Raw genomic sequence first — 71,289 nt, 5'->3', positions numbered from 1 at the left:
TGGTGAGTATGGACCGTTTACCTTGGCGGGTTTGTGGAAGTGGTGCGATGTAGTCAATCTGCCAGGCCTCACCATACCGAAATCCAAGCCATCTCCCCCTATTCCAGGGAGACTTTACCCTCATGGCTCGTTTGATTGCAGCACAGGTCTCACACTCATGGGTAACCTGTGTGATGGCCTCAATGGTCAGGTCCACCCCTCGATCACGAGCCCATCTGTAAGTGGCATCCCTCCCCAGATGTCCTGATGTTTCACGGGCCCATCGAGCTACAAACAGCTCACCCTTACGTCCCCAGTCCAGGTCCACCTGAGCTATTTTAATTTTTGAAGCTCTGTCTACTTCTTCATTGTTCTGATGTTCTTCGGTAGCACGATTCTTAGGCATGTGGGCATCTACATGACGTACCTTTACAGCCAGGTTTTCTACCCGGGCAGCAATATCTTGCCACAGGGTAGCAGCCCAGATAGCTTTACCTCTGCGCTGCCAGTTGTTCTGTTTCCATTGTTGCAGCCACCCCCACAGCGCATTTGCCACCATCCATGAGTCAGTGTAGAGATACAGTACCGGCCACTTTTCTCTTTCAGCAATTTCTAGGGCCAGTTGTATAGCTTTCACTTCTGCATACTGACTCGACCCACCTTCCCCTTCCATGGCCTCCACAACTCGTCGTGTGGGACTCCACACAGCAGCTTTCCACTTCCGATGGCTCCCTACCACACGGCAGGATCCGTCAGTAAACAACACACACTGCTTTCTGTCTTCTGGCAACTCATTGTATGGTGGTGCCTCTTCAGCACGAGTTACTTCTTCTGTTGGTGCTCCGAAATCCCTGCCCTCTGGCCAGTCCATGATCTCTTCCAGGATTCCCGGGCGGTTGGGTTTTCCCATTCGAGCCCGCTGTGTAATTAACGCTACCCATTTACTCCACGCAGCATCAGTTGCATGATGTGTAGTGGGAATTTTCTCTTTGAACATCCAATGTAACACAGGTAGCCGTGGGGCCAAGAGGAGTCGTGCTTCTGTACCAACAACTTCTGAAGCGGCTCGAATCCCCTCATATGCTGTTAATATTTCCTTTTCAGTTGGGGTGTAATTGGCTTCTGATCCTCGATAGCCCCGGCTCCAGAACCCCCAAGGTCGGCCTCGAGTTTCTCCTGGGGTCTTCTGCCAGAGGCTCCAGGTGAGCCCATGCTCCCCAGCTGCAGTGTACAGTATGTTTTGCACAGCTGGTCCAGTACGGACAGGCCCAAGGGCTACTGCACGAGCTATTTCTTGTTTGAGTTGTTCAAAGGCCTCTTGTTGCTCAGGGCCCCACTCGAACGAGTTCCTCTTCCGAGTCACTCGATATAGAGGACTCACAAGCTGACTATAGCCGGGCGCATGCATTCTCCAAAATCCCACAAGACCTAGGAAAGCTTGTGTTTCTTTTTTGCTACTTGGCGGAGACATAACTGTTATTTTGTTGATCACATCCGTCGGAATGTGGCGACGTCCATCCTGCCATTTTACCCCCAAGAACTGGATTTCCTGTGCAGGTCCTTTGACCTTATTCTGTTTAATGGCAAAGCCAGCTTTCAAGAGAATTGGAATTATTTTCTTCCCTTTCTCAAAAACTTCTTCTGCTGTATTACCCCACCCAATGATATCATGGATGTACTGCAGGTGTTCAGGAGCGTTCCCCTGTTCCAGTGTCGTCTGGATCAGCCCATGGCAAATGGTAGGGCTGTGTTTCCACCCCTGGGGCAGTCGATTCCAAGTATACTGAATGCCCCTCCAAGTGAAAGCAAATTGTGGCCTGCATGCTGCTGCTAGAGGGACAGAGAAAAATGCATTAGCAATATCGATTGTAGCATACCACTTGGCTGCCTTTGACTCTAGTTCGTACTGGAGTTCCAGCATGTCTGGCACTGCTGCACTTAGTGGTGGTGTGACTTCATTCAGGCCTCGATAGTACACTGTTAGCCTCCAGTCGCCATTGGACTTTCGCACTGGCCATATGGGACTGTTAAAAGGTGAATGAGTCTTGCTGATGACTCCTTGGCTCTCCAGATGGTGAACTAACTCATGGATAGGAATCAGGGAGTCTCGGTTGGTGCGATATTGCCGCCGGTGCACAGTTGTAGTCGCAATTGGCACTTGCTGTTCTTCAATCCTCAGCAGTCCTACAGCAGAAGGGTCTTGTGAGAGACCAGGCAGGGTAGACAGCTGCTTAATCTTCTCTGTGCTCAAGGCAGCTATGCCAAAAGCCCACCGGTACCCTTTTGGATCCTTGAAGGACCCTTTCCTGAGGTAGTCTATGCCGAGGATGCACGGAGCCTCTGGGCCAGTCACGATGGGGTGCTTTTGCCACTCCTTCCCAGTTAGACTCACTTCAGCTTCCAATATGGTTAGCTCTTGGGATCCCCCCGTCACTCCAGAGATAGAGATGGCTTCTGCCCCTTGGTGGCCTGACGGCATTAGGGTACACTGTGCGCCTGTGTCCACTAAAGCTTTCTATTTTTGCGGTTCCGGTGTGCCAGGCCATCGAATCCACACAGTCCAGGAAATCCGGTTGTCCCTCTCCTCTACCTGGCCAGAGGCAGGAACCCACTAGTCTTGGTCGAAGTATCTATCAATTAATTCTTCCAAATGTGAAGCAGAAGTCTCTTCGTCAGGGTCAGGAGTAATACTATTCCTTCTACTGCCTCTGGGGGACTGCCCAACAGAAACTGGAGCAGCAATCCTCTTAGGGGCCCTCTTTGTTGCTGCTGTATCTTTCCGTAGCTCACGTACCCGAGCAGCTAGGGCCGAGGTCGCTTCACCATCCCACTTCCTCATATCTTCCCCATGGTCACGTAAATAAAACCACAAGGTGCCTCGCGGTGTGCGTCCCGGATTCTCCCTTGTTTGAGCCGGGGACTGCTGGCGCTTGATGGCCGAAAGATTTTTTCGTTTAGGTGAGGACGAAGCTATGTGTTCATCTAGCCGTTGGGACAGTCTCTCCACAGCTGAAATGCAGCCCCGTACTGGGGCACAGAGATTTTCTTCCTATTTATGAAGTTGATTGGACACGGTGTCCACAGTTGGCCCCATCCCCTCCTCCCAACCCATTACTGCCAGTGTGCTGGCATGTGTTAGGGGTGCCGCCCGTACAAACTTCCGCCACATGGATGTTGTGCATTGAACTTCATCGGGGTCTTTAGGTACCTGGGCGTTGTTTAAATCACCATAAAGCATCTCCAGCACAGCTAATTCCCGCAGCTGCGGGAGGCCCTGATCCATAGTGGTCCATTTGTTTACTTGGTAGACAATAGCCTCTTGATGGGGATACCTTTCTTTCACAGCTGTTAGGATTCGCCTCCAGAGGCTGATAACTTGTGCCTCTCTTCCAATTACTCTATCAATGAGCCGTTCTCTGGAAAGGGATCCCAGCTGCTTGGCTTCATTGCCTTCTAGCTGTTGGGTATTGGCCCCACTATCCCAGTATCGAAGCAGCCAGGTGAGGATGTGCTCACCTGGATGGCGACTGAAGTCTTTTCGTAGTTCTCGCAGCTCACTCAAGGACAGAGACCGAGTAGTTTCTGATTCATCTGTGATTGCAGTCTCTTTGTGATGTTGCCGTGATAACGCTGCTTTAGAGCTGCTTGCCTTTTCTTCTTCTCCCTCATCTGTAGGAGGAGCTTCTTCCCATACTAAACGACCTGATCTCCGTTGCCATTCTTTCGTCTTTACTACAGGGGCGACTGATCCCATAGATGGTCGGTCCTCTGGGGTGGTCACAGTGTGTGCTGTCTCATCATCAAATTCAAGAACCTCCCTATCCCCTTGAGGGTGCTGGGCAATGTTAATTGACATCTGATAGGCGTAAGCCAGACCCCAGCAGAGTGCAGCAAGCTGGTGGAGTTCTCTAGTATTGCCAGGGTCAGGGCATACGTCTTTCAAACATTGTAGCAGCTTTCTTGGATTTTGTACTTGTTCAGGGGTGAAATTTAGAACCATTGGAGGAGAAAACCGTGATAGGTACCTGCCCAAATCCCCCCACACACCTTGCCACCCACAACTTTGTCTGGAGACAGGTCCTTGGATAATATTATATAATATAATAATATTATATAATAATATTATAACATATAATATATTAGTTATATTGTAATATAATATAATATAATATTACCACTATTATTAGTAGTAATAATAGTAATATAAATAATAAAAATATTATATAGTATATAATTATATTTGTATAATATATAGTATATTAGTATATATATATATAAACTATATATATATATAGTATATATAGTATTATACTTATATATGTATATATATGTATTAGTATAATATACTAATAATTATATTATTATAGGTATAATAGTAATATATATAATATTGCTAATAATTATTATAATATAATATAATAATATTATAATATATAATATTATTACATATTAATATAATAATAAATTGCTTTACCTTGGGGAAGAAGACAAACACAAGACCTAGTAATAGGAGGATAATATCTGACCAAGGGTATCCAAGATACTGAAAGGCTGCTGGAATTAGCCCACAGGGAGAAAAGTAGAAGGCACCACACCCGATATTATTCCCTGATTGACTGCTAGGGGCAAAAACGAAGGCGCTGTAATTCTTAATAATTTCAATAAGATAATCTCCAGGAGACCAGGAGGATAACCATGCCGGGCCTGAATACCAAACAAAACTGAAGGCCAGTATGTTACAGCACGACACGATAAAAAAAAAAACAAGCACAGACTTCAACACTTTCTCCGATCGGATGTAAAGGAAAAAAGAAAACAGAGAGTAGGCTACATACAACATATCCACACAGAAAAGTATTGCCAGAAAACCGAGCATTATGACTATCAAGATGTTAGTTGTAAATACTTCAATCAATGCTATTGTTATCTCAACCCTCGAGCCCCACGTTGGGCGCCAAAAAGGACTGTGGCCAGTTACAAATATTAAGGACATGGTGGCTTACAGTAGACTACAGAAAGTTGAATGCAGCTACTAAACCATTGACTGCCACAGCACCCAGTCTGTCTGACATACCTAATCTGCTTAATACAGCAGGATTTAAATGATGGCTGTCGGTGGTGTTAGAGACATCTTTTGGTCACATTACCACGGCAGGAACAAGACAAATTTGCTTTTACTTTGGAAGTAATACAGCCTTTTTTGCTCATTTACCCCAGAGGGTTAAGCACAGACTTGCACCAACACATGCTGAATTGGCTAAGACATTAGAAGAAGTAAGGCTACCTGCTGGAATCACATTAATTCAGTATGTAGATATTGAGTGGGGACAGTGATGAGCAGCAAGTACAAGAAGGAATGGGCTTCCTCATAGACAGACATATGCCAGCAGTGCTCATATCTGTTAGCCACTCTCACAACTGTTTGCAATTGCTGGCAGTTGTACTGATTATTGTGCTAAGAAGCTACCCATGAATGGCCAGGGGTATATTCTGAACATAGAGTCCCTACTAGTATCAAGAAAATTCTCAATTTCACCTTTCCAACCAAATGGCACAAGCATAACACTAGTACTACAGAAAGTACAAATGAGAATTTTGAGTACAATGAGACCTGGACAGGCTGGAGAGCTGGGCAGGAAGAAACCAAATGAGGTTGTTAGAAATGGCTCAGTCTTCAAAATAGGATTAAATAAAAAAATAGGATTTATTAAAAGAATAGAGGTAAGCAAACAGCGCTGGGTGCACCGGGAGTCTCCGCTCCACCAGGACGCACACCAGTTACATCAAGTAGCTGATTTTTATGCTCCAAGACTAATACATATTCATTACTACTTCTAAAAAATAGATTATTATAATTAGTATTAATTAATTAATTAATTAATTACCTTATTAATTATAATAACCTATTAAAATAGGTTATTAATAATTATAATTGGGTCCTGTGGGTCCTGAGCGAGTGGGCAGACATTGCCCATCACCAGGCTGGGTGAGGCCAGTGAGTTGCATCCCTGGCCATGGCAGGGGGAGTGGAACTAGGTGGTCTTTAAGGCCCCTTCCAACCTGAGCCACTCGACATTTCTATGACTGTAGGATTCTGGGATTCGACGAAGAAGACCAAGACACTGTCTGTGGCAGGGTCACAACTCTTTATTTTGATGACAACCAGATGTGCCCTGCTAAAGGCGCCGGGGCCTCTTGCAGGGCTGGGGAGAGTCCGGGTTGCTGTCGGCCCTCCTCTTCGGGGGGCGCCGGGGCCCCCCCGGTGAGCTGTCCCTGCCCTGGCCAGGAGAAGAGGCCCCGTGGCTGCAGCCCGGCACTGCAGCGTGTTCTGCTTCCTCCTCTTCAGGCTCTGAGAAGAGCTCCTCCTGCTCCTCAGGGATGGGTGCTGGACCCGCAGGCAGGGTGGCACTGGAGGTGCTGGGAAGCTCCTCAATGTCTGAACCCTCCGCGCTGCTGTAGGAGAGCAGGCTGGTGACAGGAGTGTCCCGGGGGGAGGCAGCAGGGCTGGGGGTGGCCTCCAGGCTGTCTTCTGGCTCCCAGGTGTCTTGGGAGCCCTCGAGCTCTGGCTCCCAGGTGTCTTGGGAGTCTTCGAGCTCTGGCTCCCAGGTGTCTTCGGAGCCCTCGAGCTCTGGCTCCCCGGTGTCTTCGGAGCCCTCGAGGTCCACCTCAGGGCCGTTGTCCATGGAGAGCTGGCTGGCAGGACGCGGTTCCAGGAAGCCCAGCTCCTCGAGGTACTCCTCGCTGCAGATCTCCCCCATGATGGAGATGAGCCGCTGCACAATGCTCACCGTGTGGCCCTGCAGCAAGGGCCGCAGCTCCCGCACCAAGGCGTGCTCATCCAGCCCACAGCGGCACAGCCAAGCGACGACGGTGGCCTCCAGCATGTCCTGGTCCCACCAGGCAGCATCGAAGAGCTCCCTGGCTTGCTGGCGCACCCAGGAGCGCAGCGGACCCAGGACTTCGAGGTGTTCCCTGAAGAGGGCTGCCCATTCCTCGGGCGGGAGGCCTCTCACGGCAGGCTGGGGCATGGGCTCTGCAGCCCCCTGCTCGTCCTGGGGGCTGTCGTCTTGCGCCTCTGCATCGGGGGCCACCTGCACCTCCAGGAAGTCGTCTTCCGCCCAGATGGAGTAGCGGATGGAGGTGATGCGCTGCCTGCAGAGGGGGCAGGTGCTGCTTCTCTGGACCCAGCGCATGACGCACCCGAAGCAGAACTGGTGCAGGCAGGGGAGGATGTAGCTGGGCTCCTTGCACACCCCCTGGCACACAGGGCAGGTGATGTCCTGGGCCTCACCGCCCATGGTGTCGGCTCGCTGCAGCGGGCTGGGGAGAGCTGCAGATGGGGAGCTGCTTCCCCTGGCTGGCACCGCTGCCACAGCTGCTGTGCGCTGCAAGAAGGAGAGAGGCCAGGGTCAGTGGCTGAGCCAGGGCAGGCAGCGGCAGTGCCCCGGCCCCTCAGCAGGACAAAACCCCAAGCCCAGCCCCGGGGCACGTGTCGCCTCACAGCTCACCTGCACTGCTGCGAGCACTCCTTCCACAGCCCCGGCTGCCTGAGCCAGGCAGGGCCGGGGAAACGCAGGCACTGGCTGCGGGGACGGGCACCGAGAGCAGCTGCCAACGGCCCCACAGCACAGCTCCAACAAATCTCCCAAGAGATCCTTGCTCGGCACTCCAAGCCTCGCACAAACGCTCAGCCAGAGTCCAGGCACGAGCCAGGCTGGGCCAGGCTCTGACGGCGCCCCAAGATAAGCAGCGAGGGCCGTGAGGTCACAGCCCATTGCTGGGTGACCTCACAGCCCAGCGCTGGGTGACCTCAGAGCCCAGCGCTCTGGGTGACCCCCAAAAACCAAAGCATGTGTCTGAAAGCACTTGCCAGACATTTGGTGAAGCCCAGCAGCTTGGCTGCCATGACCACTTCCCTGGGAGGCCTGTTTCAGTGGCCAAGCCCCGTGGTGGTGTACAATCTTTTCCTCACCTGCAGCCAGAGCCTCCAGTGGCCCATCTCCTTGCCATTCCCTCGAGTTTTGGCAGTGGCCCCAGAGAGCAGAGCTCAGCGCCGGCCCCTCTGCTGCCCTCGTGAGGAAGCTGCCGGCCGCCATGAGGCCTCCCCTCAGTCTCATGCAGGCTGAACAAACACGCGCACCTCATGTGCTCCTCATCCGTCTTACTCTCCACATCCTCCACCACTTCCAAGCCCTCCTTTGGACACTCTCCCATAACCTGATGTCCTTCTGTTAGTGTGCTGCCCAAAAGTGCACCCAGGACTTGAGGTGATGCTGCAAGAGCGCAGAGCAGAGCACAGCAATCCCTGCCCCTGAGCGGCTGGCGATGCCGTGCTGGAGGCACCCCAGGATGCTGTTGCCCCTCCTGGCTGCCAGGGCCCGTGCTTGAATCACATTCAACTTGCCATCGACCAAAACCCCCAGATCCCTCTCTGCAGGGCTGTGCTGTCCATACAGCCAGGGTTGCCCCTTGCCAGGCGTGGAATCCCTCACTGGCTCTTGCTAAACCTCATATTGCTGGGGATTGCCCAGCTCTCTGCTTTGTCAAGATCTCTCTGCAAAGCCTTCCTCCCCTCGATGGAGTCAGCCACTCCTTCCTGTTTAGCATCATGCATAAATGGACTCCATATGCCCTCAAGTCCTACATGCGAGTCAGTCGGGACAACACTGAAGAGAACAGGCCCTAAAATGGAGGCCTGCGGAAGCCCCTATGACTGGCCGCCACCCTGATGCGACCCCATTTACAATAACCCTTGGAGCGCGACCCGTCAGCCCCTTGTTCACCCATCGCATTATGCATTGCTCTAGCTGTGTGCTGCCCAATTTGTCCAGAAGGAGACAGTGAGAAGCTGTCTTGAAGCTGTGCTGAAATCCAAACAGGTGCCATCAGCTGGCTTCCCCTGGGCAACCAGATGGTTGGCCACTTCATCAAAGGAAATCAATGGGGGTGGGCGGTGATGGGGAGGGGACATCGATAGGGCAGCTGACCTAAACCAACCAAAGGGACATTCCATAGCACCTGATGCCACACTCAGCAATAAACAGGGGGTTGCCGTGGGGAAGGGGGCTGTTCCTCGTGAACAACCACTGCATGTTCTGATGCCCTGCTTCCCAGGACATGGCTGAACATTGCTCGTTGATGGGAAGTAGAGAATATTTCTTTTTCCTTCTCTCTGCGCTTCCCCGCGGCTTTATTGTTTCTTTTGTTTCTTTTTCTCCCCATTCCCCTGCCCTTTCATTAAACCATTCTTATCTCCAGCCTCTTTGTGCTGTATTTTCTCCCCCAATTTAATAGCCACTCTTCTGTGTTCGCAATAAGTGAAATAATTTTAATTCCTACCTCGCTTTTTTAATTCTTTTAAAACAGCATCAGCAAGGTCTATGGGACACCAGAACACCCTTATATAACACCCAAATAATTGCCATCTCCCTTTGGTGATTTGTACCCCCATGCCTGCTGTTTGTCGTCATCGCACCATGCCCTGCTGAGATAGCTTGGCTTTGTCTTGCTGCCCGCCTTGTAGTTATGAGAAGGCTGCCCTGAGGTTCCTCTGCAGTCTGACCAAACATCTTTGCCTCAGCCCCTCCTCACTGAGCAAGGGCCCCAACCCCTAAGCATTGTGAAATTGCCTACAATCCATTTCTAAAGATCTCACTAATGGGTTTTTGAAGACGTGGTGGTTTTACTGAGGTGGGCAGCCAAGCTCCACCACAACCGCTCTCTCCCTCCCCCTCTCCTCAGAAGGAAGGGGGAGAAAATACAACACAGAGAACTCGAGGTTTGAGATGAGAAAGGTTTAATTAAAGGGAAAGGGAATGGGAAGGAAAAACAGATACAAAAGAAACAATCAGTAAGCGCGGAAGCACAGAGAGAGAGAAAAATTATTCTCTACTTCCCATCGGCGAGCGGTGTTCGGCCACGTCCTGGGAAGCAGGGCCTCAAACGCATAGTGGTTGTTCAGGAGGAACAGCCCCCTCCCCCACGAGAGCCCCCCCTTTTATTGCTGAGTGTGACATCAGGTGTTATGGAATATCCCTTTGGTTGGTTTAGGTCAGCTGCCCCGGCAATGTCCCCTCCCCATCACTTGCCCACCCCCAGCTCTTGCTGCTGGCTCTTGGGGGCTTAGGAGTCCTGATGCTGTGCCAGCACTACGCAGCAATAGACACAACACTGGAGTGCTATCAGTGCTGTTCCAGCTACGAGTGCCGAGCACAGCACTGTGCGGGCTGCTGCAGGGAAAAGGTGACTCCAGCTCAGACAGACCCAAGACAACTTCCACCCCTTATTCCATAACATTTGTGTCACAATCAGGTACAGTTTAGTATATAGATGTTCTCATCACCATTGTTTTCTGTCCATTGAAGCATTTTTGTGTCTGTACTTCTCTTTATTCTATAGGTCTTTTCCCAAAATGCTCATAAAAACTGTTGATGGTTTCAGCTTCATCTGTCAAAGTGGTCACTCGGGGCAGGCGAAGTTGGTTTTCTTGACACCAGCACCAGCTTAGCTCACATCACTGTTGCACTTGCCCGGTTCCTTGCCAAGTTGACCTGTCCTTGGTTCTGCAGTGTCCTCCTACAACACATAACTTGGATAACAGATTAATTTTCTCCCAGTGTTAAATCTCCTTGTGGCACACACTTGATATCCCCATCTTTCTGCATTACCCACCAGGTATACCCTGGTCCTTGGGCAAAGACAATCCCACGAGTGGGTTTGCCTTTTCCCATGGCAGGGGCAACCCACACTGCCTTCCCCATCCACTTCCCCACATGCACTCCAGGGACTTTAGCTTCTCCCACAGTGTGTAGGGGTTTTGTTTTAGCAGGACCAGGACGGCTTTCAGACCCCCTGTTGTTAACTAGCCAAGTGGCCTCTGGTAGATTTATAGCCCAATGTTTCCATGTCCCAGCACCCAATGCTCGCAGCATAGTTTTTAACAGTCCATTGTACCTCTCAACCTTCCCAGAGGCTTGTGGGTGATAAGGGATGTGGTACACCCATTCAATGCCATGTCTCTTGGCCCAGAAAGTGATCAAATTATTTCGGAAGTGACTCCCATTGTCGGACTCAATTCTTTCTGGTGTACCATGTCGCCTCAGCACTTGTCTTTCCAGGCCCAAGATAGTGTTTCGGGCCGTGGCATGCTTTACTGGATATGTTTCCAGCCACCCAGTAGTTGCTTCTACCATGGTGAGTATGTAACGTTTGCCTTGGCGGGTTTGTGGAAGTGGTGCGATGTAGTCAATCTGCCAGGCCTCACCATACCGAAATCCAAGCCATCTCCCCCTATTCCAGGGAGACTTTACCCTCATGGCTCGTTTGATTGCAGCACAGGTCTCACACTCATGGGTAACCTGTGTGATGGCCTCAATGGTCAGGTCCACCCCTCGATCACGAGCCCATCTGTAAGTGGCATCCCTCCCCAGATGTCCTGATGTTTCACAGGCCCATCGAGCTACAAACAGCTCACCCTTACGTCCCCAGTCCAGGTCCACCTGAGCTATTTCAATTTTCGAAGCTCAAGCCACTTCTTCCTTCTTCTGATGTTCTTCAGTGGCACTATTCTTAGGCATGTGGGCATCTACATGACGTACCTTTACAGCCAGGTTTTCTACCCGGGCAGCAATATCTTGCCACAGGGTAGCAGCCCAGATAGCTTTACCTCTGCGCTGCCAGTTGTTCTGTTTCCATTGTTGCAGCCACCCCCACAGCGCATTTGCCACCATCCATGAGTCAGTGTAGAGATACAGTACCGGCCACTTTTCTCTTTCAGCAATTTCTAGGGACAGTTGTATAGCTTCCACTTCTGCATACTGACTCGACCCACCTTCCCCTTCCATGGCCTCCACAACTTGTCGTGTGGGACTCCACACAGCAGCTTTCCACTTCCGATGGCTCCCTACCACACGGCAGGATCCGTCAGTAAACAACACACACTGCTTTCTGTCTTCTGGCAACTCATTGTATGGTGGTGCCTCTTCAGCACGAGTTACTTCTTCTGTTGGTGCTCCGAAATCCCTGCCCTCTGGCCAGTCCATGATCTCTTCCAGGATTCCCGGGCGGTTGGGTTTTCCCATTCGAGCCCGCTGTGTAATTAACGCTACCCATTTACTCCACGCAGCATCAGTTGCATGATGTGTAGTGGGGATTTTCTCTTTGAACATCCAATGTAACACAGGTAGCCGTGGGGCCAAGAGAAGTTGTGCTTCTGTACCAACAACTTCTGAAGCGGCTCGAATCCCCTCATATGCTGTTAATATTTCCTTTTCAGTTGGGGTGTAATTGGCTTCTGATCCTCGATAGCCCCGGCTCCAGAAGCCCAGAGGTCGGCCTCGAGTTTCTCCTGGGGTCTTCTGCCAGAGGCTCCAGGTGAGCCCATGCTCCCCAGCTGCAGTGTACAGTATGTTTTGCACAGCTGGTCCAGTACGGACAGGCCCAAGGGCTACTGCACGAGCTATTTCTTGTTTGAGTTGTTCAAAGGCCTCTTGTTGCTCAGGGCCCCACTCGAACGAGTTCCTCTTCCGAGTCACTCGATATAGAGGACTCACAAGCTGACTATAGCCGGGCACATGCATTCTCCAAAATCCCACAAGACCTAGGAAAGCTTGTGTTTCTTTTTTGCTACTTGGCGGAGACATAACTGTTATTTTGTTGATCACATCCGTCGGAATGTGGCGACGTCCATCCTGCCATTTTACCCCCAAGAACTGGATTTCCTGTGCAGGTCCTTTGACCTTATTCTGTTTAATGGCAAAGCCAGCTTTCAAGAGAATTGGAATTATTTTCTTCCCTTTCTCAAAAACTTCTTCTGCTGTGTTACCCCATCCAATGATATCATCGATGTACTGCAGGTGTTCAGGAGCGTTCCCCTGTTCCAGTGTCGTCTGGATCAGCCCATGGCAAATGGTAGGGCTGTGTTTCCACCCCTGGGGCAGTCGATTCCAAGTATACTGAATGCCCCTCCAAGTGAAAGCAAATTGTGGCCTGCATGCTGCTGCTAGAGGGATAGAGAAAAATGCATTAGCAATATCGATTGTAGCATACCACTTGGCTGCCTTTGACTCTAGTTCGTCCTGGAGTTCCAGCATGTCTGGCACTGCTGCACTTAGTGGTGGTGTGACTTCATTCAGGCCCCGATAGTCCACTGTTAGCCTCCACTCGCCATTGGACTTTCGCACTGGCCATATAGGACTGTTAAAAGGTGAATGAGTCTTGCTGATCACTCCTTGGCTCTCCAGATGGTGAACTAACTCATGGATAGGAATCAGGGAGTCTCGGTTGGTGCAATATTGCCGCCGGTGCACAGTTGTAGTCGCAATTGGCACTTGCTGTTCTTCAATCCTCAGCAGTCCTACAGCAGAAGGGTCTTGTGAGAGACCAGGCAGGGTAGACAGCTGCTTAATCTTCTCTGTGCTCAAGGCAGCTATGCCAAAAGCCCACCGGTACCCTTTTGGATCCTTGAAGTACCCTTTCCTGAGGTAGTCTATGCCGAGGATGCATGGAGCCTCTGGGCCAGTCACGATGGGGTGCTTTTGCCACTCCTTCCCAGTTAGACTCACTTCAGCTTCCAATATGGTTAGCTCTTGGGATCCCCCCGTCACTCCAGAGATAGAGATGGCTTCTGCCCCTTGGTGGCCTGATGGCATTAGGGTACACTGTGCGCCTGTGTCCACTAAAGCTTTCTATTTTTGCGGTTCCGGTGTGCCAGGCCATCGAATCCACACAGTCCAGTAAATCCGGTTGTCCCTCTCCTCTACCTGGCCAGAGGCAGGAACCCACTAGTCTTGGTCGGAGTATCTATCAATTACTTCTTCCAAATGTGAAGCAGAAGTCTCTTCGTCAGGGTCAGGAGTAATACTATTCCTTCTACTGCCTCTGGGGGACTGTTCAACAGAAACTGGAGCAGCAATCCTCTTAGGGGCCCTCTTTGTTGCTGCTGTATCTTTCCATAGCTCACGTACCCGAGCAGCTAGGGCCGAGGTCACTTCACCATCCCACTTCCTCATATCTTCCCCATGGTCACGTAAATAAAACCACAAGGTGCCTCGCGGTGTGCGTCCCGGATTCTCCCTTGTTTGAGCCGGGGACTGCTGGCGCTTGATGGCCGAAAGATTTTTTCGTTTAGGTGAGGACGAAGCTATGTGTTCATCTAGCCGTTGGGACAGTCTCTCCACAGCTGAAATGCAGCCCCGTACTGGGGCACAGAGATTTTCTTCCTATTTATGAAGTTGATTGGACACGGTGTCCACAGTTGGCCCCATCCCCTCCTCCCAACCCATTACTGCCAGTGTGCTGGCATGTGTTAGGGGTGCCGCCCGTACAAACTTCCGCCACATGGATGTTGTGCATTGAACTTCATCGGGGTCTTTAGGTACCTGGGCGTTGTTTAAATCACCATAAAGCATCTCCAGCACAGCTAATTCCCGCAGCTGCGGGAGGCCCTGATCCATTTGTTTACTTGGTAGACAATAGCCTCTTGATGGGGATACCTTTCTTTCACAGCTGTTAGGATTCGCCTCCAGAGGCTGATAACTTGTGCCTCTCTTCCAATTACTCTATCAATGAGCCGTTCTCTGGAAAGGGATCCCAGCTGCTTGGCTTCATTGCCTTCTAGCTGTTGGGTATTGGCCCCACTATCCCAGTACCGAAGCAGCCAGGTGAGGATGTGCTCACCTGGATGGCGACTGAAGTCTTTTCGTAGTTCTCGCAGCTCACTCAAGGACAGAGACCGAGTAGTTTCTGATTCATCTGTGATTTCAGTCTCTTTGTGATGTTGCCGTGATAACGCTGCTTTAGACACATGTTCAGCCATGTCCTGGGAAGCAGGGCATCAAAACATGCAGTGGTTGTTCAGGAGGAACAGCCCCCTTCCCCACGGCAACCCCCCGTTTATTGCTGAGTGTGGCATCAGGTGCTATGGAATGTCCCTTTGGTTGGTTTAGGTCAGCTGCCCTATCGATGTCCCCTACCCATCACCGCCCACCCCCATTGATTTCCTTTGATGAAGTGGCCAACCATCTGGTTGCCCAGGGGAAGCCAGCTGATGGCACCTGTTTGGATTTCAGCACAGCTTCAAGACAGCTTCTCACTGTCTCCTTCTGGACAAATTGGGCAGCACACAGCTAGAGCAATGCATAATGCGATGGGTGAACAAGGGGCTGACGGGTCGCGCTCTAAGGGTTATTGTAAATGGGGTCGCATCAGGGTGGCGGCCAGTCCTAGGGGCTTCCGCAGGCCTCCATTTCAGGGCCTGTTCTCTTCAGTGTTGTCCCGACTGACTCGCATGTAGGACTTGAGGGCATCTGGAGTCCATTTATGCATGATGCTAAACAGGAAGGAGTGGCTGACTCCATCGAGGGGAGGAAGGCTTTGCAGAGAGATCTTGACAAAGCAGAGAGCTGGGCAATCCCCAGCAATATGAGGTTTAGCAAGAGCGAGTGAGGGATTCCACGCCTGGCAAGGGGCAACCCTGGCTGTATGGACAGCACAGCCCTGCAGAGAGGGATCTGGGGGTTTTGGTCGATGGCAAGTTGAATGTGATTCAAGCACGGGCCCTGGCAGCCAGGAGGGGCAACAGCATCCTGGGGTGCCTCCAGCACGGCATCGCCAGCCGCTCAGGGGCAGGGATTGCTGTGCTCTGCTCTGCGCTCTTGCAGCATCACCTCAAGTCCTGGGTGCACTTTTGGGCAGCACACTAACAGAAGGACATCAGGTTATGGGAGAGTGTCCAAAGGAGGGCTTGGAAGTGGTGGAGGATGTGGAGAGTAAGACGGATGAGGAGCACATGAGGTGCGCGTGTTTGTTCAGCCTGCATGAGACTGAGGGGAGGCCTCCTGGCGGCCGGCAGCTTCCTCACGAGGGCAGCAGAGGGGCCGGCGCTGAGCTCTGCTCTCTGGGGCCACTGCCAAAACTCGAGGGAATGGCAAGGAGATGGGCCACTGGAGGCTCTGGCTGCAGGTGAGGAAAAGATTGTACACCACCACGGGGCTTGGCCACTGAAACAGGCCTCCCAGGGAAGTGGTCATGACAGCCAAGCTGCTGGGCTTCACCAAATGTCTGGCAAGTGCTTTCAGACACATGCTTTGGTTTTTGGGGGTCACCCAGAGCGCTGGGCTCTGAGGTCAGCCAGCGGTGGGCTGTGAGGTCACCCAGCAATGGGCTGTGACCTCACGGCCCTCGCTGCTTATCTTGGGGCGCCGTCAGAGCCTGGCCCAGCCTGGCTCGTGCCTGGACTCTGGCTGAGCGTTTGTGCGAGGCTTGGAGTGCCGAGCAAGGATCTCTTGGGAGATTTGTTGGAGCTGTGCTGTGGGGCCGTTGGCAGCTGCTCTCGGTGCCCGTCCCCGCAGCCAGTGCCTGCGTTTCCCCGGCCCTGCCTGGCTCAGGCAGCCGGGGCTGTGGAAGGAGTGCTCGCAGCAGTGCAGGTGAGCTGTGAGGCGACACGTGCCCCGGGGCTGGGCTTGGGGTTTTGTCCTGCTGAGGGGCCGGGGCACTGCCGCTGCCTGCCCTGGCTCAGCCACTGACCCTGGCCTCTCTCCTTCTTGCAGCGCACAGCAGCTGTGGCAGCGGTGCCAGCCAGGGGAAGCAGCTCCCCATCTGCAGCTCTCCCCAGCCCGCTGCAGCGAGCCGACACCATGGGCGCTGAGGCCCAGGACATCACCTGCCCTGTGTGCCAGGGGGTGTGCAAGGAGCCCAGCTACATCCTCCCCTGCCTGCACCAGTTCTGCTTCGGGTGCGTCATGCGCTGGGTCCAGAGAAGCAGCACCTGCCCCCTCTGCAGGCAGCGCATCACCTCCATCCGCTACTCCATCTGGGCGGAAGACGACTTCCTGGAGGTGCAGGTGGCCCCCGATGCAGAGGCGCAAGACGACAGCCCCCAGGACGAGCAGGGGGCTGCAGAGCCCATGCCCCAGCCTGCCGTGAGAGGCCTCCCGCCCGAGGAATGGGCAGCCCTCTTCAGGGAACACCTCGAAGTCCTGGGTCCGCTGCGCTCCTGGGTGCGCCAGCAAGCCAGGGAGCTCTTCGATGCTGCCTGGTGGGACCAGGACATGCTGGAGGCCACCGTCGTCGCTTGGCTGTGCCGCTGTGGGCTGGATGAGCACGCCTTGGTGCGGGAGCTGCGGCCCTTGCTGCAGGGCCACACGGTGAGCATTGTGCAGCGGCTCATCTCCATCATGGGGGAGATCTGCAGCGAGGAGTACCTCGAGGAGCTGGGCTTCCTGGAACCGCGTCCTGCCAGCCAGCTCTCCATGGACAACGGCCCTGAGGTGGACCTCGAGGGCTCCCAAGACACCTGGGAGCCAGAGCTCGAGGGCTCCGAAGACACCTGGGAGCCAGAGCTCGAGGGCTCCCAAGACACCTGGGAGCCAGAAGACAGCCTGGAGGCCACCCCCAGCCCTGCTGCCTCCCCCCGGGACACTCCTGTCACCAGCCTGCTCTCCTCCAGCAGCGCGGAGGATTCTGACATCGAGGAGCTGCCCAGCACCTCCAGTGCCACCCTGCCTGCGGGTCCAGCACCCATCCCTGAGGAGCAGGAGGAGCTCTTCTCAGAGCCTGAAGAGGAGGAAGCAGAACACGCTGCAGTGCCGGGCTGCAGCCACGGGGCCTCTCCTCCTGGCCAGGGCAGGGACAGCTCACCGGGGGGGCCCCGGCGCCCCCCGAAGAGGAGGGCCGACAGCAACCCGGACTCTCCCCAGCCCTGCAAGAGGCCCCGGCGCCTTTAGCAGGGCACATCTGGTTGTCATCAAAATAAAGAGTTGTGACCCTGCCACAGACAGTGTCTTGGTCTTCTTCGTCGAATCCCAGAATCCTACAGTCATAGAAATGTCGAGTGGCTCAGGTTGGAAGGGGCCTTAAAGACCACCTAGTTCCACTCCCCCTGCCATGGCCAGGGATGCAACTCACTGGCCTCACCCAACCTGGTGATGGGCAATGTCTGCCCACTCGCTCAGGACCCACAGGACCCAATTATAATTATTAATAACCTATTTTTAATACATTGTTATAATTATTAATTAATTAATTAATAATTAATACTAATTATAATAATCTATTTTTTAGAAGTAGTAATGAATATGGATTAGTCTAGGAGCATAAAAATCAGCTACTTGATGTAACTGGTGTGCGTCCTGGTGGAGCGGAGACTCCCGGTGCACCCAGCGCTGTTTGCTTACCTCTATTCTTTTAATAAATCCTATTTTTTTATTTAATCCTATTTTGAAGACTGAGCCATTTCTAACAACCTCATTTGGTTTCTTCCTGCCCAGCTCTCCAGCCTGTCCAGGTCTCATTGTACTCAAAATTCTCATTTGTACTTTCTGTAGTACTAGTGTTATGCTTGTGCCATTTGGTTGGAAAGGTGAAATTGAGAATTTTCTTGATATTAGTAGGGACTCTATGTTCAGAATATACCCCTGGCCATTCATGGGTAGCTTCTTAGCACAATAATCAGTACAACTGCCAGCAATTGCAAACAGTTGTCAGAGTGGCTAACAGATATGAGCACTGCTAGCATATGTCTGTCTATGAGGAAGCCCATTCCTTCTTGTACTTGCTGCTCATCACTGTCCCCACTCGATATCTACATACTGAATTAATGTGATTCCAGCAGGTAGCCTTACTTCTTCTAATGTCTTAGCCAATTCAGCATGTGTTGGTGCAAGTCTGTGCTTAACCCCCTGGGGTAAATGAGCAAAAAAGGCTGTATTCCTTCCAAAGTAAAAGCAAATTTGTCTTGTTCCTGCCGTGGTAATGTGACCAAAAGATATCTCTAACACCACCGACAGCCATCATTTAAATCCTGCTGTATTAAGCAGATTAGGTATGTCAGACAGACTGGGTGCTGTGGCAGTCAATGGTTTAGTAGCTGCATTCAACTTTCTGTAGTCTACTGTAAGCCACCATGTCCTTAATATTTGTAACTGGCCATACTGGAGAAGTTCTTTCCTCTTCCTAGGCTGCCTGCTAGCAAGTTGATTGGGAGTACAACAAGAAAATTTTTTTTAATCAACATTTGGTGTGATTTTCAGCAACACAACTGCTATGAGGACTGCAAGAAAAATGCTTGCCAGGTTTGCAGCATAATACCAGTAGCCTGAATAAGTTATAAGGCAATAGAAGTCCCCTAGTAAAGGACGGTGTAAATGCCAAAACTTAATTGGACAAGCTGTTTCCTCCTGTAAGTAGATTATTCAGGTTATTTCCTGTATTTCTTGTAACTGAAAAAACAAACAAACAAACAAACACAAAACAAAAAAACAACCAACAATATTTACTCCAAAATTTATCCATTTTAAATAGAACACATATTTTAAAAGTCTGTTTCTGCTACAGTTATGTGAAAGATTTTATCCCAAGTCTTCATTCTATACAGTAGAATAAAAAAAAATAAATTTCAAAGGACAATTTTCAGATTCACATTAAGGCCGGAGTCCACCTCATGTTGTAAGTCTCTTCTACCAGGTTAGAATATCACCACTAACACCTTGGTACAATTCCTCTACAGGTAGTCAGCTCAGCTTTTGTCATTTATATTCCAATGGGACAGGAACTGATTCACTTCTTCCAGAGTTTGTGAAAAGCAATTCCCCCACGCTTATTTTATAGCCTGGCTGAGCGATGCACTGGAAGTTTTCTCTCCGGTATCAGAACATTTCAAAGCACGGAGTTCAGCCAGTGCAAGAAATCGGTTGTTCATCCAGACATCTTTAGGTTGAGTCTATTTGGCCTTTCAGAAATTCATAAGGATATGAGCATGGTAGAAAATATCAATAAAGGTTAGGAAACACAATGACAAGAGGAAAAAGAAAAGGCAAAATTGAGCTTCAGAGCTGTACTGACAGATCTGAAATTCTGTGGGGATTCCGTAGGTTGGAAAAGCACAGCAAAACTCACGCCTGAGAATAAGGCACCATGAGGCTGCCAATACGCTCAGGTTACTTACTGTATTAGCATGCTTAATTACAACAAATTAACAACATGTAGTTCTTACCTCTGATATTAATTCCAATATTCTCTCCCTGCTCTGGTTGTGAAACACGGAAAGCTCTGTCACGCAGTCCTCGTCAAGGTGTCCCTGCTGCAAGAACATGGACTACATTCAAGCATGAAGCTTTCAGGTTGTCTCATCGAGACACATCTGACCATGACACTGCTGTGCTATGCAGCAGGCGGAGTCCCTCATTATCCAACATTTCAGATTTTGTATTTTAGTTAGCATCATGGCTAGATGTTGCCGTGAGTAAACGGAGAAAGTCACACAACTTCAGCAACTTGAGCGTCTCGGCCCTCCCTGGTGAGAGGTTCTGAACTCACATAGGAAAGGCTGTCTGCAGATAAGATTTTTCACTTGAGTGGAAGCTACACTTTTATCTCTTCTTAAATATGCAAAGCTGTATCAGGCATGCACGTCTTTGCCAGAGCTGCTTAAAACTGACAGCGCACGTGCAACAAGCTGTTCTTTACCTAGACAAACAGCAGCACCCAGTGGCCAGCAGGAGGCATTGGCAAACAATGGAGAGACGGTCAGGACAAAGGCTTTCAAAGAGGCCAAATCGTTAGCCGAACAAGCAATTCTCTGAGACGTAGAAATGAGAAAAACCATAAGCACGTCCAATATGCTTGTATGAAAATTTGAGTTTTGCTCCATCACGGGTTCCTTTCCACGGAGGAAGAATTTCAATCATGTCTTCAAAAACCCATTAGTGAGATCTTTAGAAATGGATTGTAGGCAATTTCCCAATGCTCAGGGGTTGGGGCCCTTGCTCAGTGAGGAGGGGCTGAGGCAAAGATGTTTGGTCAGACTGCAGAGGAACCTCAGGGCAGCCTTCTCATAACTACAAGGAGGGCAGCAAGACAAAGCCAAGCTATCTCAGCAGGGCATGGTGCGATGATGACAAACAGCAGGCATGGGGGTACAAATCACCAAAGGGAGATGGCAATTATTTGGGTGTTATATAAGGGTGTTCTGGTGTCCCACAGACCTTGCTGATGCTGTTTGAAAAGAATTAAAAAAGCGAGGTAGGAATTAAAATTATTTCACTTATTGCGAACACAGAAGAGTGGCTATTAAATTGGGGGAGAAAATAGAGCACAAAGAGGCTGGAGATGAGAATGGTTTAATGAAAGGGCAGGGGAATGGGGAGAAAAAGAAACAAAAGAAACAATAAGGCTGCGGGGAAGCGCAGAGAGAAGGAAAAAGAAATATTCTCTACTTCCCATCAACGAGCAATGTTCAGCCATGTCCTGGGAAGCAGGGCATCAGAACATGCAGTGGTTGTTCAGGAGGAACAGCCCCCTTCCCCACGGCAACCCCCTGTTTATTGCTGAGTGTGGCATCAGGTGCTATGGAATGTCCCTTTGGTTGGTTTAGGTCAGCTGCCCTATCGATGTCCCCTCCCCATCACCGCCCACCCCCATTGATTTCCTTTGATGAAGTGGCCAACCATCTGGTTGCCCAGGGGAAGCCAGCTGATGGTACCTGTTTGGATTTCAGCACAGCTTCAAGACAGCTTCTCACTGTCTCCTTCTGGACAAATTGGGCAGCACACAGCTAGAGCAATGCATAATGCGATGGGTGAACAAGGGGCTGACGGGTCGCGCTCCAAGGGTTATTGTAAATGGGGTCGCATCAGGGTGGCGGCCAGTCATAGGGGCTTGCGCAGGCCTCCATTTTAGGGCCTGTTCTCTTCAGGGTTGTCCCGACTGACTCGCATGTAGGACTTGAGGGCATCTGGAGTCCATTTATGCATGATGCTAAACAGGAAGGAGTGGCTGACTCCATCGAGGGGAGGAAGGCTTTGCAGAGAGATCTCGACAAAGCAGAGAGCTGGGCAATCCCCAGCAATATGAGGTTTAGCAAGAGCGAGTGAGGGATTCCCCGCCTGGCAAGGGGCAACCCTGGCTGTATGGACAGCACAGCCCTGCAGAGAGGGATCTGGGGGTTTTGGGCGATGGCAAGTTGAATGTGATTCAAGCACGGGCCCTGGCAGCCAGGAGGGGCAACAGCATCCTGGGGTGCCTCCAGCACGGCATCGCCAGCCGCTCAGGGGCAGGGATTGCTGTGCTCTGCTCTGCGCTCTTGCAGCATCACCTCCAGTCCTGGGTGCACTTTTGGGCAGCACACTAACAGAAGGACATCAGGTTATGGGAGAGTGTCCAAAGGAGGGCTTGGAAGTGGTGGAGGATCTGGAGAGTAAGACGGATGAGGAGCACAGGAGGTGCGCGTGTTTGTTCAGCCTTCATGAGACTGAGGGGAGGCCTCATGGCGGCCGGCAGCTTCCTCACGAGGGCAGCAGAGGGGCCGGCGCTGAGCTCTGCTCTCTGGGGCCACTGACAAAACTCGAGGGAATGGCAAGGAGATGGGCCACTGGAGGCTCTGGCTGCAGCTGAGGAAAAGATTGTACACCAGCACGGGGCTTGGCCACTGAAACAGGCCTCCCAGGGAAGTGGTCATGGCAGCCAAGCTGCTGGGGTTCACCAAATGTCTGGCAAGTGCTTTCAGATTTGGTTTTTGGGGGTCACCCAGAGCGCTGGGCTCTGAGGTCACCCAGCGGTGGGCTGTGAGGTCACCCAGCAATGGGCTGTGACCTCACGGCCCTCGCTGCTTATCTTGGGGCGCCGTCAGAGCCTGGCCCAGCCTGGCTCGTGCCTGGACTCCCGCTGAGCGTTTGTGCGAGGCTTGGAGTGCCGAGCAAGGATCTCTTGGGAGATTTGTTGGAGCTGTGCTGTGGGGCCGTTGGCAGCTGCTCTCGGTGCCCGTCCCCGCAGCCAGTGCCTGCGTTTCCCCGGCCCTGCCTGGCTCAGGCAGCCGGGGCTGTGGAAGGAGTGCTCGCAGCAGTGCAGGTGAGCTGTGAGGCGACACGTGCCCCGGGGCTGGGCTTGGGGTTTTGTCCTGCTGAGGGGCCGGGGCACTGCCGCTGCCTGCCCTGGCTCAGCCACTGACCCTGGCCTCTCTCCTTCTTGCAGCGCACAGCAGCTGTGGCAGCGGTGCCAGCCAGGGGAAGCAGCTCCCCATCTGCAGCTCTCCCCAGCCCGCTGCAGCGAGCCGACACCATGGGCGCTGAGGCCCAGGACATCACCTGCCCTGTGTGCCAGGGGGTGTGCAAGGAGCCCAGCTACATCCTCCCCTGCCTGCACCAGTTCTGCTTCGGGTGCGTCATGCGCTGGCTCCAGAGAAGCAGCACCTGCCCCCTCTGCAGGCAGCGCATCACCTCCATCCGCTACTCCATCTGGGCGGAAGACGACTTCCTGGAGGTGCAGGTGGCCCCCGATGCAGAGGCGCAAGACGACAGCCCCCAGGACGAGCAGGGGGCTGCAGAGCCCATGCCCCAGCCTGCCGTGAGAGGCCTCCCGCCCGAGGAATGGGCAGCCCTCTTCAGGGAACACCTCGAAGTCCTGGGTCCGCTGCGCTCCTGGGTGCGCCAGCAAGCCAGGGAGCTCTTCGATGCTGCCTGGTGGGACCAGGACATGCTGGAGGCCACCGTCGTCGCTTGGCTGTGCCGCTGTGGGCTGGATGAGCACGCCTTGGTGCGGGAGCTGCGGCCCTTGCTGCAGGGCCACACGGTGAGCATTGTGCAGCGGCTCATCTCCATCATGGGGGAGATCTGCAGCGAGGAGTACCTCGAGGAGCTGGGCTTCCTGGAACCGCGTCCTGCCAGCCAGCTCTCCATGGACAACGGCCCTGAGGTGGACCTCGAGGGCTCCCAAGACACCTGGGAGCCAGAGCTCGAGGGCTCCGAAAACACCTGGGAGCCAGAGCTCGAAGACTCCCAAGACACCTGGGAGCCAGAGCTCGAGGGCTCCGAAAACACCTGGGAGCCAGAGCTCGAAGACTCCCAAGACACCTGGGAGCCAGAGCTCGAGGGCTCCGAAGACACCTGGGAGCCAGAAGACAGCCTGGAGGCCACCCCCAGCCCTGCTGCCTCCCCCCGGGACACTCCTGTCACCAGCCTGCTCTCCTCCAGCAGCGCGGAGGATTCTGACATCGAGGAGCTGCCCAGCGCCTCCAGTGCCACCCTGCCTGCGGGTCCAGCACCCATCCCTGAGGAGCAGGAGGAGCTCTTCTCAGAGCCTGAAGAGGAGGAAGCAGAACACGCTGCAGTGCCGGGCTGCAGCCACGGGCCCTCTCCTCCTGGCCAGGGCAGGGACAGCTCACCGGGGGGGCCCCGGCGCCCCCCGAAGAGGAGGGCCGACAGCAACCCGGACTCTCCCCAGCCCTGCAAGAGGCCCCGGCGCCTTTAGCAGGGCACATCTGGTTGTCATCAAAATAAAGAGTTGTGACCCTGCCACAGACAGTGTCTTGGGCTTCTTCGTCGAATCCCAGAATCCTACAGTCACAGAAATGTCGAGTGGCTCAGGTTGGAAGGGGCCTTAAAGACCACCTAGTTCCACTCCCCCTGCCATGGCCAGGGATGCAACTCACTGGCCTCACCCAACCTGGTGATGGGCAATGTCTGCCCACTCGCTCAGGACCCACAGGACCCAATTATAATTATTAATAACCTATTTTTAATAGGTTATTATAATTATTAAGGTAATTAATTAATTAATAATTAATACTAATTATAATAACCTATTTTTTAGAAGTAGTAATGAATATGTGTTAGTCTAGGAGCATAAAAATCAGCTACTTGATGTAACTGGTGTGCGTCCTGGTGGAGCGGAGACTCCCGGTGCACCCAGCGCTGTTTGCTTACCTCTATTCTTTTAATAAATCCTATTTTTTTATTTAATCCCATTTTGAAGACTGAGCCATTTCTAACAACCTCATTTGGTTTCTTCCTGCCCAGCTCTCCAGCCTGTCCAGGTCTCATTGTACTCAAAATTCTCATTTGTACTTTCTGTAGTACTAGTGTTATGCTAGTGCCATTTGGTTGGAAAGGTGAAATTGAGAATTTTCTTGATATTAGTAGGGACTCTATGTTCAGAATATACCCCTGGCCATTCCTGGGTAGCTTCTTAGCACAATAATTAGTACAACTGCCAGCAATTGCAAACAGTTGTCAGAGTGGCTAACAGATATGAGCACTGCTGGCATATGTCTGTCTATGAGGAAGCCCATTCCTTCTTGTACTTGCTGATCATCACTGTCCCCACTCAATATCTACATACTGAATTAATGTGATTCCAGCAGGTAACCTTACTTCTTCTAATGTCTTAGCCAATTCAGCATGTGTTGGTGCAAGTCTGTGCTTAACCCTCTGGGGTAAATGAGCAAAAAAGGCTGTATTACTTCCAAAGTAAAAGCAAATTTGTCTTGTTCCTGCCGTGGTAATGTGACCAAAAGATGTCTCTAACACCACCGACAGCCATCATTTAAATCCTGCTGTATTAAGCAGATTAGGTATGTCAGACAGACTGGGTGCTGTGGCAGTCAAGGGTTTAGTAGCTGCATTCAACTTTCTGTAGTCTACTGTAAGCCACCATGTCCTTAATATTTGTAAGTGGCCATACTGGAGAAGTTCTTTCCTCTTCCTAGGCTGCCTGCTAGCAAGTTGATTGGGAGTACAACAAGAAAAATTTTTTTAATCAACATTTGGTGTGATTTTCAGCAACACAACTGCTATGAGGACTGCAAGAAAAATGCTTGCCAGGTTTGCAGCATAATACCAGTAGCCTGAATAAGTTATAAGGCAATAGAAGTCCCCTAGTAAAGGACGGTGTAAATGCCAAAACTTAACTGGACAAGCTGTTTCCTCCTGTAAGTAGATTATTCGGGTTATTTCCTGTATTTCTTGTAACTGAAAAAACAAGCAAACAAACAAACAACAAAAAAAAACCAAAAAAACAAAAAAACAAAACAAAACAAAAAAAAAACAACCAACAATATTTACTCCAAAATTTATCCATTTTAAATAGAACACATATTTTAAAAGTCTGTTTCTGCTACAGTTATGTGAAAGATTTTATCCCAAGTCTTCATTCTATACAGTAGAATAAAAAAAAAATAATTTTCAAAGGGCAATTTTCAGATTCACATTAAGGCCGGAGTCCACCTCATGTTGTAAGTCTCTTCTACCAGGTTAGAATATCACCACTAACACCTTGGTATAATTCCTCTACAGGTAGTCAGCTCAGCTTTTGTCATTTATATTCCAATGGGACAGGAACCGATTCACTTCTCCCAAAGTTTGTGAAAAGCAATTCTCCCACGCTTATTTTATAGCCTGGCTGAGCGATGCACTGGAAGTTTTCTCTCCGGTATCAGAACATTTCAAAGCACGGAGTTCAGCCAGTGCAAGAAATCGGTTGTTCTTCCAGACATCTTTAGGTTGAGTCTATTTGGCCTTTCAGAAATTCATAAGGATATTAGCATGGTAGAAAATATCAATAAAGGTTAGGAAACACAATGAAAGGAGGAAAAAGAAAAGGCAAAATTGAGCTACAGAGCTGTACTGACAGATCTGAAATTCTGTGGGGATTCCGTAGGTTGGAAAAGCACAGCAAAACTCACGCCTGAGAATAAGGCACCATGAGGCTGCCAATACGCTCAGGTTACTTACCGTATTAGTGTCGCGTTAAAGGGGTGTAGCTGATTAACCGTTACGGGCCCGGTTGGATTCAGAGTACTGAACCAGTCGGACATTCACCAAAACCACATTAACCGCCTGGGGGTCCAGTCAGACATTCACCAAAAATGCATTAACGGTCTGGGGGTCCGTTCGGACATTCACCAAAAACGTAATAACCGCCTGGGGGTCCACTCAGACATTCACCAAAAACGTATTAACCACCTGGGGGTCCGTTCAGACATTCACCAACAATGCATTAACCGTCTGGGGGTCTGGTTAGATTCAGAACACTGAACTATCATGGATAACCACCCTCACCCTAGTTGCATTAATGAAAGCTATCACAATGCAATCAAGTATGGTTTATTACAGCAACAGATAATCAGGTTCTTTTGGATTGCCGGTGATAGTGACTATCTGCAAAAGCAAGCTAGTATGCATGAAATACACAGGTGTTATAGGTGTTACAGATGTTATACAGGTGTTGTAGGTGTTACAGATGTTATAGATGTTACAGATGTTACAGATGTTATAGATGTTATAAGTGTTACAGATGTTATAGGTGTTACAGGTGTTACAGGTGTTACGGGTGTTACAGGTGCGCAGCCTAGAAATAAACACGTTAAAAGGATCAAAGACTCTATAGAGATTTATAAGCAAATATTCAGATCTCACCCAAAGGCGTCCCAATGGGGGGGGGAAGAGAGGCTCAGCCCGTCAACTGATCCCAGGAGTCAGGAGGTCCTAAGGATGTTGTATGTCCTTGGGATGGTATCTCCCCTGACGATGGTATCTTCCCTAACATCCCCTCTCTCTTGGGCCAATTTATATTATTTTCTATCTTTTAGGTGGAGCTTGAGTGGCTCTAGTCAAGCATATCTTAGTTATGATTGGTGTAAAGTTTTCCCATCTCCGTTTAAAGTAATAGGCTCTGAGAAATTCAGAGCGCATGCTCAGTGAGGGGTGGTCGCACCTTGGAGGTGGGTAGCTTTTGGGATGGAGGTGTGTTTTGGTATTATAATGATATTATAATGAGCAAAAAGTACACTAGGGTACAGCATTTGTCAAAACATGACAGGTCTTTGGCTTAGGGTGGCAAAAAGTGCAGCTTTGTGCACAAGAACAATCGAGGCCCCACTTGGTCACAGAGCCTAGCCGTGGTGTCTCCACTCCACTCCACGCTCCGTGGTGTTCCTTAGAGCTAGCACACCAAGTTTCCCCAGCGCAATAGCATCTAAGGTTGGGAGCCTAGGGAATGCTCAGGTAATGCAGTTATGCCCTACCCTGAAAGCCTCTTCAATGCTGTACCTTTTCCTTAAAAGTGTGAATGTTAGCTTTATTTTCCTAGTTACTTCAGGCATTTACACCACATAATCCACCCCGTGACTATAGTCACTCAAGCTTCACAACGGTTGGAATATGTCAGGGATATCACATACATCCACGGATTGAGGTTTATCGAGTGTATGTACATTGTGTAGGGATGCTAAACATTTCATCATAGTATTAGCAGAACAATAACAGGGTGAAGCATCTTGTTGAAGATTCCCTTGGCAGCTGGCGACCATCCAAAGTGTCCCACCAACAGTGTCTCTCATCTCTCTTTACTCTTTCCATCACTCGATGTATTTCTTGTGCATCATGATGGACAGCAATCAGAGTCTTTTGTCCATTTTCTCGGACTTGTGTCATCAGCTGCTTCAGGTCCTCATGTACCAGCAATTTCTTCACCAAGGTGAGGTTCATTCCAATAGGAGTAGGCAGCAGTTAATTAGATGCAATAAGTTGATAAGAAGTGACAGGAGCTGAGTATTTAAAATCACATCCTAGAATTTTGGTAAAATTGCAAACACAAACATTAGAGTGATTACTGGTATCTACCACGGTATCATCTACGACTATAGAATCACAATGAGTTCTCATACAAACACAACCTTTCCCAATATATACAAGTACAGTTTTAAGGGTTTCATTAGGATGTATCTCAAAGTGGCAAATGTTTTGCTCAGTGTCAAGACAAATGTCTTGAGATTCCAGCGTGTTACTTTCACAGATGAAACCTTTTTGTTCACGCACAATGCATGCATTTACATCAATTGTTTGCCACTTTCCTCCCTTCTGATGGGCCCATACTTTATGCTCTTTAGGATAAAGTATAGTTCCATTGTGATTGAGTCCTAATGCAATGATTGGATATACATTGTATATGGTGGCATTACTTATAGTAAGTATAAAGGCAACAATTTTATCATTTTCTGCATAATGGGTAAAGTTGACCAATTGCCACCAAGCTTGAAATTCTTTTTCAAATTCTGAAGCATTATCCCAAATCAATTTTTGAATTTCAGTGGGCAAAGTTTTTTCTTCTCCCTTTCTAATAATAGCTGCTGCTACAGATTGTATCCATAACTGCGCTTGGATACAGCTCAAGGCAAGGGAGGTATTGCCTTGGGCTTTTCCAAGGGCATTTATAATTAATTGATGATCATTTTCCTCAAGCCAATAAGGATGATTTTATTGGTTGTTCCAATTTCCTTAGGTCATCTGTAGTAGCAGTTATTCTACTCATTAAGACCTCAGCAGAGGCTTCATATCCTTTGACCATGAATTCAAATAGTAATTCTGTGCCTCTGTAGCCTCAGACACAGTACACAATTATAGGTTTGGTGAAAGTAAAATTGTTTCAGTTATTTTGGAAACTGTTTCATTTTCAGTCGGCCGATTATAAGCGGATCGGTTAGTTATTCGGCAACCAATTTGTATTGTCTGTCCAGACATGGCTTGAAGTTCAGCCATTCTTAGAGAATTGTTCCAACTCCATTCATCTTTTGAAAATATTTTGTTTCCATGTAGAACTAAAGTAGAGAGATTTAGGTCCTTTCTGTTTTGAGATGTTCCAGTGACTGTGCTATACTGTGACAATACATGGTTAAATGCCATGGTGAAACACCTCAGCTCCATGCACAGCCACAGTAGCTAAGTTTCCTTTAAGGTCTGTAATTGCATCAAGGTCAGGGTAAAGCATAGCATCATTAATCCAAACTGTTGATTCGTCATCTTCCAGCTGTCCCTATACAGTTTGCTCAGGGTTCCTGTGAACACAAAAGAAAATAAAATATGCTCGGTTGTATTCAACCGGCAGGGTTAGAAAGAGGGTGAAATAGCAATCTTTGATTTCCCATGCATAGAAATATTTGGGAGTAGTTAGCGCTATTGCTACTGTTAGAAACACAGAGGGCTTTCACTATCTCTCCCATGTTTGGAACTGTGGCAGTCAAAGGACAAATGTTAGCATTTAACTGTCTGTATTCCACTGTAAAATGCCATTGCCTGGTTGTTTTCTTTACTGTCCACACTGGTGAATTGTAAGGTGAATGGGTCCTTTTAATAATGTCTCTTTTTTCCAATTCTGTTACCACCCCGTCAATCCCCATAAGTGCTGCTGCTGACAAGAGATATTGCCAATCATTAATGATTTTAAGCAGGGGATAGGGGTATGGATGTTTGTAACAGGCTCAGTCTCACGGTGCCTGAAACCCTTTGATGTGTCGCGAAACTCCACACAGTTCCATCAGGGAGTTTACCGGGACGGTGGGGATGACAAACTCCCAACCGACCCTGAACGTGTGCGGGATTTGCTACTCCACCTGGATCCCTACAAGTCCATGGGTCCAGATGGGATTCATCCCCGGGTGCTGAAGGAGCTGGCGGACATCATCGCGGAACCTCTCTCAATTATTTTTCAATGATCCTGGGAGTCTGGAGAGGTCCTGGTAGACTGGAAGCTGGCAAATGTTGTGCCGATTTTCAAGAAGGGTCAGAAAAAAGACCCTAGCAATTACAGGCCTGTCAGTCTCACATCAGTGCCTGGTAAAATCATGGAGAAGATGGTTCTCGAACGTATTGAGGCGCACCTGGGGGACAAAGCAGTCATTGGTCCCAGCCAGCATGGGTTTGTGAAGGGTAGGTCCTGCCTAACTAACCTGATTTCCTTTTATGATAAGATCACCCATATGGTGGACCAAGGGAAACCAGCTGATGTGATTTTTTTGGACTTCAGCAAGGCTTTTGACATGGTTTCCCATAGGATCCTACTGGACAAAATGTCCAGCATACAGCTAAATAAAAACATCATACGATGGGTGAGCAATTGGCTAACGGGCAGGGCCCAAAGGGTTATGGTGAATGGGGCTGAGTCAGGCTGGCGGGCGGTCACTAGTGGGGTCCCTCAAGGCTCCATTTTAGGGCCGGTACTTTTCAATATTTTTATAAACGATCTGGATGTAGGAATAGAAGGCATTTTGAGCAAGTTTGCTGATGACACCAAACGTGGAGGAGTTGTGGACTCTGTTGAGGGTGGAAAGGCCTTGCAGAGGGATCTGGATAGGTTGGAGAGCTGGGCGATCGCCAACCGCATGAAGTTCAATAAGAGCAAGTGCCGGGTCCTGCACCTGGGACGGGGAAACCCTGGCTGCACGTACAGACTGGGCGATGAGACACTGGAGAGCAGCCTAGAAGAGAGGGATCTGGGGGTCGTGGTAGACAACAAGTTGAATATGAGCCGGCAGTGTGCCCTGGCAGCCAGGAGGGCCAACCGTGTCCTGGGGTGCATCAAGCACGGCATCGCTAGTAGGTCGAGGGAGGTGATTGTCCCGCTCTGCTCTGCGCTGGTGCGGCCCCACCTCGAGTACTGTGTGCAGTTCTGGGCACCACAGTATAAAAAGGACATGAAACTGTTGGAGAGTGTCTAGAGGAGGGCTACGAAGATGGTGAAAGGCCTGGAGGGGAAGACGTACGAGGAACGGCTGAGGGCACTGGGCCTGTTCAGCCTGGAGAAGAGGAGGCTGAGGGGAGACCTCATCGCAGTCTACAACTTCCTCGTAAGGGGGTGTCGAGAGGCAGCAGACCTTTTCTCCATTAACACCAGCGACAGGACCCGAGGGAACAGGGTTAAGCTGAGGCAGGGGAAATTTAGGCTGGACATCAGGAGGGGGTTCTTCACACAGAGAGGGTGGTTGCACACTGGAACAGGCTCCCCAGGGAAGTGGTCACTGCACCGAGCCTGTCTGAATTTAAGAAGAGATTGGACTGTGCACTTAGTCACATGGTCTGAACTTTTGGGTAGACCTGTGCGGTGTCAAGAGTTGGACTTGATGATCCTTAAGGGTCCCTTCCAACTCAGGATATTCTATGATATGAGGTTTAGCAAGAGCGAGTGAGGGATTCCACGCCTGGCAAGGGGCAACCCTGGCTGTATGGACAGTTGGGGGGACGAGAGGCTGGAGCACAGCCCTGCAGAGAGGGATCTGGGGGTTTTGGTCGATGGCAAGTTGAATGTGATTCAAGCACGGGCCCTGGCAGCCAGGAGGGGCAACAGCATCCTGGGGTGCCTCCAGCACGGCATCGCCAGCCGCTCAGGGGCAGGGATTGCTGTGCTCTGCTCTGCGCTCTTGCAGCATCACCTCGAGTCCTGGGTGCACTTTTGGGCAGCACACTAACAGAAGGACATCAGGTTATGGGAGAGTGTCCAAAGGAGGGCTTGGAAGTGGTGGAGGATGTGGAGAGTAAGACGGATGAGGAGCACATGAGGTGCGCGTGTTTGTTCAGCCTGCATGAGACTGAGGGGAGGCCTCCTGGCGGCCGGCAGCTTCCTCACGAGGGCAGCAGAGGGGCCGGCGCTGAGCTCTGCTCTCTGGGGCCACTGCCAAAACTCGAGGGAATGGCAAGGAGATGGGCCACTGGAGGCTCTGGCTGCAGGTGAGGAAAAGATTGTACACCACCACGGGGCTTGGCCACTGAAACAGGCCTCCCAGGGAAGTGGTCATGGCAGCCAAGCTGCTGGGGTTCACCAAATGTCTGGCAAGTGCTTTCAGACACATGCTTTGGTTTTTGGGGGTCACCCAGAGCGCTGGGCTCTGAGGTCACCCAGCGGTGGGCTGTGAGGTCACCCAGCAACGGGCTGTGACCTCACGGCCCTCGCTGCTTATCTTGGGGCGCCGTCAGAGCCTGGCCCAGCCTGGCTCGTGCCTGGACTCCCGCTGAGCGTTTGTGCGAGGCTTGGAGTGCCGAGCAAGGATCTCTTGGGAGATTTGTTGGAGCTGTGCTGTGGGGCCGTTGGCAGCTGCTCTCGGTGCCCGTCCCCGCAGCCAGTGCCTGCGTTTCCCCGGCCCTGCCTGGCTCAGGCAGCCGGGGCTGTGGAAGGAGTGCTCGCAGCAGTGCAGGTGAGCTGTGAGGCGACACGTGCCCCGGGGCTGGGCTTGGGGTTTTGTCCTGCTGAGGGGCCGGGGCACTGCCGCTGCCTGCCCTGGCTCAGCCACTGACCCTGGCCTCTCTCCTTCTTGCAGCGCACAGCAGCTGTGGCAGCGGTGCCAGCCAGGGGAAGCAGCTCCCCATCTGCAGCTCTCCCCAGCCCGCTGCAGCGAGCCGACACCATGGGCGGTGAGGCCCAGGACATCACCTGCCCTGTGTGCCAGGGGGTGTGCAAGGAGCCCAGCTACATCCTCCCCTGCCTGCACCAGTTCTGCTTCGGGTGCGTCATGCGCTGGGTGCAGAGAAGCAGCACCTGCCCCCTCTGCAGGCAGCGCATCACCTCCATCCGCTACTCCATCTGGGCGGAAGACGACTTCCTGGAGGTGCAGGTGGCCCCCGATGCAGAGGCGCAAGACGACAGCCCCCAGGACGAGCAGGGGGCTGCAGAGCCCATGCCCCAGCCTGCCGTGAGAGGCCTCCCGCCCGAGGAATGGGCAGCCCTCTTCAGGGAACACCTCGAAGTCCTGGGTCCGCTGCGCTCCTGGGTGCGCCAGCAAGCCAGGGAGCTCTTCGATGCTGCCTGGTGGGACCAGGACATGCTGGAGGCCACCGTCGTCGCTTGGCTGTGCCGCTGTGGGCTGGATGAGCACGCCTTGGTGCGGGAGCTGCGGCCCTTGCTGCAGGGCCACACGGTGAGCATTGTGCAGCGGCTCATCTCCATCATGGGGGAGATCTGCAGCGAGGAGTACCTCGAGGAGCTGGGCTTCCTGGAACCGCGTCCTGCCAGCCAGCTCTCCATGGACAACGGCCCTGAGGTGGACCTCGAGGGCTCCCAAGACACCTGGGAGCCAGAGCTCCAGGGCTCCCAAGACACCTGGGAGCCAGAGCTCGAAGACTCCGAAGACACCTGGGAGCCAGAGCTCGAGGGCTCCCAAGACACCTGGGAGCCAGAAGACAGCCTGGAGGCCACCCCCAGCCCTGCTGCCTCCCCCCGGGACACTCCTGTCACCAGCCTGCTCTCCTCCAGCAGCGCGGATGGGTCTGACATCGAGGAGCTGCCCAGCGCCTCCAGTGCCACCCTGCCTGCGGGTCCAGCACCCATCCCTGAGGAGCAGGAGGAGCTCTTCTCAGAGCCTGAAGAGGAGGAAGCAGAACACGCTGCAGTGCCGGGCTGCAGCCACGGGCCCTCTCCTCCTGGCCAGGGCAGGGACAGCTCACCGGGGGGGCCCCGGCGCCCCCCGAAGAGGAGGGCCGACAGCAACCCGGACTCTCCCCAGCCCTGCAAGAGGCCCCGGCGCCTTTAGCAGGGCACATCTGGTTGTCATCAAAATAAAGAGTTGTGACCCTGCCACAGACAGTGTCTTGGGCTTCTTGGTCGAATCCCAGAATCCTACAGTCATAGAAATGTCGAGTGGCTCAGGTTGGAAGGGGCCTTAAAGACCACCTAGTTCCACTCCCCCTGCCATGGCCAGGGATGCAACTCACTGGCCTCACCCAACCTGGTGATGGGCAATGTCTGCCCACTCGCTCAGGACCCACAGGACCCAATTATAATTATTAATAACCTATTTTAATAGGTTATTATAATTAATAAGGTAATTAATTAATTAATTAATACTAATTATAATAATCTATTTTTTAGAAGTAGTAATGAATATGTATTAGTCTTGGAGCATAAAAATCAGCTACTTGATGTAACTGGTGTGCGTCCTGGTGGAGCGGAGACTCCCGGTGCACCCAGCGCTGTTTGCTTACCTCTATTCTTTTAATAAATCCTATTTTTTTATTTAATCCTATTTTGAAGACTGAGCCATTTCTAACAACCTCATTTGGTTTCTTCCTGCCCAGCTCTCCAGCCTGTCCAGGTCTCATTGTACTCAAAATTCTCATTTGTACTTTCTGTAGTACTAGTGTTATGCTTGTGCCATTTGGTTGGAAAGGTGAAATTGAGAATTTTCTTGATACTAGTAGGGACTCTATGTTCAGAATATACCCCTGGCCATTCATGGGTAGCTTCTTAGCACAATAATCAGTACAACTGCCAGCAATTGCAAACAGTTGTCAGAGTGGCTAACAGATATGAGCACTGCTGGCATATGTCTGTCTATGAGGAAGCCCATTCCTTCTTGTACTTGCTGCTCATCACTGTCCCCACTCGATATCTACATACTGAATTGATGTGATTCCAGTAGGTAACCTTACTTCTTCTAATGTCTTAGCCAATTCAGCATGTGTTGGTGCAAGTCTGTGCTTAACCCTCTGGGGTAAATGAGCAAAAAAGGCTGTATTATTTCCAAAGGAAAAGCAAATTTGTCTTGTTCCTGCCGTGGTAATGTGACCAAAAGATATCTCTAACACCAACGACAGCCATCATTTAAATCCTGCTGTATTAAGCAGATTAGGTATGTCAGACAGACTGGGTGCTGTGGCAGTCAAGGGTTTAGTAGCTGCATTCAACTTTCTGTAGTCTACTGTAAGCCACCATGTCCTTAATATTCGTAAGTGGCCATACTGGAGAAGTTCTTTCCTCTTCCTAGGCTGCCTGCTAGCAAGTTGATTGGGAGTACAACAAGAAAAATTTTTTTAATCAACATTTGGTGTGATTTTCAGCAACACAACTGCTATGAGGACTGCAAGAAAAGTGCTTGCCAGGTCTGCAGCATAATACAATTAGCCTGAATAAGTTATAAGGCAATAGAAGTCCTCTAGTAAAGGACGGTGTAAATGTCAAAACTTAATTGGACAAGCTGTTTCCCCCTGTAAGTAGATTATTCAGATTATTTCCTGTATTTCCTGTAACTGAAAAAACAAACAAACAAACAAACAAAAAAACAACCAACAATATTTACTCCAAAATTTATCCACTTTAAATAGAACACATATTTTAAAAGTCTGTTTCTGCTACAGTTATGTGAAAGATTTTATCCCAAGTCTTCGTTCTATACAGTAGAATAAAAAAATAAATAAATTTCAAAGGACAATTTTCAGATTCACATTAAGGCCGGAGTCCACCTCATGTTGTAAGCCTCTTCTACCAGGTTAGAATATCACCACTAACACCTTGGTACAATTCCTCTACAGGTAGTCAGCTCAGCTTTTGTCATTTATATTCCAATGGGACAGGAACTGATTCACTTCTTCCAAAGTTTGTGAAAAGCAATTCCCCCACGCTTATTTTATAGCCTGGCTGAGCGATGCACTGCAAGATTTCTCTCCGGTATCAGAACATTTCAAAGCACGGAGTTCAGCCAGTGCAAGAAATCGGTTGTTCATCCAGACATCTTTAGGTTGAGTCTATTTTGCCTTTCAGAAATTCATAAGGATATGAGCATGGTAGAAAATATCAATAAAGTTTAGGAAACACAATGACAAGAGGAAAAAGAAAAGGCAAAATTGAGCTTCAGAGCTGTACTGACAGATCTGAAATTCTGTGGGGATTCCCTAGGTTGGAAAAGCACAGCAAAACTCACGCCTGAGAATAAGGCACCATGAGGCTGCCAATACGCTCAGGTTACTTACTGTATTAGCATGCTTAATTACAACAAATTAACAACATGTAGTTCTTACCTCTGATATTAATTCCAATATACTCTCCCTGCTCTGGTTGTGAAACACGGAAAGCTCTGTCACGCAGTCCTCATCAAGGTGTCCCTGCTGCAAGAACACGGACTACATTCAAGCATGAAGCTTTCAGGTTGCCTCATCGAGACACATCTGACCATGACACTGCTGTGATATGCAGCAGGCAGAGTCCCTCATTATCCAACATTTCAGATTTTGTATTTTAGTTAGCATCATGGCTAGATGTTGCCGTGAGTAAAGGGAGAAAGTCACACAACTTCAGCGTCTCGGCCCTCCCTGGTGAGAGGTTCTGAACTCACATAGGAAAGGCTGTCTGCAGATAAGATTTTTCACTTGAGTGGAAGCTCCACTTTTATCTCTTCTTAAATATGCAAAGCTGCATCAGGCATGCACGTCTTTGCCAGAGCTGCTTAAAACTGACAGCGCACGTGCAACAAGCTGTTCTTTACCTAGACAAACAGCAGCACCCAGTGGCCAGCAGGAGGCATTGGCTGCAAATGAGCATCAGCTGCTCATCAGCACTTGGTGACAGCTGGAATTTCCCCCAAGCCCCCACACTATCCTCAACTCACACACATCAAAAGAGTTGAAGTACAGAGTGGACAAACATGCTGTCAAAGAGGTCAGCTTGTTGGCCAAACGAGCAATTCTCAGTGAGAACTAGAATTAAGATAAACCATAAGCATGTCCAAGAAAAATAATAATAACTGTTTTTTACCCCCTAAACAAAAGTATTGACCAAGGAGCCTGGAGAATCAACTGGTTGCTCACATACAGAAGTTCTGCACATTTTGGTGAGAAGCTAGCTGTTTTGCTAATTAAGCATCAACGACAGAATACAATGACAACGTACCTTGAAATGCCTCCTCAAAAGAAATGGCAAAGAACCAGTACCGTTGTGACAGCAAATAAGATTACACGAAATGCCAAGGAACCTTCTTGGCAAGTGTACTTACTGGATATTTACTTTGCCAGTGGACAGCATCTGAATAACCTTCCATGAGCCACGGGTGACTTAACAGATGCTTAACTGTAATCCGCTTCTTTGGGTCCACCTAGTGGGCAGGAAGAATCAAGTTGTTACACAAATCTGTGAGAATAGAAGAAAAAACTTATCTTTTATTCAGACCTTCTGGGTGCATAGAACGGATAGAATAGAAACCAACAATGTTTCAGAACCCCACCAAAAGGAAGGTTAAATGTCTGAGCTGTGAATAACAGTTACAGCACCTATGGTTACAGTACATGTTCCAGTAACATTCTGCAGTGACTAGACTGCCTAGATGTAGCCCGAAGGCATATTTCATATGCTCAGCTTCATTAATAAAACATCTCATTTATAAACACTTCTTAATTGTGCTGTATCAATAGAACACCCAAATGCAAGGTGCTTCAAGACTTCATTTAATTATTTACATTTTAATTTCTATATCCATGAACTATTATTACATTCTTGCATGAGAATTTTCTGCAGAAGACAAGGCTAACCTTTCCTTCAAGGATTCAGACATATAAGAGTTAATCTTCAAACACCAAATATTTTCTAAGTACTTCATAGATGTAGTATTCCGACCTAATGAAATAGCATTTTGTAGACCTATCTGAGTAGAAGCAGCACCTTTACCTGTAGCATTTGGCTAAGCAGCAGCGTACTGCTAGGAGAGAGAGCCACTTTGGAATAGTATATTTTCCTCTCTGTGGAAAAAAAAAACAAAGAGGGTGTAGAATGAACCTTGAATAGTTAGGTCAAACAGGATTATTAAATTACTTAGGTGATAGTGACATCTCTCTTCAGCCAAAAAGGAAGAACAGCCACATGCAAAAAATGTTTGAGAGTTGAGGTAAGGACAGGGAGATCACTCACCACATACCGTTATAAGGAAAACAGACTCGGCGTAATGAAGATCAATGTAATGTATTGACAAATGGTAATAAACTAGAGCAGTGAGAACTAAAAACCTCCTCCCTCTGAGCAATGCAAGGGAACAGGGCAGTCCATAATGCTTTGACCCTGCTGCTCCCTACACCTCCCTCTCTGTCCCTGCTCCCCATGGGGTCCCTTGCAGGGGATGCCGTACTTCCCAAACTGAGCCTGCGGGGGCTGCCCACAGGCAGCAGCTCTTCAGGAACTGCTCCAATATGGGTCTGCACCATGCGGTCCATCCATCGGGAGCACGCTACTCCTGCAGATGCTCTCACCAGACCTCCTGTTCCATCCTCACAAACATGGTTAGTGATATCATTAGAAACAGATGGGGGGCAGATTTCAGATTTCACAGTGCAGCTTTACTGGGAAAGTAAGGCATCAAATCCACATGATCTGCATGTGGGTCCAAGGAGCCCCATTACCCATTTTGCTTTTAATACATCACTACAGATCAGGAGACAAGGTAAAACAAGTAGCATCTCCCTGACTGAGGACAGTGCTGGAAGGCAAATACCTCGCAAGAGCTACCAGAAGCATAAGATCACTCCACAAGTATTTTCTTCTTGCAGGAGCTGTAGCACATACTTGGTTGAGTTAAGTATTCCCAAATGAAGAGATGTGGAACATTCCAGGGAAAGAAACAATGTGTAAGCACTGTGATCCTACTTCCAACCACAGGACCATGTGGGTTGAACAAGCTGTTCTTTACCTAGACAAACAGCAGCAGCCGGTGGCCAGCAGGAGGCATTGGCAAACAATGGAGAGACGGTCAGGACAAACGCTTTCAAAGAGGCCAAATCGTTAGCCGAACAAGCAATTCTCTGAGACACAGAAATGAGAAAAACCATAAGCACGTCCAATATGCTTGTATGAAAATTTGAGTTTTGCTCCATCACGGGTTCCTTTCCACGGAGGAAGAATTTCAATCATGTCTTCAAAAACCCATTAGTGAGATCTTTAGAAATGGATTGTAGGCAATTTCACAATGCTCAGGGGTTGGGGCCCTTGCTCAGTGAGGAGGGGCTGAGGCAAAGATGTTTGGTCAGACTGCAGAGGAACCTCAGGGCAGCCTTCTCATAACTACAAGGAGGGCAGCAAGACAAAGCCAAGCTATCTCAGCAGGGCATGGTGCGATGACGACAAACAGCAGGCATGGGGGTACAAATCACCAAAGGGAGATGGCAATTATTTGGGTGTTATATAAGGGTGTTCTGGTGTCCCACAGACCTTGCTGATGCTGTTTGAAAATAATTAAAAAAGTGAGGTAGGAGTTAAAATTATTTCACTTATTGCGAACACAGAAGAGTGGCTATTAAATTGGGGGAGAAAATATAGCACAAAGAAGCTGGAGATGAGAATGGTTTACTTAAAGGGCAGGGGAATGGGGAGAAAAAGAAACAAAAGAAACAGTAAAGCCACGGGGAAGCGCAGAGAGAAGGAAAAAGAAATATTCTCTACTTCCCATCAACGAGCAATGTTCAGCCATGTCCTGGGAAGCAGGGCATCAAAACATGCAGTGGTTGTTCAGGAGGAACAGCCCCCTTCCCCACGGCAACCCCCTGTTTATTGCTGAGTGTGGCATCAGGTGCTATGGAATGTCCCTTTGGTTGGTTTAGGTCAGCTGCCCTATCCATGTCCCCTCCCCATCACCGCCCACCCCCATTGATTTCCTTTGATGAAGTGGCCAACCATCTGGTTGCCCAGGGGAAGCCAGCTGATGGCACCTGTTTGGATTTCAGCACAGCTTCAAGACAGCTTCTCACTGTCTCCTTCTGGACCAATTGGGCAGCACACAGCTAGAGCAATGCATAATGTGATGGGTGAACAAGGGGCTGACGGGTCGGGCTCCAAGGGTTATTGTAAATGGGGTCGCATCAGGGTGGCGGCCAGTCATAGGGGCTTGTGCAGGCCTCCATTTTAGGGCCTGTTCTCTTCAGTGTTGTCCCGACTGACTCGCATGTAGGACTTGAGGGCATCTGGAGTCCATTTATGCATGATGCTAAACAGGAAGGAGTGGCTGACTCCATCGAGGGGAGGAAGGCTTTGCAGAGAGATCTTGACAAAGCAGAGAGCTGGGCAATCCCCAGCAATATGAGGTTTAGCAAGAGCGAGTGAGGGATTCCCCGCCTGGCAAGGGGCAACCCTGGCTGTATGGACAGCACAGCCCTGCAGAGAGGGATCTGGGGGTTTTGGTCGATGGCAAGTTGAATGTGATTCAAGCACGGGCCCTGGCAGCCAGGAGGAGCAACAGCATCCTGGGGTGCCTCCAGCACGGCATCGCCAGCCGCTCAGGGGCAGGGATTGCTGTGCTCTGCTCTGCGCTCTTGCAGCATCACCTCAAGTCCTGGGTGCACTTTTGGGCAGCACACTAACAGAAGGACATCAGGTTATGGGAGAGTGTCCAAAGGAGGGCTTGGAAGTGGTGGAGGATGTGGAGAGTAAGACGGATGAGGAGCACATGAGGTGCGCGTGTTTGTTCAGCCTGCATGAGACTGAGGGGAGGCCTCATGGCGGCCGGCAGCTTCCTCACGAGGGCAGCAGAGGGGCCGGCGCTGAGCTCTGCTCTCTGGGGCCACTGCCAAAACTCGAGGGAATGGCAAGGAGATGGGCCACTGGAGGCTCTGGCTGCAGGTGAGGAAAAGATTGTACACCACCACGGGGCTTGGCCACTGAAACAGGCCTCCCAGGGAAGTGGTCATGGCAGCCAAGCTGCTGGGGTTCACCAAATGTCTGGCAAGTGCTTTCAGACACATGCTTTGGTTTTTGGGGGTCACCCAGAGCGCTGGGCTCTGAGGTCACCCAGCGCTGGGCTGTGAGGTCACCCAGCAACGGGCTGTGACCTCACGGCCCTCGCTGCTTATCTTGGGGCGCCGTCAGAGCCTGGCCCAGCCTGGCTCGTGCCTGGACTCCCGCTGAGCGTTTGTGCGAGGCTTGGAGTGCCGAGCAAGGATCTCTTGGGAGATTTGTTGGAGCTGTGCTGTGGGGCCGTTGGCAGCTGCTCTCGGTGCCCGTCCCCGCAGCCAGTGCCTGCGTTTCCCCGGCCCTGCCTGGCTCAGGCAGCCGGGGCTGTGGAAGGAGTGCTCGCAGCAGTGCAGGTGAGCTGTGAGGCGACACGTGCCCCGGGGCTGGGCTTGGGGTTTTGTCCTGCTGAGGGGCCGGGGCACTGCCGCTGCCTGCCCTGGCTCAGCCACTGACCCTGGCCTCTCTCCTTCTTGCAGCGCACAGCAGCTGTGGCAGCGGTGCCAGCCAGGGGAAGCAGCTCCCCATCTGCAGCTCTCCCCAGCCCGCTGCAGCGAGCCGACACCATGGGCGGTGAGGCCCAGGACATCACCTGCCCTGTGTGCCAGGGGGTGTGCAAGGAGCCCAGCTACATCCTCCCCTGCCTGCACCAGTTCTGCTTCGGGTGCGTCATGCGCTGGCTCCAGAGAAGCAGCACCTGCCCCCTCTGCAGGCAGCGCATCACCTCCATCCGCTACTCCATCTGGGCGGAAGACGACTTCCTGGAGGTGCAGGTGGCCCCCGATGCAGAGGCGCAAGACGACAGCCCCCAGGACGAGCAGGGGGCTGCAGAGCCCATGCCCCAGCCTGCCGTGAGAGGCCTCCCGCCCGAGGAATGGGCAGCCCTCTTCAGGGAACACCTCGAAGTCCTGGGTCCGCTGCGCTCCTGGGTGCGCCAGCAAGCCAGGGAGCTCTTCGATGCTGCCTGGTGGGACCAGGACATGCTGGAGGCCACCGTCGTCGCTTGGCTGTGCCGCTGTGGGCTGGATGAGCACGCCTTGGTGCGGGAGCTGCGGCCCTTGCTGCAGGGCCACACGGTGAGCATTGTGCAGCGGCTCATCTCCATCATGGGGGAGATCTGCAGCGAGGAGTACCTCGAGGAGCTGGGCTTCCTGGAACCGCGTCCTGCCAGCCAGCTCTCCATGGACAACGGCCCTGAGGTGGACCTCGAGGGCTCCCAAGACACCTGGGAGCCAGAGCTCGAGGGCTCCCAAGACACCTGGGAGCCAGAGCTCGAGGGCTCCCAAGACACCGGGGAGCCAGAGCTCGAAGACTCCCAAGACACCTGGGAGCCAGAGCTCGAGGGCTCCCAAGACACCTGGGAGCCAGAAGACAGCCTGGAGGCCACCCCCAGCCCTGCTGCCTCCCCCCGGGACACTCCTGTCACCAGCCTGCTCTCCTCCAGCAGCGCGGAGGATTCTGACATCGAGGAGCTGCCCAGCGCCTCCAGTGCCACCCTGCCTGCGGGTCCAGCACCCATCCCTGAGGAGCAGGAGGAGCTCTTCTCAGAGCCTGAAGAGGAGGAAGCAGAACACGCTGCAGTGCCGGGCTGCAGCCACGGGCCCTCTTCTCCTGGCCAGGGCAGGGACAGCTCACCGGGGGGGCCCCGGCGCCCCCCGAAGAGGAGGGCCGACAGCAACCCGGACTCTCCCCAGCCCTGCAAGAGGCCCCGGCGCCTTTAGCAGGGCACATCTGGTTGTCATCAAAATAAAGAGTTGTGACCCTGCCACAGACAGTGTCTTGGGCTTCTTTGTCGAATCCCAGAATCCTACAGTCATAGAAATGTCGAGTGGCTCAGGTTGGAAGGGGCCTTAAAGACCACCTAGTTCCACTCCCCCTGCCATGGCCAGGGATGCAACTCACTGGCCTCACCCAACCTGGTGATGGGCAATGTCTGCCCACTCGCTCAGGACCCACAGGACCCAATTATAATTATTAATAACCTAATTTAATAGGTTATTATAATTAATAAGGTAATTAATTAATAATTAATTAATACAAATTTTAATAATCTATTTTTTAGAAGTAGTAATGAATATGTATTAGTCTAGGAGCATCAAAATCAGCTACTTGATGTAACTGGTGTGCGTCCTGGTGGAGCGGAGACTCCCGGTGCACCCAGCGCTGTTTGCTTACCTCTATTCTTTTAATAAATCCTATTTTTTTATTTAATCCTATTTTGAAGACTGAGCCATTTCTAACAACCTCATTTGGTTTCTTCCTGCCCAGCTCTCCAGCCTGTCCAGGTCTCATTGTACTCAAAATTCTCATTTGTACTTTCTGTAGTACTAAAAAATCACAGAATCACAGAATTTCTAGGTTGGAAGAGACCTCAAGAGCATCGAGTCCAACCTCTAACCTAACACTAACAGTCCCCACTAAACCATATCCCTAAGCTCTACATCTAAACGTCTTTTGAAGACTTCCAGGGATGGTGACTCCACCACCTCCCTGGGCATCCTGTTCCAGTGCCTCACAACCCTTTCGGTAAAGAAGTTTTTCCTAACATCTAACCTAAAACTCCCCTGGCGCAACTTTAGCCCATTCCCCCTCGTCCTGTTACCAGGCACATGGGAGAACAGGCCAACCCCCACCTCACTACAGCCTCCTTTAAGGTATCTGTAGAGAGCGATAAGGTCACCCCTGTCGTGGTTTAACCCGGCCGGCAGCTAAACACCACGCAGCCGTTCGCTCACCCTCCCCCCTTCCTCTCTGGGACAGGGGAGAGAAATGGAAAGTGAAGCCCGTGAGTTGAGATAAAGACAGTTTAATAAGACAGGAAAATAATAATAACAAAAATAATAATAACAATAATAATAATAATGATACAATGGTGATAATAGGAAAGTAATAATAATATGTACAAATAAGTGATGCACAATGCAATTGCTCACCACTCGCTGACCGATGCCCAGCCTAACCCCGAGCAGTCCGGCCCCCTCCCCACGGCTAGCCACCCCTATATATTGTTTAGCATGACGTCAGATGGTATGGAATACCCCTTTGGCTAGTTTGGGTCACCTGTCCTGGGTCTGTCCCCTCCCAGTTCTTACTGCACCCCCAGCCTGCCCGTTGGCAGGACAGAGCAAAAGGCTGAGATGTCCTTGGCTTAGTATAAGCACTGCTCTGCAACAATTAAAGCATCAGGGTGTTATCAGCACTCTTCTCATCCTAAGCCACAACACAGCATTCCACCAGCTACTAGGAAGAAAATTAATTCTAACTGAAACCAGGACATCTATCCATCCCTTATTCCATACCATTTATGTCATGCTCAGGTTACACTCTTTTCCATACATTCTAATTAGTCACCTATAGTAATCATGGTAGTGATAACATACAGTATAATATACTAATTAACATGGTACAATTGAGTTCATGGGCTATTCTCACCCATTATTAAATCTCCTTGAGGTACACACCGGACCTCTCCGTTCTTTTGCATCACCCACCAAGTGTATCCAGGTCCCTGAGCGAAAACAATTCCACGAATAGGTTTGCCTTTTCCTGAGGCAGGAGTAGCCCAGACTGTTTTACCCAGCATATTTTTTACATGCACTACAGGAACTTTATCCCCATCTACAGTACGTAACAGGTTGGATTGGGCAGGTCCAGCTCGGTTGGCAGATCCCCTAGTATTGACTAACCAGGTGGCCTTTGCCAAATGCGTATCCCAGTTTTTGAACGTCCCAGCGCCCATTGCTTTCAAGGTAGTCTTTAACAGGCCATTGTATCGTTCAACTTTTCCGGAGGCTGGTGCATGATAGGGGATGTGATACACCCATTCAATACCATGTTCTTTGGCCCACGTGTCTATAAGGTTGTTTCGGAAGTGAGTCCCATTGTCTGACTCTATTCTTTCTGGGGTGCCATGTCGCCATAGGACTTGCTTTTCAAGGCCCAGGATGGTGTTCCGGGCGGTAGCATGAGGCACAGGATATGTTTCCAGCCATCCGGTGGTTGCTTCCACCATTGTAAGTACGTGGTGCTTGCCATTGAGAGTTTGAGGGAGCGTGATGTAATCAATCTGCCAGGCCTCTCCATAGTTATATTTCAGCCATCATCCTCCATACCAAAGAGGCTTTGACCGTTTGGCTTGCTTGATTGCAGCACATGTTTCACAGTCATGAATAACCTGTGCTATAGCGTCCATGGTCAGGTCCACCCCTCGATCACGAGCCCATCTGTATGTTGCATCTCTACCTTGATGGCCTGAGGTGTCATGGGCCCATCGGGCTATAAATAATTCACCTTTATGCTGCCAATCCAGGTCCACCTGAGCTACTTCAATCTTAGCAGCCTGATCCACCTGCTGGTTGTTTTGATGTTCTTCAGTAGCCCGATTCTTGGGCACATGAGCATCTACGTGGCGTACTTTCACAGCCAGGTTCTCTACCCGAGCAGCAATATCTTGCCACAATGCAGCAGCCCAGATGGGTTTGCCCCTGCGCTGCCAGTTGTTTTGCTTCCATTGCTGTAACCATCCCCACAGGGCATTTGCTACCATCCATGAATCGGTGTAGAGATAGAGAACTGGCCATTTTTCTCGTTCAGCAATGTCTAAAGCCAGCCGAATGGCTTTCACTTCTGCAAACTGACTCGATTCACCTTCTCCCTCAGCAGCTTCTGCAACTCGTCGCGTAGGACTCCATACAGCAGCCTTCCATCTCCGATGCTTCCCCACAATACGACAGGACCCATCAGTGAACAGGGCATATTTCTTTTCATTCTCTGGTAACTGGTTGTACAGCGGGGCTTCTTCAGCACGACCCACCTCCTCCTCTGATGATATCCCAAAGTATTTGCCTTCTGGCCAGTCCATGATCACTTCCAATATTCCTGGGGGACTGGGGTTTCCTATTCGAGCCCGCTGAGTAATCAGTGCAACCCACTTGCTCCATGTAGCATCAGTTGCATGATGCGTAGAGGGGACCCTTCCCTTGAACATCCAGCCTAGTACCGGCAATCGGGGTGCTAGGAGGAGCTGCGCTTCAGTACCGACCACCTCCAAAGCAGATCGAACTCCTTCATATGCTGCCAATATCTCCTTTTCAGTTGGAGTATAGCGGGCCTCAGATCCTCTGGATCCCCGACTCCAAAACCCCAGGGGCCGACCTCGAGTTTCCCCAGGTTCTTTCTGCCAAAGGCTCCAGGTGGGGCTGTTCTCCCCGGCTGCAGGGTAGAGCACATTCTTTACATCTGGTCCTGTCTGAACTGGCCCAAGGGCTACTGCATGGACTATTTCCTGCTTGATTTGTTCAAAGGCTTGTCGTTGTTCAGGGCCCCATTCAAACTCATTCTTCTTACGGGTTACTTGGTAGAGCGGGTTTACCATCAGACTGTAATTTGGGATGTGCATTCTCCAAAAGCCCACAACACCTAGGAAAGTCTGTGTTTCTTTTTTGTTAGTTGGTGGAGACATAGCTGTTATTTTGTTGATCACATCCATTGGGATTTGACGACGTCCATCTTGCCATTTTATTCCTAAAAACTGGATCTCTCGTGCAGGTCCTTTGACTTTATTTTGTTTTATGGCAAAACCGGCTTTCAGAAGGATTTGGACTATTTTCTTCCCTTTCTCGAAAACTTCCTCTGCTGTGTCACCCCACACAATAATGTCATCGATGTACTGCAGGTGTTCAGGAGCTTCCCCCTGCTCTAGCGCAGACTGGATCAGCCCATGGCAAATGGTAGGGCTGTGTTTCCACCCCTGGGGCAGCCGAGTCCAAGTATATTGGACTCCCCTCCAAGTGAAGGCAAATTGTGGCCTGCATGCTGCTGCTAGAGGGATGGAGAAAAATGCATTAGCAATATCGATTGTGGCGTACCACTTGGCTGCCTTCGACTCAAGTTCATACTGAAGTTCCAGCATGTCCGGCACTGCAGCACTCAGTGGTGGCGTGACTTCGTTCAGGCCACGATAGTCCACTGTTAGTCTCCACTCGCCATTAGACTTTCGCACTGGCCATATGGGACTATTGAAAGGTGAATGAGTCTTGCTGATCACTCCTTGGCTCTCCAATTGACGAATTAGCTTATGGATGGGGATCAGGGAGTCTCGGTTAGTGCGATATTGCCGCCGGTGCACAGTTGTGGTAGCGATTGGCACTTGCTGTTCTTCGACCCTCAGCAACCCCACAACAGAGGGGTCCTCTGAGAGACCAGGCAAGGTAGATAATTGTTTAATGCCCTCTGTCTCTAAGGCAGCTATACCAAAAGCCCACTGGAACCCTTTTGGGTTCTTGCAATATCCTCTTCTAAGATAGTCTATGCCAAGGATACATGGAGCATCCGGGCCAGTCACAATGCGGTGCTTTTCCCACTCATTCCCAGTCAGACTTACTTCAGCCTCCAATACAGTCAACTGCTGAGATCCCCCTGTCACTCCACAAATATAGATGGGCTCTGGTCCTTTATAGCTCGATGGCATTATAGTACATTGTGCACCGGTGTCTACTAAAGCCTTATACTTCTGTGCGTGTGACGTGCCAGGCCATCGAATCCACACAGTCCAATAAACTCGATTGTCCCTTTCCTCCCCCTGGCTGGAGGCAGGGCCCCCCTAATCCTGGTCAGAATCTTCTTCGTTTCTGTGTTTGAAGGACTGTCTGCTGGAAGTTGGAGCAGCAAACTTTTCAGAGAATCCTTTTTTCCTGATTGTTTTCTTTTGCAACTCACGTACCCGTGCCTCTAGGGTTGCGGTAGATTTTCCATCCCATTTTCTCATGTCCTCTCCATGGTCTCGTAAGTAAAACCACAGGGTGGCACGGGGTGAGTACCCACCATATCGTCTTCCTTGTGTAGATGAACGCCTACCCCTGATAGCTGAGACACTGCTCTGTACAGGTACAGAGGAGAATAATCTCTCTTCAAGTTGGTGAACCTTTTCAGAAAGTTTCTCCACAGCTGAGACGCAGGCCTGTAAGGAAGAGGAGAGACTTTCTTCGTACTGCCGGAGTTGTTTAGCCACTTCATCCACTGTGGGTTCCTCATCCTCTTTCCAGGCCATTATTGCCAATGAGCTGGCATATGATGATGGTGCACTCCGTACAAACTTCCGCCACATGGGTCGTGTACACCTGACTTCATCTGGGTCTTTGGATGTTTGTCTGAGGTCTGGATCCTCATAAATCACTTCCCGTACGGCTAATTCCCTCAGGTACTGGATTCCCTTCTCCATAGTGGTCCACTTGCCTGGTAGACATAAAAGTTCTTCCTTGAAGGGATACCTTTCCCTCACAGCTGAGAGGAGACGCCTCCAGAGGCTGGTGGATTGTGCTCCAGCTGCAATTGCTTTGTCAATGCCGGCGTCTCGAGCAAGGGATCCCAGCCGCTTGGCTTCCCTGCCATCTAATTCCACACAATTGGCTCCAGAGTCCCAGCACCGGAGCAGCCAGGTGACAAGCTGCTCACCTATACAGCGACCAAAATCTTTTCGCACATCTCGTAGCTCACGTTCGTTTAGGCTTCGGGTAGTTACTGTTGCTTTTTCGGCATCCTCATCTTCCTCCTCCTGAATCCTTGATGGCCCAGCGTCGTCGTCATCTTCGTCATCTCTATACCTAGATTTGGCAGAAGCCTTACCTGGATTGGCAGAAGACTCTCTGCGTTCTAAACGACCTGAATCTCTATACCATTTTTTCACCTTCTCTACAGGGGCAGCTTGCACTGCTACTGCTCGTTTCTCTGACTTTGTTACAGGGTCTGCCACAGGGGTTGGAATACCCTCTGCAGGATCAACTTGCACTGCTACAGCTCGTTTCTCTGACCCCGTTACAGGGGTTGGAATACCCTCTGCAGGGTTATCTTGCACTGCTACAGCTCGTTTCTCTGACCCCGTTACAGGGGTTGGAATACCCTCTGCAGGGTCAACTTGCACTGCTACAGCTCGTTTTCTGACACAGCCACAGGAGCTGGAGCGGCTGCAGGAGCTGGGGCTGGAGCAGTTGCAGGAACCGAAGCTGGAGCGACTGCAGGAACTGGAGTTGGAGCAGTTGCAGGAGCTGGGACTGGAGTAGCGGCAGGAGCTGGGACTGGAGCGGCTGCAGGAGCTGGGACTGGAGAGGCTGCAGGAGCTGGGACTGGAGCGGCTGCAGGAGCTGGGACTGGAGCGGCTGCAGGAACCGGATCTGGAGCGGCTGCCGAGTCCACCGTAGGGGTCACAGTGGCCGTTGGATCTGTCACAGGGCTTGGAGTGGCCGCAGGGTCTGTCACTAAGTTGATAGCAGTATCCATGGCAGCTCGATAGGCATGAGCCAGGCCCCAGCACGTTACAATGATTTGTGTTACTTTGGAACTGCCAGAATCATGACACCTTTTTTTCAAGCATTCTGCCAGTTTTTGAGGATTTTGCCATTGTTCAGGGGTGAATTTCCAAAACACTGGGGGTGCCAACTGCTCTAGATGCCTGCCCATATCCACCCATACTCCCTGCCACCCACAACTATACTGCCTTCGGGCAGATCTCCGGATGAGCTTCCTAAGTAGTTGTTTAACTTTAAGCAGAATCTGAAGTGCATTCAGGAGGCAGAACAACAAGCCTATGGTGGTCTGAGTATCCCAAGAATATTCAATATCTTGGAGAGCTATTGTGACAAGCTCAGGGGATAAGAGGGTGGTGAAGGAGGAAAGCAGAGTGATCCAGGAGGATACAGGGGTGGTGAAGGAGAAAGGGAGAGTAATCAAGTAAGAAAAAATATCTTCCCCTTTCCCCTCCACAGATTGACTCTCTAATGGAGAAAAACAATAGGTATAATTGCTAATAGTTCCCAAGATACTGTTTCCAAAGTACAGAGTCCACAATGTTACTGAGTATAAATACCAAGTTAGAGTCATGACCAGATATCTTATCGTCTCATAAGCCATTGCTATAACACTCAGTACCATAATGATCTGAAACCAGGGCCCGGAGAGGATAAACAACACGACAGAGAGCAAATAAGGAAAATAATGTACTATAATACTCAATTTGGAAAACAGGCGCAGCAGAGTTGAGATTAAAGCAATCAGCATCATGACAAGTGACTATTAAGCAGGTCTAATCCTTACACCAATTTTAGTTTAACACACTCTGATCAGATCTGCCGTTATCTCAACATTTCGAGCCCCACGTTGGGCGCCAAAAAGACTGTCGTGGTTTAACCCGGCCGGCAGCTAAACACCACGCAGCCGTTCGCTCACCCTCTCCCCTCCCTCTCTGGGACGGGGGAGAGAAATGGAAAGTGAAGCCTGTGAGTTGAGATAAAGACAGTTTAATAAGACAGGAAAATAACAATAACAATAACAATAATAATAATAATAATAATAATAAATACAATGGTGATAATAGGAAAGTAATAATAATATGTACAAATAAGTGATGCACAATGCAATTGCTCACCACTCGCTGACCGATGCCCAGCCTAACCCCGAGCAGTCCGGCCCCCTCCCCACGGCTAGCCACCCCTATATATTGTTTAGCATGACGTCAGATGGTATGGAATACCCCTTTGGCTAGTTTGGGTCACCTGTCCTGGGTCTGTCCCCTCCCAGCTCTTACTGCACCCCCAGCCTGCCCGTTGGCAGGACAGGCAAAAGGCTGAGATGTCCTTGGCTTAGTATAAGCACTGCTCTGCAACAATTAAAGCATCGGGGTGTTATCAGCACTCTTCTCATCCTAAGCCAAAACACAGCATTCCACCAGCTACTAGGAAGAAAATTAATTCTGTTCTAACTGAAACCAGGACATCTTCGAAAACCCATTAGTGAGATCTTTAGAAATGGATTGTAGGCAATTTCACAATGCTCAGGGGTTGGGGCCCTTGCTCAGTGAGGAGGGGCTGAGGCAAAGATGTTTGGTCAGACTGCAGAGGAACCTCAGGGCAGCCTTCTCATAACTACAAGGAGGGCAGCAAGACAAAGCCAAGCTATCTCAGCAGGGCATGGTGCGATGACGACAAACAGCAGGCATGGGGGTACAAATCACCAAAGGGAGATGGCAATTATTTGGGTGTTATATAAGGGTGTTCTGGTGTCCCACAGACCTTGCTGATGCTGTTTTAAAATAATTAAAAAAGCGAGGTAGGAATTAAAATTATTTCACTTATTGCGAACACAGAAGAGTGGCTATTAAATTGGGGGAGATAATACAGCACAAAGAGGCTGGAGATGAGAATGGTTTAATTAAAGGGCAGGGGAATGGGGAGAAAAAGAAACAAAAGAAACAATAAGGCCGCGGGGAAGCACAGAGAGAAGGAAAAAGAAATATTCTCTATTTCCCATCAACGAGCAATGTTCAGCCATGTCCTGGGAAGCAGGGCATCAAAACATGCAGTGGTTGTTCAGGAGGAACAGCCCCCTTCCCCACGGCAACCCCCTGTTTATTGCTGAGTGTGGCATCAGGTGCTATGGAATGTCCCTTTGGTTGGTTTAGGTCAGCTGCCCTATCGATGTCCCCTCCCCATCACCGCCCACCCCCATTGATTTCCTTTGATGAAGTGGCCAACCATCTGGTTGCCCAGGGGAAGCCAGCTGATGGCACCTGTTTGGATTTCAGCACAGCTTCAAGACAGCTTCTCACTGTCTCCTTCTGGACAAATTGGGCAGCACACAGCTAGAGCAATGCATAATGCGATGGGTGAACAAGGGGCTGACGGGTCGGGCTCCAAGGGTTATTGTAAATGGGGTCGCATCAGGGTGGCGGCCAGTCATAGGGGCTTGCGCAGGCCTCCATTTTAGGGCCTGTTCTCTTCAGTGTTGTCCCGACTGACTCGCATGTAGGACTTGAGGGCATATGGAGTCCATTTAGGCATGATGCTAAACAGGAAGGAGTGGCTGACTCCATCGAGGGGAGGAAGGCTTTGCAGAGAGATCTTGACAAAGCAGAGAGCTGGGCAATCCCCAAGCATATTCAGGCAATTCCTAAATATCGCAAGTCAGGCAGGCGGGGCAGGAGGCCGGCGTGGCTGACCAGGAACATTCTGATGGAGATTAGGCGGAAACAGAGAGTGTTTCGCTACTGGAAGGAGGGCTGGGTGTCATGGAAAGAATACAGGGATGCTGTTCGTGTCTGTAGGAAGAAAATTCGTGTGGCCAAAGCACACCTAGAGTTGAAGCTGGCTGTGTCTGTGAGAGAAAATAAAACGGGTTTTTTTAGATATGTGAATGGAAAAAGGAGAACTAAAGAATACATAGGGCCGCTCCTTGATAGGGAAGGTCTCCTCACAGACGATGACATAGGCAAAGCAGAGACGCTTAACGCCTTCTTTGCCTCTGTCTTCAATGCCGATGATGGGCTTCGGGACCCAGGGTGCCCTGAGCTGGAGGACCGGGACGGTGGGGATGACAAACTGCCAACCGACCCTGAACGTGTGCGGGATTTGCTACTCCACCTGGATCCCTACAAGTCCATGGGTCCGGATGGGATTCATCCCCGGGTGCTGAAAGAGCTGGCGGACGTCATCGCGGAACCTCTCTCAATTATTTTTCAACGATCCTGGGAGTCTGGAGAGGTCCCGGTAGACTGGAAGCTGGCAAATGTTGTGCCGATTTTCAAGAAGGGTCAGAAAGAAGACCCTAGCAATTACAGGCCTGTCAGTCTCACGTCAGTGCCTGGTAAAATCATGGAGAAGATGGTTCTCGAACGTATTGAGGCGCACCTGGGGGACAAAGCAGTCATTGGTCCCAGCCAGCATGGGTTTGTGAAGGGTAGGTCCTGCCTAACTAACCTGATTTCCTTTTATGATAAGATCACCCGTATGGTGGACCAAGGGAAACCAGCTGATGTGATTTTTTCGGACTTCAGCAAGGCTTTTGACACGGTTTCCCATAGGATCCTACTGGACAAAATGTCCACCATACAGCTAAATAAAAACATCATGCGATGGGTGAGCAATTGGCTAACGGGCAGGGCCCAAAGGGTTATGGTGAATGGGGCTGAGTCAGGCTGGCGGGCGGTCACTAGTGGGGTCCCTCAAGGCTCCATTTTAGGGCCGGTACTTTTCAATATTTTTATAAACGATCTGGGTGTAGGAATAGAAGGCATTTTGAGCAAGTTTGCTGATGACACCAAACTTGGAGGAGTTGTGGACTCTGTTGAGGGTGGAAAGGCCTTGCAGAGGGATCTGGATAGGTTGGAGAGCTGGGCGATCGCCAACCGCATGAAGTTCAATAAGAGCAAGTGCCGGGTCCTGCACCTGGGACGGGGAAACCCTGGCTGCACGTACAGACTGGGCGATGAGACGCTGGAGAGCAGCCTAGAAGAGAGGGATCTGGGGGTCGTGGTAGACAGCAAGTTGAACATGAGCCGGCAGTGTGCCCTGGCAGCCAGGAGGGCCAACCGTGTCCTGGGGTGCATCAAGCACGGCATCGCTAGTAGGTCGAGGGAGGTGATTGTCCCGCTCTACTCTGCGCTGGTGCGGCCTCACCTCGAGTACTGTGTTCAGTTCTGGGCACCACAGTATAAAAAGGACATGAAACTGTTGGAGAGTGTCCAGAGGAGGGCTACGAAGATGGTGAAAGGCCTGGAGGGGAAGACGTACGAGGAACGGCTGAGGGCACTGGGCCTGTTCAGCCTGGAGAAGAGGAGGCTGAGGGGAGACCTCATCGCAGTCTACAACTTCCTCGTAAGAGGGTGTCGAGAGGCAGGAGACCTTTTCTCCATTAACACCAGCGACAGGACCCGCGGGAACGGGGTTAAGCTGAGGCAGGGGAAATTTAGGCTTGACATCAGGAGGGGGTTCTTCACAGAGAGGGTGGTTGCACACTGGAACAGGCTCCCCAGGGAAGTGGTCACAGCACCGAGCCTGACTGAATTTAAGAAGAGATTGGACTGTGCGCTTAGTCACATAGACTGAACTTTTGGGTAGACCTGTGCGGTGTCAAGAGTTGGACTTGATGATCCTTAAGGGTCCCTTCCAACTCAGGATATTCTATGATATGAGGTTTAGGAAGAGCGAGTGAGGGATTCCACGCCTGGCAAGGGGCAACCCTGGCTGTATGGACAGCACAGCCCTGCAGAGAGGGATCTGGGGGTTTTGGTCGATGGCAAGTTGAATGTGATTCAAGCACGGGCCCTGGCAGCCAGGAGGGGCAACAGCATCCTGGGGTGCCTCCAGCACGGCATCGCCAGCCGCTCAGGGGCAGGGATTGCTGTGCTCTGCTCTGCGCTCTTGCAGCATCACCTCAAGTCCTGGGTGCACTTTTGGGCAGCACACTAACAGAAGGACATCAGGTTATGGGAGAGTGTCCAAAGGAGGGCTTGGAAGTGGTGAAGGATGTGGAGAGTAAGATGGATGAGGAGCACATGAGGTGCGCGTGTTTGTTCAGCCTGCATGAGACTGAGGGGAGGCCTCCTGGCGGCCGGCAGCTTCCTCACGAGGGCAGCAGAGGGGCCGGCGCTGAGCTCTGCTCTCTGGGGCCACTGCCAAAACTCGAGGGAATGGCAAGGAGATGGGCCACTGGAGGCTCTGGCTGCAGGTGAGGAAAAGATTGTACACCACCACGGGGCTTGGCCACTGAAACAGGCCTCCCAGGGAAGTGGTCATGGCAGCCAAGCTGCTGGGGTTCACCAAATGTCTGGCAAGTGCTTTCAGACACATGCTTTGGTTTTTGGGGGTCACCCAGAGCGCTGGGCTCTGAGGTCAGCCAGCGGTGGGCTGTGAGGTCACAGCCCATTGCTGGGTGACCTCACTGCTTATCTTGGGGCGCCGTCAGAGCCTGGCCCAGCCTGGCTCGTGCCTGGACTCCCGCTGAGCGTTTGTGCGAGGCTTGGAGTGCCGAGCAAGGATCTCTTGGGAGATTTGTTGGAGCTGTGCTGTGGGGCCGTTGGCAGCTGCTCTCGGTGCCCGTCCCCGCAGCCAGTGCCTGCGTTTCCCCGGCCCTGCCTGGCTCAGGCAGCCGGGGCTGTGGAAGGAGTGCTCGCAGCAGTGCAGGTGAGCTGTGAGGCGACACGTGCCCCGGGGCTGGGCTTGGGGTTTTGTCCTGCTGAGGGGCCGGGGCACTGCCGCTGCCTGCCCTGGCTCAGCCACTGACCCTGGCCTCTCTCCTTCTTGCAGCGCACAGCAGCTGTGGCAGCGGTGCCAGCCAGGGGAAGCAGCTCCCCATCTGCAGCTCTCCCCAGCCCGCTGCAGCGAGCCGACACCATGGGCGGTGAGGCCCAGGACATCACCTGCCCTGTGTGCCAGGGGGTGTGCAAGGAGCCCAGCTACATCCTCCCCTGCCTGCACCAGTTCTGCTTCGGGTGCGTCATGCGCTGGGTGCAGAGAAGCAGCACCTGCCCCCTCTGCAGGCAGCGCATCACCTCCATCCGCTACTCCATCTGGGCGGAAGACGACTTCCTGGAGGTGCAGGTGGCCCCCGATGCAGAGGCGCAAGACGACAGCCCCCAGGACGAGCAGGGGGCTGCAGAGCCCATGCCCCAGCCTGCCGTGAGAGGCCTCCCGCCCGAGGAATGGGCAGCCCTCTTCAGGGAACACCTCGAAGTCCTGGGTCCGCTGCGCTCCTGGGTGCGCCAGCAAGCCAGGGAGCTCTTCAATGCTGCCTGGTGGGACCAGGACATGCTGGAGGCCACCGTCGTCGCTTGGCTGTGCCGCTGTGGGCTGGATGAGCACGCCTTGGTGCGGGAGCTGCGGCCCTTGCTGCAGGGCCACACGGTGAGCATTGTGCAGCGGCTCATCTCCATCATGGGGGAGATCTGCAGCGAGGAGTACCTCGAGGAGCTGGGCTTCCTGGAACCGCGTCCTGCCAGCCAGCTCTCCATGGACAATGGCCCTGAGGTGGACCTCGAGGGCTCCCAAGACACCTGGGAGCCAGAGCTCGAGGGCTCCCAAGACACCTGGGAGCCAGAAGACAGCCTGGAGGCCACCCCCAGCCCTGCTGCCTCCCCCCGGGACACTCCTGTCACCAGCCTGCTCTCCTCCAGCAGCGCGGAGGATTCTGACATTGAGGAGCTGCCCAGCGCCTCCAGTGCCACCCTGCCTGCGGGTCCAGCACCCATCCCTGAGGAGCAGGAGGAGCTCTTCTCAGAGCCTGAAGAGGAGGAAGCAGAACACGCTGCAGTGCCGGGCTGCAGCCACGGGCCCTCTCCTCCTGGCCAGGGCAGGGACAGCTCACCGGGGGGGCCCCGGCGCCCCCCGAAGAGGAGGGCCGACAGCAACCCGGACTCTCCCCAGCCCTGCAAGAGGCCCCGGCGCCTTTAGCAGGGCACATCTGGTTGTCATCAAAATAAAGAGTTGTGACCCTGCCACAGACAGTGTCTTGGGCTTCTTCGTCGAATCCCAGAATCCTACAGTCATAGAAATGTCGAGTGGCTCAGGTTGGAAGGGGCCTTAAAGACCACCTAGTTCCACTCCCCCTGCCATGGCCAGGGATGCCACCCACTGGATCTGGTTGCCCAGCCTGGTGATGGGCAATGTCTGCCCACTCGCTCACGACCCACAGGACCCAATTATAATTATTAATAACCTATTTTTAATAGGTTATTATAATTATTAATTAATTAAGTAAGTAAGTAAGTAAGTAATACTAATTATAATAACCTATTTTTTAGAAGTAGCAATGAATATGTATTAGTCTAGGAGCATAAAAATCAGCTACTTGATGTAACTGGTGTGCGTCCTGGTGGAGCGGAGACTCCCAGTGCACCCAGCGCTGTTTGCTTACCTCTATTCTTTTAATAAATCCTATTTTTTTATTTAATCCTATTTTGAAGACTGAGCCATTTCTAACAACCTCATTTGGTTTCTTCCTGCCCAGCTCTCCAGCCTGTCCAGGTCTCATTGTACTCAAAATTCTCATTTGTACTTTCTGTAGTACTAGTGTTATGCTTGTGCCATTTGGTTGGAAAGGTGAAATTGAGAATTTTCTTGATACTAGTAGGGACTCTATGTTCAGAATATACCCCTGGCCATTCCTGGGTAGCTTCTTAGCACAATAATCAGTACAACTGCCAGCAATTGCAAACAGTTGTCAGAGTGGCTAACAGATATGAGCACTGCTGGCATATGTCTGTCTATGAGGAAGCCCATTCCTTCTTGGACTTGCTGCTCATCACTGTCCCCACTCAATATCTACATACTGAATTAATGTGATTCCAGCAGGTAGCCTTACTTCTTCTAATGTCTTAGCCAATTCAGCATGTGTTGGTGCAAGTCTGTGCTTAACCCTCTGGGGTAAATGAGCAAAAAATGCTGTATTATTTCCAAAGTAAAAGCAAATTTGTCTTGTTCCTGCCGTGGTAATGTGACCAAAAGATGTCTCTAACACCAGCGACAGCCATCATTTAAATCCTGCTGTCTTAAGCAGATTAGGTATGTCAGACAGACTGGGTGCTGTGGCAGTCAATGGTTTAGTAGCTTGTATTGGGTCTGGCTGGAATGTTAACTTTTCCAGCAGCAGCCCATACAGTGCCGTACTCTGCAGTTGTAGCTGGAACAGCAGTGTTATCACACCAGTGTTGTGTCTGCTGCTGAGCAGCAGTGGCACAGTATTAGGCCTTTCTCTAACCCTCTTAGGGGGTGGGCAAAAGGTGAGGAGAGAAACATCACTAGGGCAGCTGACCTAAACCAATCAAAGGGATATTCCATACCATGTGATGTCACACTCAGCAATAAAAGGTGGAAACAGGAAGAAGAGGGGAGGGGTGGGCTCTCGTTTGGAAGACGTCGGTCCTCCTCTCGAACACCGGCTGCGTGCGTTGAGGCCTTGCTTCAAGGACGTGGTCAATCATCGCTCATTTGTGGGAAGTAGAGAGTAATTTCTTTCCTCTGCACTTCCATATAGCCTTCATTTATTTTGTTTGTTTGTTTTCCTCCCTTCTTTTTATTTTCCTTTTTTTCCCCTCCCTTTCCCCTTTCCCTTTTTATTTTCCCCTTAGTTAAATTGTTAGTTCCTGGTAGTCTTTATTTAATTATTATAATTATTTCCCTTTAATTAAATTATCCTTATCTCAACCCGTGAGTTGTTCTTTGCTTTACTTCTCCCCCTCCTCATCTAAAGGAGGGGGAGTGAGAGAGCGGTTGTGGGGTTTAGCTGCCCAGTACGGTAAAACCACCACAGTCCTTTTTGGCACCCAACGTGGGGCTCGAAGGGTTGAGATAACAATAGAATTGATTAAACGCATATAACTAACACGCTTGCTTGCTAGTAACCATGTACATTGCCCTGTTAATAATAATAGCTTTGTTCCTATGTCATGCAATCCGTGTCATATTCTCCTTTCTCCTATATATCCGATCCGACAAAGTGCTACAATCTGTGTTCACTTTTTTTAATTCGCTGTGCTGCCAAGCACTGACCTTGGTTTTAATCTGGAATTCAGGCTCTGCACTGTTATCATTTGGGTCCCATGGAAACTATCTTTCAGAGAATATTCAGAACTACACTGCCTTCCTTTTCTCATCTGGACACCAGTTTATTAATAGTATTAAGAATGGTACCTTTCCCTCCTTTCACAGTGGGCTAATTACAACCGTTTGGGAGTATTTTGAAGATCCATCTGTAACCCATGTATTGCTATTTCTAATTCTGAACAACCAGTTTCATTTTCTCTCTAAGATTAGTCGATTGTTTAGAAAACTTACTTGGGAATCTGTCCCGAAACAGTCTTGTGGTGAGTGGCTAGGTGTGTGGGATGATGTTAGCAGATACCTGTCACGAGTGTCTCCTCCAATAGTTTTGAACTTCACCCCTGAGCAAGTGCTAAATCCTAAAAAATTAGTAGAATGTTTGAGAGTTGTATGTCCTGACCCTGATAATGCCGGAGAACGACAGCTTGCAGCATTGTGCTGGGTCCTGGCTTATTCCTATCAAACACTGTTTAACATCATCCAGCAACTTGAAGAGAGGGAGGAAGTCTCTGAATATGATGACCAAGTAACACACGATGTGGCTGACCCAAAAGACCAACCAACTATGGTATCAGTCGCCCCCATAGTCAAGTCAAAAAGATGGAAACGGAGGTCAGCTCGTTTAGTAAGGGAAGAAGGCTCTCCTAAGGAGGAGGAAGAAGGGGAAATGGCAGGCACCTCTAAAGCAGGGCCATCACAAAAACAGCAGGAAGACGAGACAGAAATCATAAAGGAATCAGAAATCACTCGATCCTTATCCCTGAGTGAGATGCGAGAAATACGAAAGGATTATGGTCGACGCCCAGGTGAACACATCCTCACTTGGCTGCTTCGATGCTGGGATGCTGGGGCCAATAGCCTACAATTAGAAGGCAATGAAGCCAAGCAGCTGGGATCCCTCTCTAGAGAAAGGGTAATCGACAAAGTAATCGGGAGAGGAGCACAGGCCCTCAGCCTCTGGAGACGACTCCTGGTGGCTGTGAGAGAAAGATATCCCCATAAGGAAGATATTGTATATCAAATAGGCAAGTGGACCACTATAGATAAAGGTCTCCAGCATCTGCGGGAATTAGCTGTGCGGGAGATGATTTATAGTGATTTGGACAATGCCCAGATACCTCAAGACCCCGATGAAGTCCAGTGCACAACATCCATGTGGCGTAGATTTGTGCGGAGTGCACCACCAGCACATGCCAGTACCCTGGCATCAATTAACTGGGATGAGGGGATGGGACCAACATTGTATGATATGTCCTGCCAGCTTCAAAAATATGAAGACAATCTCTCTGCTCCGCTACAGTCCAGTGTCTCAGCTGTGGAGAAACTGTCTAAAGGACTTGACAAGCTCGTGGAACGAGTGGAACGAGTATATTCCCCCTCATTTAGACAGAGTGATACTTCAGCCACTAAGAATCAGCATTCACGCGCTCAAGAGAGAGAGTACCCAAGACGTACACCACGTGGCACCTTGTGGTTTTTTCTGCGTGACCATGGGGAAGATATGAGGAAATGGGATGGTGTACCTACTTCAACCCTAGCTGCTCGGGTACGTGAACTGAAAGGAAATACAGCAGCAAGAAGAGGGGTTCCTAAGAGAAATGCTGCTCCAGTTTCCATGGGGCAGTACCCCAGAGGCAGTAGAAGAGCTGATGTTATTCTTGACCCTGATGAAGAGACCTCTACCTCTCATTTGCAAGAATTAAGTGGCAGACGCTCCAGCCAGGACTAGAGGGGCCCTGCCTCTGGCCAGGTAGAGGAGAGGGATAACCGGATTTATTGGACTGTGTGGATCCGATGGCCTGGAACATCAGAACCACAAGAATACAAAGCTTTAGTGGACACTGGCGCACAATGTACCATAATGCCATCAGGCTACCAAGGGACAGAACTCACCTGTATCTCCGGAGTGACAGGGGGATCCCAACAACTATCTGTACTGGAAGCTGAAGTGAGTCTAACTGGGAATGAGTGGCAAAAGCATCCCATTGTGACTGGCCCAGAGGCTCCATGTATCCTTGGCATAGACTATCTCAAGAGAGGGTACTTCAAGGATCCAAAAGGATACCGGTGGGCTTTTGGCATAGCTGCTTTGAGCACAGAAAAGATTAGGCAGCTGTCTACCTTGCCTGGCCTTTCAGAAGACCCTTCTGTTGTAGGATTGCTGAAGGTTGAAGAACAACAGGTACCAATTGCTACTACAACAGTGCACCGACGGCAATATCGCACCAACCGAGACTCCCTGATTCCCATCCATGAGTTGATTCACCGACTGGAGAGTCAAGGAGTAATCAGCAAGACTCGCTCACCCTTTAATAGTCCTATATGGCCAGTACGAAAGTCTAATGGCGAGTGGAGGCTAACAGTGGACTACCGCGGCCTGAATGAAGTCACGCCACCACTGAGTGCTGCAGTACCGGACATGCTGGAACTTCAGTACGAACTAGAGTCAAAGGCAGCCAAGTGGTATGCCACAATTGATATTGCTAATGCATTTTTCTCCATCCCTTTGGCAGCAGCATGCAGGCCGCAGTTTGCTTTCACTTGGAGGGGCATCCAATACACCTGGAATCGGCTGCCCCAGGGGTGGAAACACAGCCCTACCATTTGCCATGGACTGATCCAGTCTGCACTGGAGCAAGGGGGAGCCCCTGAGCACCTTCAGTACATTGACGACATCCTCGTGTGGGGCAACACAGCAGAAGAAGTTTTCGAGAAAGGGAAGAAAATAATCCAAATTCTCCTGAAAGCTGGTTTTGCCATTAAACAGAGCAAGGTCAAGGGGCCTGCACAGGAAATCCAGTTCTTGGGGGTAAAATGGCAGGATGGACGTCGCCATATTCCAATGGATGTGATCAATAAAATAACAGCAATGTCTCCGCCAACTAGCAAAAAAGAAACGCAAGCTTTCCTAGGCCTCGTGGGATTCTGGAGAATGCATGTGCCAGGCTATAGTCAGCTTGTGAATCCTCTATATCGAGTGACTCGAAAGAGAAACTATTTCGAGTGGGGCCCTGAGCAACAACAGGCATTTGAACAAATCAAACAAGAAATAGCTGGTGCAGTAGCCCTTGGGCCTGTCCGTACTGGACCAGCTGTGCAAAATATACTGTACACTGCAGCTGGGGAGCATGGCCTCACCTGGAGCCTTTGGCAGAAAACCCCAGAAGAAACTCGAGGCCGACCTCTGGGCTTCTGGAGTTGGGGCTATCGAGGATCAGAAGCCAATTACACCCCAACTGAAAAGGAAATATTAACAGCATATGAGGGTGTTCGAGCTGCTTCAGAAGTTGTGGGTACAGAGGCACAGCTCCTCTTGGCACCGCGGTTACCTGTGTTACATTGGATGTTCAAAGAGAAAATTCCCACTACACACCATGCAACTGATGCTGCGTGGAGTAAATGGGTAGCGTTAATTACACAGCGGGCTCGAATGGGAAAACCCAGCCGCCCGGGAATCCTGGAAGAGATCATGGACTGGCCAGAGGGCAGGGATTTCGGAGCACCAACAGAAGAAGTAACTCGTGCTGAAGAGGCACCACCATACAATGAGTTGCCAGAAGACAGAAAGCAGTGTGTGTTGTTTACTGACGGATCCTGCCGTGTGGTAGGGAGCCATCGGAAGTGGAAAGCTGCTGTGTGGAGTCCCACACGACAAGTTGTGGAGGCCATGGAAGGGGAAGGTGGGTCGAGTCAGTATGCAGAAGTGAAAGCTATACAACTGTCCCTAGAAATTGCTGAAAGAGAAAAGTGGCCGGTACTGTATCTCTACACTGACTCATGGATGGTGGCAAATGCCCTGTGGGGGTGGCTGCAACAATGGAAACAGAACAACTGGCAGCGCAGAGGTAAAGCTATCTGGGCTGCTACCCTGTGGCAAGATATTGCTGCCCGGGTAGAAAACCTGGCTGTAAAGGTACGTCATGTAGATGCCCACATGCCTAAGAATCGTGCTACCGAAGAACATCAGAACAATGAAGAAGTAGACAGAGCTTCAAAAATTGAAATAGCTCAGGTGGACCTGGACTGGGGACGTAAGGGTGAGCTGTTTGTAGCTCGATGGGCCCGTGAAACATCAGGACATCTGGGGAGGGATGCCACTTACAGATGGGCTCGTGATCGAGGGGTGGACCTGACCATTGAGGCCATCACACAGGTTACCCATGAGTGTGAGACCTGTGCTGCAATCAAACGAGCCATGAGGGTAAAGTCTCCCTGGAATAGGGGGAGATGGCTTGGATTTCGGTATGGTGAGGCCTGGCAGATTGACTACATCGCACCACTTCCACAAACCCGCCAAGGTAAACGGTCCATACTCACCATGGTAGAAGCAACTACTGGGTGGCTGGAAACATATCCAGTAAAGCATGCCACGGCCCGAAACACTATCTTGGGCCTGGAAAGACAAGTGCTGTGGCGACATGGTACACCAGAAAGAATTGAGTCCGACAATGGGAGTCACTTCCGAAATAATTTGCTCACTTCCTGGGCCAAGAGACATGGCACTGAATGGGTGTACCACATCCCTTATCAGCCACAAGCCTCTGGGAAGGTTGAGAGGTACAATGGACTGTTAAAAACTATGCTGCGAGCATTGGGTGCTGGGACATGGAAACATTGGGCTATAAATCTACCAGAGGCCACTTGGCTAGTTAACAACAGGGGGTCTGAAAGCCGTCCTGGTCCTGCTAAAACAAAACCCCTACACACTGTGGGAGAAGCTAAAGTCCCTGGAGTGCATGTGGGGAAGTGGATGGGGAAGGCAGTGTGGGTTGCCCCTGCCATGGGAAAAGGCAAACCCACTCGTGGGATTGTCTTTGCCCAAGGACCAGGGTATACCTGGTGGGTAATGCAGAAAGATGGGGATATCAAGTGTGTGCCACAAGGAGATTTAACACTGGGAGAAAATTAATCTGTTATCCAAGTTATGTGTTGTAGGAGGACACTGCAGAACCAACGACAGGTCAACTTGGCAAGGAACCGGGCAAGTGCAACAGTGATGTGAGCTAAGCTGATGCTGGTGTCAAGAAAACCAACTTCACCTGCCCTGAGCGACCACTTTGACAGATGAAGCTGAAACCATCAACAGTTTTTATGAGCATTTTGGGAAAAGACCTATAGGAGAAAGAGAAGTACAGACATAAAAATGCTTCAATGGACAGAAAACAATGGTGATGAGAACATCTATATATTAAACTGTACCTGATTGTGACACAAATGTTATGGAATAAGGGGTGGAAGTTGTGTTGGGTCTGTCTGAGCTGGAGTCACCTTTTCCCTGCAGCAGCCCGCACAGTGCTGTGCTCTGCACTCGTAGCTGGAACAGCACTGATAGCACTCCAGTGTTGTGTCTATTGCTGCGTAGTGCTGGCACAGCATCAGGACTCCTAAGCCCACAAGAGCCAGCAGGCTGGGGGTGGGCAAGTGATGGGGAGGGGACATTGCCGGGGCAGTTGACCTAAACCAACCAAAGGGATATTCCATAACACCTGATGTCACACTCAGCAATAAACGGGGGGGCTCTCGTGGGGGAGGGGGCTGTTCCTCCTGAACAACCACTACGCGTTTGACGCCCTGCTTCCCAGGACGTGGCCGAACACCGCTCGCTGATGGGAAGTAGAGAATAATTTTTCTCTCTCTCTGTGCTTCCGCGCGGACTGATTGTTTCTTTTGTATCTGTTTTTCCTTCCCATTCCCTTTCCCTTTAATTAAACCTTTCTCATCTCAAACCTCGAGTTCTCTGTGTTGTATTTTCTCCCCCTTCCTTCTGAGGAGAGGGGGAGGGAGAGAGCGGTTGTGGTGGAGCTTGGCTGCCCACCTCAGTAAAACCACCACGTCTTCAAAAACCCATTAGTGAGATCTTTAGAAATGGATTGTAGGCAATTTCACAATGCTCAGGGGTTGGGGCCCTTGCTCAGTGAGGAGGGGCTGAGGCAAAGATGTTTGGTCAGACTGCAGAGGAACCTCAGGGCAGCCTTCTCATAACTACAAGGAGGGCAGCAAGACAAAGCCAAGCTATCTAAGCAGGGCATGGTGCGATGACGACAAACAGCAGGCATGGGGGTACAAATCACCAAAGGGAGATGGCAATTATTTGGGTGTTCTATAAGGGTGTTCTGGTGTCCCACAGACCTTGATGATGCTGTTTTAAAAGAATTAAAAAAGCGAGGTAGGAATTAAAATTATTTCACTTATTGCGAACACAGAAGAGTGGCTATTAAATTGGGGGAGAAAATACAGCACAAAGAGGCTGGAGATGAGAATGGTTTACTTAAAGGGCAGGGGAATGGGGAGAAAAAGAAACAAAAGAAACAATAAGGCCGCGGGGAAGCGCAGAGAGAAGGAAAAAGAAATATTCTCTACTTCCCATCAACGAGCAATGTTCAGCCATGTCCTGGGAAGCAGGGCATCAAAACATGCAGTGGTTGTTCAGGAGGAACAGCCCCCTTCCCCACGGCAACCCCCTGTTTATTGCTGAGTGTGGCATCAGGTGCTATGGAATGTCCCTTTGGTTGGTTTAGGTCAGCTGCCCTATCGATGTCCCCTCCCCATCACCGCCCACCCCCATTGATTTCCTTTGATGAAGTGGCCAACCATCTGGTTGCCCAGGGGAAGCCAGCTGATGGCACCTGTTTGGATTTCAGCACAGCTTCAAGACAGCTTCTCACTGTCTCCTTCTGGACAAATTGGGCAGCACACAGCTAGAGCAATGCATAATGCGATGGGTGAACAAGGGGCTGACGGGTCGGGCTCCAAGGGTTATTGTAAATGGGGTCGCATCAGGGTGGCGGCCAGTCATAGGGGCTTGTGCAGGCCTCCATTTTAGGGCCTGTTCTCTTCAGGGTTGTCCCGACTGACTCGCATGTAGGACTTGAGGGCATATGGAGTCCATTTATGCATGATGCTAAACAGGAAGGAGTGGCTGACTCCATCGAGGGGAGGAAGGCTTTGCAGAGAGATCTTGACAAAGCAGAGAGCTGGGCAATCCCCAGCAATATGAGGTTTAGGAAGAGCGAGTGAGGGATTCCACGCCTGGCAAGGGGCAACCCTGGCTGTATGGACAGCACAGCCCTGCAGAGAGGGATCTGGGGGTTTTGGGCGATGGCAAGTTGAATGTGATTCAAGCACGGGCCCTGGCAGCCAGGAGGGGCAACAGCATCCTGGGGTGCCTCCAGCACGGCATCGCCAGCCGCTCAGGGGCAGGGATTGCTGTGCTCTGCTCTGCGCTCTTGCAGCATCACCTCAAGTCCTGGGTGCACTTTTGGGCAGCACACTAACAGAAGGACATCAGGTTATGGGAGAGTGTCCAAAGGAGGGCTTGGAAGTGGTGGAGGATCTGGAGAGTAAGACGGATGAGGAGCACATGAGGTGCGCGTGTTTGTTCAGCCTGCATGAGACTGAGGGGAGGCCTCATGGCGGCCGGCAGCTTCCTCACGAGGGCAGCAGAGGGGCCGGCGCTGAGCTCTGCTCTCTGGGGCCACTGCCAAAACTCGAGGGAATGGCAAGGAGATGGGCCACTGGAGGCTCTGGCTGCAGGTGAGGAAAAGATTGTACACCACCACGGGGCTTGGCCACTGAAACAGGCCTCCCAGGGAAGTGGTCATGGCAGCCAAGCTGCTGGGGTTCACCAAATGTCTGGCAAGTGCTTTCAGACACATGCTTTGGTTTTTGGGGGTCACCCAGAGCGCTGGGCTCTGAGGTCAGCCAGCGGTGGGCTCTGAGGTCACCCAGCAATGGGCTGTGACCTCACGGCCCTCGCTGCTTATCTTGGGGCGCCGTCAGAGCCTGGCCCAGCCTGGCTCGTGCCTGGACTCCCGCTGAGCGTTTGTGTGAGGCTTGGAGTGCCGAGCAAGGATCTCTCGGGAGATTTGTTGGAGCTGTGCTGTGGGGCCATTGGCAGCTGCTCTCGGTGCCCGTCCCCGCAGCCAGTGCCTGCGTTTCCCCGGCCCTGCCTGGCTCAGGCAGCCGGGGCTGTGGAAGGAGTGCTCGCAGCAGTGCAGGTGAGCTGTGAGGCGACACGTGCCCCGGGGCTGGGCTTGGGGTTTTGTCCTGCTGAGGGGCCGGGGCACTGCCGCTGCCTGCCCTGGCTCAGCCACTGACCCTGGCCTCTCTCCTTCTTGCAGCGCACAGCAGCTGTGGCAGCGGTGCCAGCCAGGGGAAGCAGCTCCCCATCTGCAGCTCTCCCCAGCCCGCTGCAGCGAGCCGACACCATGGGCGCTGAGGCCCAGGACATCACCTGCCCTGTGTGCCAGGGGGTGTGCAAGGAGCCCAGCTACATCCTCCCCTGCCTGCACCAGTTCTGCTTCGGGTGCGTCATGCGCTGGGTCCAGAGAAGCAGCACCTGCCCCCTCTGCAGGCAGCGCATCACCTCCATCCGCTACTCCATCTGGGCGGAAGACGACTTCCTGGAGGTGCAGGTGGCCCCCGATGCAGAGGCGCAAGACGACAGCCCCCAGGACGAGCAGGGGGCTGCAGAGCCCATGCCCCAGCCTGCCGTGAGAGGCCTCCCGCCCGAGGAATGGGCAGCCCTCTTCAGGGAACACCTCGAAGTCCTGGGTCCGCTGCGCTCCTGGGTGCGCCAGCAAGCCAGGGAGCTCTTCGATGCTGCCTGGTGGGACCAGGACATGCTGGAGGCCACCGTCGTCGCTTGGCTGTGCCGCTGTGGGCTGGATGAGCACGCCTTGGTGCGGGAGCTGCGGCCCTTGCTGCAGGGCCACACGGTGAGCATTGTGCAGCGGCTCATCTCCATCATGGGGGAGATATGCAGCGAGGAGTACCTCGAGGAGCTGGGCTTCCTGGAACCGCGTCCTGCCAGCCAGCTCTCCATGGACAACGGCCCTGAGGTGGACCTCGAGGGCTCCCAAGACACCTGGGAGCTAGAGCTCGAGGGCTCCCAAGACACCTGGGAGCCAGAGTTCGAGGGCTCCGAAGACACCGGGGAGCCAGAGGTCGAGGGCTCCCAAGACACCTGGGAGCCAGAGCTCGAGGGCTCAGAAGACACCTGGGAGCCAGAGCTCGAGGGCTCCCAAGACACCTGGGAGCCAGAAGACAGCCTGGAGGCCACCCCCAGCCCTGCTGCCTCCCCCCGGGACACTCCTGTCACCAGCCTGCTCTCCTCCAGCAGCGCGGAGGGTTCAGACATCGAGGAGCTGCCCAGCACCTCCAGTGCCACCCTGCCTGCGGGTCCAGCACCCATCCCTGAGGAGCAGGAGGAGCTCTTCTCAGAGCCTGAAGAGGAGGAAGCAGAACACGCTGCAGTGCCGGGCTGCAGCCACGGGGCCTCTCCTCCTGGCCAGGGCAGGGACAGCTCACCGGGGGGGCCCCGGCGCCCCCCGAAGAGGAGGGCCGACAGCAACCCGGACTCTCCCCAGCCCTGCAAGAGGCCCCGGCGCCTTTAGCAGGGCACATCTGGTTGTCATCAAAATAAAGAGTTGTGACCCTGCCACAGACAGTGTCTTGGGCTTCTTGGTCGAATCCCAGAATCCTACAGTCATAGAAATGTCGAGTGGCTCAGGTTGGAAGGGGCCCTAAAGACCACCTAGTTCCACTCCCCCTGCCATGGCCAGGGATGCAACTCACTGGCCTCACCCAACCTGGTGATGGGCAATGTCTGCCCACTCGCTCAGGACCCACAGGACCCAATTATAATTATTAATAACCTATTTTAATAGGTTATTATAATTAATAAGGTAATTAATTAATTAATTAATACTAATTATAATAATCTATTTTTTAGAAGTAGTAATGAATATGTATTAGTCTTGGAGCATCAAAATCAGCTACTTGATGTAACTGGTGTGCGTCCTGGTGGAGCGGAGACTCCCGGTGCACCCAGCGCTGTTTGCTTACCTCTATTCTTTTAATAAATCCTATTTTTTTAATTAATCCTATTTTGAAGACTGAGCCATTTCTAACAACCTCATTTGGTTTCTTCCTGCCCAGCTCTCCAGCCTGTCCAGGTCTCATTGTACTCAAAATTCTCATTTGTACTTTCTGTAGTACTAGTGTTATGCTTGTGCCATTTGGTTGGAAAGGTGAAATTGAGAATTTTCTTGATACTAGTAGGGACTCTATGTTCAGAATATACCCCTGGCCATTCATGGGTAGCTTCTTAGCACAATAATCAGTACAACTGCCAGCAATTGCAAACAGTTGTCAGAGTGGCTAACAGATATGAGCACTGCTGGCATATGTCTGTCTATGAGGAAGCCCATTCCTTCTTGTACTTGCTGCTCATCACTGTCCCCACTCGATATCTACATATTGAATTGATGTGATTCCAGCAGGTAACCTTACTTCTTCTAATGTCTTAGCCAATTCAGCATGTGTTGGTGCAAGTCTGTGCTTAACCCTCTGGGGTAAATGAGCAAAAAAGGCTGTATTACTTCCAAAGTAAAAGCAAATTTGTCTTGTTCCTGCCGTGGTAATGTGACCAAAAGATATCTCTAACACCAACGACAGCCATCATTTAAATCCTGCTGTCTTAAGCAGATTAGGTATGTCAGACAGACTGGGTGCTGTGGCAGTCAATGGTTTAGTAGCTGCATTCAACTTTCTGTAGTCTACTGTAAGCCACCATGTCCTTAATATTTGTAACTGGCCATACTGGAGAAGTTCTTTCCTCTTCCTAGGCTGCCTGCTAGCAAGTTGATTGGGAGTACAACAAGAAAAATTTTTTTAATCAACATTTGGTGTGATTTTCAGCAACACAACTGCTATGAGGACTGCAAGAAAAGTGCTTGCCAGGTCTGCAGCATAATACAATTAGCCTGAATAAGTTATAAGGCAATAGAAGTCCTCTAGTAAAGGACGGTGTAAATGCCAAAACTTAATTGGACAAGCTGTTTCCTCCTGTAAGTAGATTATTCAGATTATTTCCTGTATTTCCTGTAACTGAAAAAACAAACAAACAAACAAACAAACAAAAAAACAACCAACAATATTTACTCCAAAATTTATCCACTTTAAATAGAACACATATTTTAAAAGCCTGTTTCTGCTACAGTTATGTGAAAGATTTTATCCCAAGTCCTCGTTCTATACAGTAGAATAAAAAAATAAATAAATTTCAAAGGACAATTTTCAGATTCACATTAAGGCCGGAGTCCACCTCATGTTGTAAGTCTCTTCTACCAGGTTAGAATATCACCACTAACACCTTGGTACAATTCCTCTACAGGTAGTCAGCTCAGCTTTTGTCATTTATATTCCAATGGGACAGGAACTGATTCACTTCTTCCAAAGTTTGTGAAAAGCAATTCCCCCACGCTTATTTTATAGCCTGGCTGAGCGATGCACTGGAAGTTTTCTCTCCGGTATCAGAACATTTCAAAGCACGGAGTTCAGCCAGTGCAAGAAATCGGTTGTTCATCCAGACATCTTTAGGTTGAGTCTATTTTGCCTTTCAGAAATTCATAAGGATATGAGCATGGTAGAAAATATCAATAATATCAATCGCTTCTCGGCCTTTTGGCTAAGATCATGTGTAGTATCTGTTCTTATCAGTTTAATATCTGATTTTTTGGTTGCCATCACGGAAACGTGGTGGGACCAGTCTCATGACTGGAGTGCTGCAATGCCTGGCTATAGGCTCTTCAGAAGGGACAGGCAGCACAGAAGGGGTGGCGGTGTGGCTCTCTATATTAGAGAGTCTTTCGATGTTGTAGAACTCGAGGCTAGGAATGACAAGATCGAGTCCCTTTGGGTTAGGATCGGCAGGGACAACAAGGCTAGTGTCCTGGTCGGGGTCTGCTATAGACCGCCGAACCAGGATGAGGAGACGGATGAGGAGTTCTACAGGCAGCTGACAGAAGTTGCGAAATCTTCAGCGCTTGTACTCGTGGGGGACTTCAACTTCCCTGACATATCCTGGAAGCACAACACAGCCCAGAGGAAGCAGTCTAGGAGGTTTCTGGAGGAAGTGGAAGATCGCTTCCTGACACAGCTGGTTAGTGAGCCTACCAGGGGTGGTGCCCCGCTAGACCTTCTCTTCACAAACAGAGAAGGACTGGTGGAGGATGTGATTGTCAGGAGCTGTCTTGGGCAGAGTGACCACGAAATGGTGGAGTTCTCCATTCTTGGCGAGGCCAGGAAGGGGACCAGTAAAACCTCTGTATTGGACTTTCGGAGGGCTGACTTTAGGCTGCTCAGGACACTAGTTGGTGGAATCCCTTGGGAGGCGGTTCTGAAGGGCAGAGGGGTCCAGGAAGGCTGGGCGCTCTTCAAGAGGCAAATCCTAATGGCGCAGGAGCGGTCTGTTCCCAATTGCCCAAAGATGAGCCAGCGGGGAAGAAGACCAGCCTGGCTCAACAGAGAACTGTGGCTTGAGCTTAGGAGAAAAAAGAGGGTTTATAATCTTTGGAAAAGTGGACAGGCCACTAGGGAGGACTATAAGGATGTAACGAGGCTGTGCAGGGACAAAATTAGGAAGGCCAAAGCTCATCTGGAGCTCAATCTGGCTACTGCCGTTAAAGATAACAAAAAACGCTTTTATAAATACATCAACACAAAAAGGAGGACTAGGGAGAATCTCCATCCTTTACTGGATGCGGGGGGAAACGTAGTTACAAGAGATGAGGAAAAGGCGGAGGTGCTCAATGCCTTCTTCGCCTCAGTCTTTAGCGGCAATACCGCTTGTTCTCTGGATACCCAGTACCCTGAGCTGGTGGAAGGGGATGGGGAGCAGGATGTGGCCCTCACCATCCACGAAGAACTGGTTGGTGACCTGCTACGGCACTTGGATGTGCACAAGTCGATGGGGCCGGATGGGATCTACCCAAGAGTACTGAGAGAACTGGCAGAGGAGCTGGCCAAGCCCCTATCCATCATTTATCAGCAGTCCTGGCTATCGGGGGAGGTCCCAGCTGACTGGCGGCTAGCGAATGTGACGCCCATCTACAAGAAGGGCCGGAGGGCAGACCCGGGGAACTACAGGCCTGTCAGT

General features: G+C 50.9%; 2 long non-coding RNA genes and 1 pseudogene across 3 annotated transcripts in view; 1 reads left to right on the top strand and 2 right to left on the bottom strand.

Annotated features, from left to right (window-relative positions):
- Positions 1-18,627: 18,627 nt before the first annotated feature.
- LOC137848612 (uncharacterized) lies at positions 18,628-37,986 on the bottom strand. Of its 2 annotated transcripts, XR_011091451.1 has the most exons (4): positions 37,945-37,986; positions 37,277-37,375; positions 19,970-20,056; positions 18,628-19,196 (listed from the first exon to the last, which is right to left on the bottom strand). It is a non-coding gene; the product is annotated as an uncharacterized lncRNA (long non-coding RNA). The 2 variants fall into 2 exon arrangements; XR_011091450.1 differs by lacking the exon at positions 18,628-19,196 and having other exon boundaries at positions 19,231-20,056.
- A 31,118-nt stretch (positions 37,987-69,104) lies between these two features.
- LOC137848611 (uncharacterized) overlaps positions 69,105-71,289 on the bottom strand; it is a 4,566-nt gene continuing 2,381 nt past the window's right edge. Inside the window, exon 3 of the long non-coding RNA XR_011091449.1 lies at positions 69,105-69,239. This is a non-coding gene — a long non-coding RNA (uncharacterized lncRNA). The remainder of the gene's footprint in view (positions 69,240-71,289) is intronic.
- On the top strand, positions 69,800-69,902 carry LOC137848721 (U2 spliceosomal RNA; annotated as a pseudogene).

This window comes from Anas acuta, chromosome Z, assembly GCF_963932015.1.
Source record: "Anas acuta chromosome Z, bAnaAcu1.1, whole genome shotgun sequence".
In the NCBI taxonomy this organism is placed as follows: domain Eukaryota; kingdom Metazoa; phylum Chordata; class Aves; order Anseriformes; family Anatidae; genus Anas; species Anas acuta.
Note: the sequence above shows the minus strand (reverse complement) of the source record. Positions and strands in the feature narration are given on the sequence as shown.